The sequence below is a fragment of the Henckelia pumila genome, chromosome 3, assembly GCF_033568475.1.
Source record: "Henckelia pumila isolate YLH828 chromosome 3, ASM3356847v2, whole genome shotgun sequence".
Taxonomy (NCBI): Eukaryota; Viridiplantae; Streptophyta; class Magnoliopsida; order Lamiales; family Gesneriaceae; genus Henckelia; species Henckelia pumila.
Window position 1 is genome coordinate 66,406,870 of NC_133122.1, and position 64,464 is coordinate 66,471,333.

At 35.6% G+C, this 64,464-nt stretch overlaps 3 protein-coding genes and 1 pseudogene across 4 annotated transcripts in view; all 4 read left to right on the plus strand.

Moving 5' to 3' along the window:
• Nucleotides 1-33,416: 33,416 nt before the first annotated feature.
• On the plus strand, nt 33,417-35,018 carry LOC140892929 (uncharacterized). The gene is made up of 4 exons (XM_073301990.1): nt 33,417-33,848; nt 34,106-34,175; nt 34,300-34,383; nt 34,679-35,018. The coding sequence occupies exons 1-3, from the start codon at nt 33,582-33,584 to the stop codon at nt 34,347-34,349; spliced, it is 387 nt and encodes a 128-aa protein (XP_073158091.1). The 5' UTR covers nt 33,417-33,581; the 3' UTR covers nt 34,350-34,383; nt 34,679-35,018.
• Nucleotides 35,019-40,666: 5,648 nt separating this feature from the next.
• On the plus strand, nt 40,667-58,916 carry LOC140888935 (solute carrier family 40 member 2-like; annotated as a pseudogene).
• On the plus strand, nt 55,676-58,425 carry LOC140892169 (uncharacterized). 2 transcript variants are annotated; one of them, XM_073300937.1, is made up of 6 exons: nt 55,676-56,807; nt 57,318-57,393; nt 57,471-57,509; nt 57,627-57,707; nt 57,797-57,877; nt 58,126-58,425. In XM_073300937.1, the coding sequence occupies exons 1-5, from the start codon at nt 56,500-56,502 to the stop codon at nt 57,854-57,856; spliced, it is 564 nt and encodes a 187-aa protein (XP_073157038.1). In that variant the 5' UTR covers nt 55,676-56,499; the 3' UTR covers nt 57,857-57,877; nt 58,126-58,425. The 2 variants fall into 2 exon arrangements, with proteins under 2 accessions (XP_073157038.1, XP_073157039.1); XM_073300938.1 differs by lacking the exon at nt 57,471-57,509.
• Nucleotides 58,917-62,320: 3,404 nt separating the features above from the next.
• Nucleotides 62,321-64,464, plus strand: part of LOC140890762 (F-box/LRR-repeat protein 3) — a 4,092-nt gene continuing 1,948 nt past the window's right edge. Inside the window, exons 1-4 of the mRNA XM_073298792.1 lie at nt 62,321-63,497; nt 63,678-63,800; nt 64,068-64,172; nt 64,250-64,464. The exon at nt 64,250-64,464 is cut by the window's right edge and continues 179 nt beyond it. Coding sequence (XP_073154893.1) covers nt 62,841-63,497; nt 63,678-63,800; nt 64,068-64,172; nt 64,250-64,464 — 1,100 coding nt within the window. The 5' untranslated portion in view covers nt 62,321-62,840. The remainder of the gene's footprint in view (nt 63,498-63,677; nt 63,801-64,067; nt 64,173-64,249) is intronic.

Genomic DNA, 64,464 nt, shown 5'->3' on the forward strand with positions numbered 1-64,464 from the left:
TATCATCCGATTCATTTATAGGAATATCTATCAATGGCACTTCATTTGTTTTCTTGACTTCAGGACATTTATCTCCAGCTGGAATGTCTGATTTGTATTTGTACAAAACTTGCTCATTGAAAATGACATCTCTGCTCCGAATGATCTTTCGATTTTGGTCATCCCAGAATCGATAACCAAAATCATTATCTCCATAACCAATAAAGAAACATTTCTTTGATTTCGGATCAAGTTTCGTTCTACTGGCTGAATCGATGTGAACATATGAGAGACAACCAAACACTTTCAAGAACGAAAGGTTTACTCCTTTGCCGCTTCAGACCTCCTCTGGTATTCTGCAATCAAGTGGTACCGAAGGTCCTCTGTTGATCAAATACGCTGCAGTGTTAACTGCATCAGCCCAAAATGATTTCGACAGTCCAGTGTGCAATCTCATGCTCCTGGCACATTCATTCAGAGTTCTGTTCATTCTTTCAGCCACACCATTCTGTTGAGGTGTACCAGGAATGGTTTTCTCCATGTTGATCCCGTTTAGTGTACAATATTTCTTCAACTCAACATCTTCATATTCTCCACCATTGTCAGACCGTAAGCACTTCACCTTCAAACTGGTCTCATTCTCCACCATGACTTTTCACCTCTTAAAGGTCTCATAAACATCAAATTTATTTTTCAAACAATAAACCCAAACTTTCCTGCTCGAATCATCAATAAATGTGTGGGGACCTCGGGTGCTAATATCAGATATGCTATCGTCGTATATGCTAGAACATGTTTATACAATCAAATCTTAATTCTAACAACATCATAAAATTCAAACATGGTATAACTTCTTAAAACTTACGTCAAAACGTAGCACTCGGAGCTGTGATCGCAAATATATGCTCAATCGAAAATTCTATCAGGCGGATCGATTTTTATCGGAGTTGAAAGAATCGAAAATGGCTTTGGAACCATTTTTCTCATCTCTCTCGGCCACTTTCTGAATTTTAGCTGAAATAATCTGATTCCCACGTGTATAAGTAGATATATATATAGACTTATTTGCATTTTAATTCCTGAACTTTGGCAGAATTGCAATTCAGTCCCCGGACAAGCGATTTAATTCAATTTCAATCCTAAATAATTTAAAAATAATAGAAGTTAATTCTAAACTCTAAATATTCTCAAATTAAATATTCTTGAATTAAAATTAAATCATTTCGGACCTTATCGCATTTTAGTCCTTGAATTTCTCACTATTTGCAAATTGGCCCTTGCTCGGAATTCATCAGCAAATTAAATCCTTGATATTTATAATCTTGGAATTTACATCTTAAATTCCATAAATATCAATTCAAATATTTTTAATCTTTTAATTTAAGAATTCCGGATAGTTAAATCTTAAAATCCGAAAAATCCTCAAATTAAATATTTTTGACCCGAAATTGAAATCTCTAATTTCCATAAATTCTTAAATTTATCTTTTCACTCTTATTCAAAATTTAACTCTTAAATCACGTCATTAAGAACTTAATATTTTCGGGCCTTAAAAAATGTGACATAATATCGTGAGCCGCCAAGGGATGTCACCGGATATGGTCCCCATACATCAGTATGAATCAACTCCAACTTTGCTGCTTTCGGTTCTCTACCGCCTTTCGAAAAGCTCACCCTTTTCTGTTTTTCAAGAACAAAACTTTCACACAATTTGTGTTCGACAGTTTTTAATGCCATAGACTATATCAGCGTCTTCATTCCCTTCTCACTCATATGTCCAAGTCTATAATGCCATAGACTTGAGTTGGCTCCAGCATCCACAGCTGCTAACATGTCTCTGCAACTGGAAGTCATATAAAGAGTTCCAGTTTTCGTTCCTCGAGCAACAATCATGGCTCCTTTGCTCAATTTCCAAGAGCCATCACCAAAGGTCACTTTATGGCCTTCGTCATCAAGCTGTCCCACTGAGATCAGATTTCGGGTCAACTTTGGTACATGCCTCACTTTGTTGAGTTTCCAGATAGACCCGTTTGACATTTTCAAACTGATATCACCCATACCAGCTATGTCCAAAAGTTTTCCATCTGCCAGGAAAACTTTTTCGTAATTACCAACAATGTAATTACTGAATACCTCACGATCTTCGGTGGTATGAAATGAAGCTCCCGAATCCATAACCCAAGAATCAACCGGGCTTTCCATGGATAGTACTAAGGCATCATGTACATTCTCAGTAACAACATTTGCATTATTTTTGGGTGATTTGCAGTCATTTTTCATGTGACCAGTTTCACCACAGCTCCAGCACTTCAATTTCTTTTCAAAGGTATTTTTGTCTTTTCCAGTTCTTGATTTGGATCTGCTACGCCATCGGTTAGAACCTTTTTCGCTGCTCCTGCCTCTGCCTCTGCCTCTGTTCTCGAGATTTAGGGCAGATCTTGACGATGTCCCTTCTCCCGAATCCATCATGCGAACTTCTTCACTAAGAATTCGATCTCTGACATCATTGAATTGTAATTTTTCTTTGCCAGCAGAATTACTAACCGCTGCCCGCATCGGCTCCCAAACATTTGGTAAATACGCCAAAAGAATAAGTGCACGGATCTCATCATCAAACTTGATTTCCACCGATGTTAGCTGGGAAACAATCGTGTTGAATTCATTGATGTGTGCCGCCACCGAAGCACCTTCCTCCATCTTCAAGTTGAATAACTTTTTCATAAGGAACACTTTATTGTTTGCTGATGGCTTCTCGACATGTCCGAAAAAATGGACATCATCTCATCCGTGATTTTTTCCTCCGCTACGTTGTGTGCCACGTTCTTTGTTAGGGTCAATCGTATTACCTCTAACACCTGTCGATCAAGGAGCTCCCACTCATCATCCTCCATCTTTTCTGGCTTCACCCCGGATAGAGGTTGATGTAACTTTTTGCTATACAAATAATCTTTAATCTGTAACCGCCAGAACGTGAAATTTGTACCGTCGGACTTATTGATTCCAGGTCCCGATCCGTCATTTCCGGCCATCGCTTCTCCTGCCTTAATAAAATTTCAAAAAATCTTTTATGATGTGGAAAATCAGACAAAGCTGCAACCACAGAGCATACTCAGAATTTTAAGAAATTTTTCACCAAGGCTCCCGAACACCGTAACAGCTTTGATACCAGTTGTTATGGATTACGGAATAAAATAATCAACAAGAACACTAAAGATTTACGTGGTTCACCCAATATAGGCTACGACCACGGAGCTGCTGCAAATCTTTATTACCGGATAAATATTACAAGTGTATACAAAACATTATATCTCTCCACACCCAAGCCTCGAGTATTATCGAGAAAATATTTATCTAACTCACACAAGACATCACCGAAAAAAAACAACTCTTTTTTTCTCTCTTTATTTTCTTCTCTAATGTCAATACAAAAGAGAAGAATGGGATACCATAACTGAAAGAAGATGACTCTATTTATAATGTTTCATTCATCCTTCTTTCTTCAAACTTTTGATGTGGGATTCTTTTATGTGGCCTCAACTTGCCTAACACCCAGCACCCGAGTATTATCGAGAAAAAGTATTTTTCTAACTCACACAAGAGAACACTCAAAAAAACAAAAACAAAAAACTCTTTTTTTCTGTTTTTTTTTTCTTTTGCTCTCTGTGCTCTGGATAATTACATTGAGGAGAGAGGAGCTCAATTTATAGAGCTCCTCTCCGCGTGGAATTAAATGCCAAGAATTTAACATCTTTAGTTTGTCAGTGGTCATCGCCTTCGTGAACATATCAGCAGGATTTTTACTTCCAGGAATCTTCTCAAGAATCAAGATTCCATCTTCCAGAACCAATCTGATGAAATGGTATCGAACCTGTATATGCTTCGTCTAGCATGATAAACAATATTCTTTGCCAAATGAATAGCACTCTGACTGTCACAATTTAACGTGATATCTTCAAGTTTCTGACCCAATTCCTCCAGAAATGATCTCAACCATAACATCTCTTCCGTCACTGCAACATACTCAGCTTCAGTAGTCAAAAGTGCAACAATATTTTGCAACTTGGAAAACTAGATTACTGTCGTACCACCCAATGTGAACACATATCCAGTAGTAATCTTTCTACCGTCTAGGTCACCACCCATGTCGGCATCTAAAAAACCTTGTAAGCCTGAATTTGACTTTCTGAAGCATAGAGATGAATTGATGGTACCTTTCAAATATCTGAGAATCCAATTCACTGTTTCTCAGTGTTGTTTTCCTGGATTTCTCATAAATTTGCTCACAACTCCTACTGCATGTGCTATGTCTGGTCTAGTGCACATCATTACATACATGAGGCTTCCGACAGCAGAGGCATAAGGAACCTTATTCATATAAGCATGCTCCTGCTCCGTCGATGGTGATTGGGCTTTGGTTAGTTTGAAATGACTAGCCAAAGGAGTACTATCCAATTTAGCTTCATTCATGTTGAATCTGCTAAGCACTTTTTTTACGTACTCTGCCTGAGATAACTTCAAGACTCCGTTCACCCTATCTCTCAAGATCCTCATACCAATAATTTGTTTCGCAGCTCTCAAATCCTTCATTGCAAATTCTTTTGATAACTCTCTCTTGAGTTTATCAATCTCCTCCAGAAAAGATCATGATATCAACATGTCATCCACATATAGCAGTAGAATGATATAGGAATCATCAATCTTCTTCACATAACAACAGTGATCTATCTGGCACCTCAGGAAACTGTTGTTATTCATGAATCCATCAAACTTCTTGTACCACTGTCTTGGAGCTTGTTTGAGACCGTACAAGCTCTTCTGAAGTTTGCACACCATTTTCTCTGACCCACGTACTTCAAATCCCTGTGCCTGCTTCATATACATTTTTTCATCCAAGTCACCATGAAGAAACGCCATCTTCACATCCAACTGCTCAAGATGTAAGTTTTCATTTGCCACTAATCCAAATACAGTTATGATATTAGTCAGCTTCACCACTGGAGAAAAAATCTCGGTGTAATCTACACCTTATCTTTGTTGAAAGTCTTTTACAACAAGCCTTGGCTTGTACCGTTTGCTGCCATCAACTTCTTCTTTGATCCGGTACACCCACTTGTTGTGTAATGCCTTTTTGCCTTCCGAAAGTTCTGTCAAATCCCAAGTTTGATTGGATGACAGTGAATCCATCTCGTCTTTCATGGTTAACTCTCACTTGATTGAATCATCATTTTGCATCGCCTCTTCATAGGTCTCCGGTTCACCTTTATCAGTCAACAAAATGTAGTGAAGTGCAGAGGAGTATTTCTGAGGTGGTCTGATTGTTCTCGAAGATATCCTGAGTTCAATTTTCGGAGTTTGTGGGTCATCATCTTGTGAAACAATTTCTTTATCCTTCAGGTTACTGGTTTCCGACTCATTCACAAGAATATCCATCAATGGTACTTCAATCGTCTTCTTGACTTCAGGACATTCATCTCCAGCTCCAACGCTTAACATGTCCTTGTACATCACATACTCATTGAAGATTACATCTCTGCTCCGAATGATCTTCCGATTTTGGTCATCCCAAAACCGATAACCAAACTCATTATCTCCATAACCAATAAAAAAACACTTCTTGGATTTCGGATCAAGTTTTGTTCTGCTAGCTAAATCAATGTGAACATATAATAAACATCCAAACACTTTCAAAAAAGAAAGGTTTACTTCTTTGCCGCTCCAGACTTCTTCAGATATTCTGTAACCAAGCGGTACCTGTAGTAACCCAAGTTCCATTTTAAGATAATAATATGTTAAACATGATTAAGGGTTAGTAATTTCGAAGTGTTATTGAACTTCGGAAGAGAATTTGGGCTTTTGACTTTGGGCCGGATCGGAAGCTCCGATCTTAGCCACTTCGAAAGCTCAGCGGAAGCACCGAGATCAAAGTTCCGATCCTGGAACGGAAGTTCCGATCTCCAGCTGCCAGCAATGCTCGATGACTCAGCCGCGAGTTTTGACAAGTGTTGAATGTAGAGCAGATCGGAAGTTCCGATCCTGGCGTGTCTTGCATGCACGCAATGAGCTGGATCGGAAGCTCCGATCCCAAAATCGGAAGTTTCGATCCTGGCCGGGAGTTTTGCCTATAAATAGGGCTCGTTCGATTTCATTTTGAAATACGAATTCTCGAGTTTCTTTCTACAGTTATATAATGTGAGATATACACTTGAGGGCCCTATCGGTTATAATAAAGGTTCTGGAATAACCAAGGTGTGGTTATAGTCATCCGGGACTAGCGACTCCAAAGGGCTAACTATGAACGAAGGTATGGTCCGGGAATCTATTTAAGTTTTGGGAGTACTTATTAGCTTATTTAAGGCTTATAGAATTTATGTAGTGATACGGTGAACTTTTGAATATAGGCTTAGAACCTAGGATCCTATTATACTTGAACTAGCCTAGAGGTACGTACACATTGACTGAGATTGCCAGCGAGTATACATGTTTATATGTTGCATTTATTTGGAATTATTATATGGCATGATGTATGCTTTACCGTTTTCTATACTCATATGTCATGTGCATATACACGTTGAGCCTATACCTTGTTATACCTGGCTATAGAGCCGCTCAGCTCTATACTCGATAGTCTGTCACTGAGAGTACCGCGACGGCGGTGGCATTTATGTCTGTCTACTCTGGTGTACTAGACGAGTGTGGTTGCACCCAGAGGTTGATCCGTGCGGTGGCAGCACTCATGTGGCGCCGGTACTGAGCATGACTTTTCAGATGACCCTGTACCAGTCATCATGTTGCATGCATTATATACATATGTTTACTCATGTCTATGTACTGGGCGTTAGCGCTCACGTCCTAGTTGTTATCTTGGACACCCTATTCCATGGGGCAGGTCGCAGGATGGACGGAGCCGGTAGTTTGAGGCAGGACTAGGGAGCCGGATCTTTTCAGGGGAATTTATACAGCAGGATTTGTTTTAGCTGTATAATGTTTACTGTTTAAGTATTTCGATTTGGTTGTGTCACTACAGATTTAAGCCTGGATTATGTTACTAAGCTGATATGTAAATTATGGTTTTGTTTCCGTACGTTTTTACTCTGTTAAGTATTTTTTCTGTATTAAGTTTAATGCATGCTATTAGTTGCCAGTTAGTAGGTGATTCCATGCAGGATCACTATAATACCGAAGGTCCTCTGTTGATAAAATATGCTGCAGTGTTAAATGCATCAGCCCAAAATGATTTCGGCAGCCCAGCGTGCAATCTCATGCTCCTGGCTTGCTCATTCAGGGTCATGTTCATCCTATCAGCTACATCATTCTGTTGAGGAGTACCGAAAATGGTTTTCTCCATCTTGATCTCGTTCAGCGCACAATACTATTTGAACTCACCATCTTCATATTCTCCTCCATTATCAGACCGTATGCACTTCACCTTCAAGTTGGTCTCATTTTTTGTAGTAACCCAGATACCATTTTAAAAAAATAATATGTTAAACATGATTAAGAATTGGTATTTAACCAATTTCGGAGTGATATTGGACTTCGGAAGAGAATTTGGGCTTTTGACTTTGGGCCAGATCGGAAGCTCCGAACCCAGATCGGAAGTTCCGATCCTGACCACTTCGGAAGCCGATCGGATGCACGGAGATCGGAAGCTCCGATCAGGAACGGAAGTTCCGATCTCTGTCAGCCAGCAATGCCCGATAACTCAGCCGCGAGTTTTGACAAGTGTTGATCGGGGAGGAGATCGGAAGCTCCGATCCCGAGATCGGTGGTTCCGATCCTGGCCGAGAAATTTGGCTATAAATAGGGCCGTTCAGAGTTCATTTTCAATTACGAATTCCCGAGTTTCCTTCTTCAGTTATATAGTGTGAGTTATACATTTGAGGGCCCTATCGGTTATAATAGAGGTTCTGGAATAACCAAGGTGTGGTTATAGTCATCCGGGACTAGCGACTTCAAAGGGCTAACTACGGACGAAGGTATGGTTCGGGAATCTATTTAAGTTTTGGGAGTACTTATTAGCTTAGTTAAGGCTTATAGAATTTATGTAGTGATACAGTGAACTTTTGAATATAGGCTTGGAACCTAGGATCTACTTTACTTGAACTAGCCTAGAGGTACGTACACATTGACTGAGATTGCCAGCGAGTATACATGTTTATATGTTGCATTTATTTGGCATTATTATATGGCATGAGATATGATTTACCGTTTTCTATATTCATATGTCATGTTCATATACACGTTGAGCCTATTCCCTGTTATACCTGATTATAGAGCCTCTCAGCTCTATACTCGATAGTCTGTCACTGAGAGTACCGCGACGGCGGGGGCATTTATGTCTTGAAAGAGTAGGTGCCCGTTGAGCCAACTTGTGGCTAAGGGCTTTGATGACTCTTTGTATAAACAATCTTTTGTTTAATATAATTTACACTTTTATTAATGGCAATGACTTTATCTTTCTTCATATTGTTATATTGTGATATACTATTGTTGTTTTGATAAAGACCTTGAATATACTATAGTGTATGTAAGATGTGGTAGAACATGGGGATGTCTATCATGAAACATATCTTATAGTCACTGTATGTTCTAAACTGTTCCTAGTCGATTGAGCCGTCCGATAATTAGGATAAGGATCGCTCGAGTTTGAGACTAGCATTTGCGATGCAGAGTACCGCGTTTCATTGGTAAGGAACATAGAGATGTTCGAAGCATGCAAATGGATATTCATACGATGAATGATCGAACTACCCTATCCGGACTTTCCAAGTGGTTATCACTTATCGAGTGGATAAAGTTCGCGGTTTTGGTTGTACACCATTAGTACTTACTACTTGAAACATCATTGAAACTCTATATGCTAGTACTGTGCTTTGACTCGTTTACCGACTCTATTGGGGTCATCAGGTGTCGGGATTGGGTACAGTTACAACACATATAGGAGTCGATGCTTTGTTGTCAAGAATTCACCACATACTTGCGAGTATGGATATCCTATGCGATCTGAGGAGATATTAGTGTGACGAATCTCTGGCCAGAGTACATGATGTGTTTTAAGAAATGGTTTCTTAGTAACACATGCGATGTCACTATTTGATCTTCAAGATGTATTGCATAGTTATCGAATCTCGAACGACTCTCGATATACCAATGGTTGTTGATTCGATCGGGATATATGGATGAAAGGACCGTACTGTACGCTAACCAAAATCTATTGGTTCTTGCAGGCACTATCAGTGATACCTAGGGAATCATGGGGTGATGTTGCTAGGCGCTCTTACCATGATTCGATGGGCAAGTCGGAAATCGTTGTTCCGAGTCACAAGGAGTTGTGAGCCCACGGCTAGCTGTATCCCTGAACCATTGAGGGTCACACAGAGTAATGGATTTTTAATTCCCGTTGAGATAGTTAAATTTAAAGAGTTAAATTTAATGAACAAAGAAGTTGGACTTCTTAATTATGAGTAGAGGAGTAAGATTTCCTAAAATGACATAGGGATGGGCATTTTTGGAAATCACTGAATTCGGATTCAGAAAAATTTATCTTGACTTTAAAAGGTGCAGAAATGGTTTCTGTGCACATTGGTGAAATCGGTTTATCAATCGGAGTCATGATGAATTTTATATTAATTTCTGAATATGCGGGCTTTGCTTGTCGGGCTTGAACTTATGACTAATGGGCCCTAAGCTGTTAGTGGCCTACATTATAAATAAGTTATTGCAGTACAGAAATAATACACAACAGGTCACAAAATTTTCGAAAAACCCTAGTATTTTTCCTCTGAAGTGGCCGCCCCCTTTTCCCCTCTGCTCGGTAAAATCCAGTCTATGAATTTTGAATTACAGTCTGGTTTAACGGATCAAATTCGTTAATTCTCTTCGTAGAAACTTCTGATAGATTTTCTAGTGCAATCTATCAGAGGGATTAATTATCCGTTCGTGGACCTGATTGAAGAACAGTTCGTCCATCAGTTCCAGGGATATACAACAAGAGCAGAGCAATCTGTTGGTGTCCATAATCTCGCTTCGAGATTGGAGGTAAAAATTTATAATTGTTATTTAATTTTTACACACACAATTTAATCGTAAGTTTTTGATACCCATTATGGAATCGTTCCATATAAAATTTTTAAACTTCCGCTGCACCGGGTATCAATCCTGATTGATCTGATCACCGCGTTCTCCAACAGTGGTATCAGAGACAGGTTGCTCAGATCCAGCGATTAAATTAATCGATTGTACACAAAATTTTAAAGCCTCGGTTTTTGAAACAAAATAAATATTTTAAAAATAAAATTTTTTTTTTCCGGGCAAAACCCTGCAGCGATTGGATCGCTGCCCTAGGGGCAGCCGGGCTGCCCGGCCCGAGAATGTCCCGGGCGGCCCGCGGAAAAATTAATTTTTTAATTTTAAATTAAATTTTAATATGTTAAAATTCTATTTTTGGTCCGATCGAAAATTGTTTTTGATTGGTCCACGAGGCGTCGGATCGAATTGTTTGAGTCCGAAAATTTTAAAATTGATTTTTGGATAAATTTGAATTTTTGGAAAATTTAAATATTTTATCCGTTAAATTGAATTTTGAAATTAATTATTTTTGGTACAATTGATGATAAGATATGATCTTATGGATATATTGAGTAAAATATGATTTTATGTATAAAATTGGATTTTATAGATAAAATATGATTTTATTTGATAAAAAGATAAAATATGATTTTGTATGTAAAATAAGATTTTACATATGGAATATGATTTTATCCTTTTAAATTTAAATTGTCATTGCATGTTATCCAATAAATTAATTTTGAATTAAATGTTATTGGATAAGGATGATCGATTGCCATGACCAATTTTGTAGGTGTATGTTAGGAATTTACATTTGTTTTTATTGTTGTTGGATTTATTAATGGGCCTGGTTTATGGCCCAATATGAATTGTCATATGTAATAAAAGTGGGCTTGGTTTATGGCCCGTTCCCACCCCTTGAAATGTATCCCCTACTTGTCATGGTTATTTATTGTAAATACATTAGACTTAGTGGGAGATGAAGATTTGAAGATGGAGGTGGGCCCAGCAGACAATAAAGACAGAAGAAATGTAAATTGGAAGCACAATGTAATAGGATTGCATTGCATACTGCATATTACCTAGGATTGGACTAAGACTCGTGATTGGCAACCACGGGTTGATTAGAAATGGAATCGATCATCCTATATAATATGTGATATTATTGTTGTATGCATGTTTTAGACAAAATTGTGTGAATCCGGCAAGCATACAAAATTTTAAAAATGATGAGACAAATTTTCAAAATTAAAATCCCTCATTTTAAATATGATTTAAAATTGATATCAAGATAAATAAAGGAAATTTAAATTTGTTTAAATGTTCCTACCTTCCATCAACGATCAATGTATGAGATGCTACCCGCGGATACGGTCCGGCTCATATTATTGGGGGGTCCCGTTCGTCGGAAAGCTGTACATTGGATCGACACATGTTGTAAGTTGGGTGGAACTCCCATGGGATCGGCTCATATTATTGGGGGATCCACATGGAGACCGTCCATCACAACTTAATATTGATGGGTCATCTTGACATGTCACAATAAACGGCGTCATATTATTGGGCCCTTATTAGACATGAGGTAAAAACGTGGAGGTTGCTTTGGAAGCAATTGGGCTCTACCTTTTGGAAATTATGGTTGGCTGATATTATTCGGGACCATAGTTTGTCAATTGGACTCCATGTTCTCACTAAGGAAAACAGTTTCCCGTTTTCACTAGAGGGTAGTGAAATCGTTAAAATAGTGGGAGTGAGATTCATAAAATAAATTTCGCCTATTTTATGTCTTAGTAAATTACTTAAACAATCACTGATATTTGTCTGTTTTTTTTTTCAGTATTTCATAAAGATGAATTCGCGTAATCCACTTTTCTCGATCCTCGAACAAAATAAATTGACTGGCGCAAACTATACGGAATGATTCCGTAAATTGAAGATTGTCTTGACTTCGGAGAAGATGCTCTACGTGTTAGAAAAATCTCCTCCGAAGGAAGCACCAGCTGACATAAGTCCGGAAGAGTTAGCCAAACTTGATACATGGTGGGACCATGATATCAAGGCCAAATGCTATATGCAAGCCTCGATGTCTGATGAACTCCAGAGGCGATTTGAGGACACCGTGAATGCTGCTGACATTCACGTACAACTCAAGGAACTTTTTGGGGCTCAATCGAGGGCTGAAAGGTTCGCTACTATAAATGAGCTAATGACGTGCCGCATGCGTGAAGGGACTTCGGTCCGTGATCATGGGGTACGAGTGATTTGGCTCATACAGAAGTTGGTAACCCTTGATTTGGTGTTGGAGCATGAACTCAACGTGGACTTACTACTTCTGTCTCTTCCTTCTTCGTTTGACGGATTTGTGGTGAATTTCAATATGAACAAGATAGAGGCCTCCCTTGAAGAGATGGTCAATATGCTTGTGACATATGAATCCACTTTAAAGAAGGATAAACCGGCTTTCTTGGTGGGCTCCTCTTCTTCTGCTAAGAAGGGGCCAAGTACAAAGAGTAAGAAACGTTCTGCCCCACCCAAGAAAATCGAACCCGAGAAGAAGTACAAGACAAAGGCTTCAAACATGGAAAAATCCAAGGATGTTTGCCATTACTGCAAGAAGCCCGGTCATTGGAAGCGTAACTGCAAGGAATATCTAGAGCAGTTGCGAACTGCGAAGGGTATGTTCTATATTGAAATAAATGTTTCACTTAATACTACTTCTTGGGTATTGGATACCGGATGTGGATCTCATATTTGCAATGATTTGCAGGTGATGACAAGAAGTCGCAGGCTTAGAATGGGTGAGACCCAGCTGAGGCTCGGAAATGGTTCCAGAGTTGAAGCTAAAGCTGTGGGAGATATTTATTTAATTTTGCAGAACGGTTTTAAGTTACTTTTGAGAGATGTTTTATTTGTTCCGAATTTGATTAAAAATATTATTTTTCTTTCTATGCTTGATAGAGATGGTTATTCTTGCAATTTTGTGAATGTGATTTGCAATATTTACAAGAATGAATGTTTGATTGGAAATGGACAACTTGAAAATGATCTATATAACTTAAAACTAAAAGATGTTCCAATAAATTATGTTGATAAACCGAAAACAACAAACAAAAGGAAAATCGATAGCCAAAACCCGGCAAACCTTTGGCATGCTAGGTTAGGTCATATTTCCTCAAGGGGGATGAACAAGCTAGTGGGAGAGGACATGTTTGATATGTCTAATATTAACTCTCTACCTACTTGTGAATCCTGCCTAAAAGGAAAAATGACTAAATCTCCTTTTAAGGGGAAAACTGAGCGTAGTCAAAATCTGTTGGATTTGATCCATACAGATGTTTGTGGTCCATTTAGAGTTGGTACTCAATATGGCCACACCTACTTCATTACCTTTACTGATGATTATTCTAGGTATGGGTATTTATATTTAATGAAATATAAGTCTGAATCATTTGAAAAGTTCAAAGAATTCAAGGCTGAAGTAGAAAACAAGTTAGGTAAAAGTGTTAAAGCACTTCGATCGGATCGAGGTGGAGAATACTTAAGTACCGAGTTTTTGGACTATCTAAAAGAGAATGGGATTCTCTCTCAGTGGACTCCTCCTATGACACCACAGCTGAATGGTGTATCGGAGCATCGTAATCGAACTTTGTTAGACATGGTTCGATCCATGATGAGCTTCACTGAGCTTCCACCTTCGTTTTGGGGCTATGCGCTTGAAACGGCGGTATTGTTGTTGAACAACGTCCACACTAAAGCAGTGGACAAAACACCATACGAGTTATGGAATGGCAAAGCTCCTAAGTATTCGTACTTGAGGATTTGGGGATGTCCTTCTTACGTGAAGCAGACAGTGGGAGATAAGTTGGATAGTCGATCCACCTTATGTTATTTTGTAGGGTATCCAAAGAATTCAATCGGATATTATTTCTATTATCCTGCTGAAACAAAGGTGTTTGTTTCAATGAATGCCACCTTCTTGGAGAAGGATTTCTTATTGGATAAGAAAGGCGAGATGATGGAACTCGAAGAAATTCGAGAAGAACCCGAAATACAAAATAACGATCCTACACCTCAGGAACCATTGATAGACACGCCTGTACCTAGAAGATTCGAGAGGACTTCTAGACCTCCTATTCGATATGGTCTTCTTCTTGAAGGGGATCAAGATGAACCCAATGTTGGATGTGATCCAAGAAACTTCAAGGAAGCAATTTCTGATGCGGATTCAAATTTATGGCTTGAAGCTATGCAGTCGGAAATAGATTCGATGCATACAAACCAAGTTTGGTCTTTAGTAGATCCTCCCGATGGAATTGTTCCAATAGGGTGTAAATGGATCTACAAGAGAAAGCTTGGGCCTGATGGTAAGGTATTGACCTACAAGGCGCGATTGGTGGCGAAAGGTTATACTCAAAGACAAGGAGTTGACTATGATGAAACCTTTTCACCAGTTGCAATGTTCAAGTCCATAAGAATCCTTATTGCCATAGCTGCTTGGTATGACTATGAGATATAGCAAATAGATGTGAAGACTGCTTTTCTTAATGGAGACATTAAGGAAGAAATCTATATGAAGCAGCCTGAGGGGTACATATCCATGGGAAGCGAGCATAAGGTATGCAAGCTTCAGAGATCAATTTATGGTCTAAAACAAGCATCAAGAAGTTGGAACCAGAAATTTGATGAAACAATAAAGGATTTTGGTTTCATCAAGAACCCGAAGGAACCATGCGTGTACAAGAAAGTAGTTAAGGATGCTGTGACATTCTTAGTACTTTATGTTGATGACATCCTACTCATTGGGAATGACGTAGGGATGTTGCAGTCAACAAAGATATGGTTATCAGGTAGATTCTCGATGAAGGATTTGGGTGAGGCATCCTATATTCTAGGGATACAGATCTATAGAGATAGATCTAAGAGAATGATAGGACTCACTCAATCAACCTACATCGACACCATATTGAAACGGTTTTCAATGGATGGGTCCAAGAGAGGACATCTACCTATGTGTCATGGAGTTTCTCTATCCAAGTCTATGTGTCCCAAGACTAATGAAAAGATAGAGAAAATGACACATGTACCATATGCGTCAGCCATAGGTAGTATCATGTATGGGATGATATCTACCAGACCGGATGTAGCATTTGCTCTGAGTGTCACGAGCAGATATCAAGCTAATCCCGGTCAAATGCATTGGAAAGCCGTGAAGGACATTCTTAAGTACTTACGAAGGACTAAGAATATGTTTGAAAGAGTGGGTGCCCGGTGAGCCAACTTGTGGCTAAGGGCTTTGATGACTCTTTGTATAAACAATCTTTTGTTTAATATTATTTACACTTTTATTAATGGCAATGACTTTATCTTTCTTCATATTGTTATATTGTGATATATTATTGTTGTTTTGATAAAGACCTTGAATATACTATAGTGTATGTAAGATGTGGTAGAACATGGGGATGTCTATCATGAAACACATCTTATAGTCACTGTATATTCTAAACTGTTCCTAGTCGATTGAGCCGTCCGATAATAAGGATAAGGATCGCTCGAGTTTGAGACTAGAATTTGCGATGCGAAGTACCACGTTTCATTGGTAAGGAACATAGAGATGTTCGAAGCATGCAAATGGATATTCATATGATGAATGATCGAACTACCCTATCCGGACTTTCCAAGTGGTTATCACTTATCGAGTGGATGTAGTCCGCGGTTTTGGTTGTACACCATTAGTCCTTACTACTTGAAACATCATTGAGACTCTATATGCTAGTACTGTGCTTTGACTCGTTTACCGACTCTATTGGGGTCATCAGGTGTCGGGATTGGGTACAGTTACAACACATATAGGAGTCGATGCTTTGTTGTCAAGAATTCACCACATACTTGCGAGTGTGGATATCCTATGCGATCTGAGGAGATATTAGTATGACGAATCTTTGGCCAGAGTACATGATGTGGTTTAAGAAATGGTTTCTTAGTAGCACATGCGATGTCACTATTTGATCTTCAAGATGTATTGCATAGTTATCGAATCTCGAACGACTCTCGATATACCAATGGTTGTTGATTCGATCGGGATATATGGATGAAGGGACCGTACTGTACGCTAACCAAAATCTATTGGTTCTTGTAGGCACTATCAGTGATACCTAGGGAATCATGGGGCGATGTTGCTAGGCGCTCTTACCATGATTCGATGGGCAAGTCGGAAATTGTTGTTCCGAGTCACAAGGAGTTGTGAGCCCACGGCTAGCTGTATCCCTGAACCATTGAGGGTCACACATTGTAATGGATTTTTAATCCCCGTTGAGATAGTTAAATTTAAAGAGTTAAATTTAATGAACAAAGAAGTTGGACTTCTTAATTATGAGTAGAGGAGTAAGATTTCCTAAAATGACATAGGGATGGACATTTTTGGAAACCACTGAATTCGGATTCAGAAAAATTTATCTTGACTTTAAAAGGTACAGAAATGGTTTCTGTGCACATTGGTGAAATCAGTTTATCAATCGGAGTCACGATGAATTTTATATTAATTTCTGAACATGCGGGCTTTGCTTGTCGGGCTTGAACTTATGACTAATGGGCCCTAAGCTGTTAGTGGCCTACATTATAAATAAGTTAATGCAGTACAGAAATTACACACAACAGGTCACAATTTTCGAAAAAACCCTATTTTTCTCTCTGAAGTGGCCGACCCCCTCTCCCCTCTGCTCGGTAAAATCCAGTCTGTGAATTTTGAATTGCAGTCTGGTTTAACGGATCAAATTCGTTAATCTCTTCGTAGAAACTTCTGATAGATTTTCTAGTGCAATCTATCAGAGGGATTAAATATCCATTCGTGGACCTGATTGAAGAACAGTTCGTCCATCAGTTCCAGGGATATACAACAAGAGCAGAGCAATCTGTTGGTGTCCAAAATCTCGATTCGAGATTGAGGTAAAAATTTATAATCGTTATTTAATTTTTACACACACACAATTTAATCGTAAGGTTGATACCTATTATGGAATCGTTCCATACAAAAATTTTAAACTTCCGCTGCACCGGGTATCAATCCTAATTGATCTGATCGCAGAGTTATCCAACAGTGGTATCAGAGCCAGGTTGCTCAGATCAAGCGATTAAATTAATCGATTGTACAAAAATTTTTAAGCCTCGGTTTTTGAAACAAAATAAATATTTAAAAATAAAAATTTTTTTTTTCGGGCAAAAACCCGGGCAGCGATTGGATCGCTTCCCGGGGCAGGGGCAGCGCACGGCGCTGCCCTGGGCAGTGCTGGGCGCTGCCCTGGGCGGCGCACGGCGCTGCCCAGCGCAGCGCTGGGCGTTGCGCAGGGCAGCGCTCGGCGCTGCCCTAGGGGAAGCCGGGCTGCCCGGCCCAACCCCATTAGGGCGCGGGCAGCCCGGGAATGTCCCGGGCGGCCCGTGGGAAAAATTAATTTTTTAATTTTTAAATTAAATTTTAATATGTTAAAATTCTATTTTTGGTCCGATCGAAAATTGTTTTTGATTGGTCCACGAGGCGTCGGATCGAATTGTTCGAGTCCGAAAATTTTAAAATTGATTTTTGGATAAATTTGAATTTTTGGAAAATTTAAATATTTTATCCGTTAAATTGAATTTTGAAATTAATTATTTTTGGTACAATTGATGATAAGATATGATCTTATGGATATATTGAGTAAAATATGATTTTATGTATAAAATTGGATTTTATAGATAAAATATGATTTTATTTGATAAAAAGATAAAATATGATTTTGTATGTAAAATAATATTTTATATATGAAATATGATTTTATCCTTTTAAATTTAAATTGCCATTGCATGTTATCCAATAAATTAATTTTGAATTAAATGTTATTGGATAAGGATGATCGATTGCCATGACCAATTTTGTAGGTGTATGTTAGGAATTTACATTTATTTTTATTGCTGTTGGTTTTATTAATGGGCCTGGTTTATGTCCCAATATGAATTGTCATATGTAATAAAAGTGGGCTTAGTTTATGGCCCGTTCCCACCCCTTAAAAATGTATCCCCTACTTGTCATTGTTATTTATTGTAAATACATTAGATTTAGTGGGAGATCAAGATTTGAAGATGGAGGTGGGCCCAGCAGACAATAAAGACAGAAGAAATGTAAATTGGAAGCAAATGTAATAGGATTGCATTGCATACTGCATATTACCTAAGATTGGACTAAGACTCGTGATTGGCAACCACGGGTCGATTAGAAATGGAATCGATCATCCCATATAATATGTGATATTATTGTTGTATGCATGTTTTAGACATAATTGTGTGAATCCGGCAAGCATACAAAATTTTAAAAATGATGAGACAAATTTTTATAATTAAAATCCCTCATTTTAAATATGATTTAAAATTGATATCAAGATAAATAAAGGAAATTTAAATTTGTTTAAATGTTCCTACCTTCCATCAACGATCAATGTATGAGATGCTACCCGCGGATACGGTCCGGCTCATATTATTGGGGGGGCCCGTTCGTCGGAAAGCTGTACATTGGATCGACACATGTTGTAAGTTGGGTGGAACTCCCATGGGATCGGCTCATATTATTGGGGGATCCACATGGCGACCGTCCATCACAACTTAATATTGATGGGTCATCTTGACATGTCACAATAAACGGCGTCATATTATTGGGCCCTTATTGGACATGAGGTATAAACATGGAGGTTGCTTTGGAAGCAATTGGGCTCTACCTTTTGAAATTATGGTTGGCTGATATTATTCGGGACCATAGATTGTCAATTGGACTCCATGTTCTCACTAAGGAAAACAGTTTCCCGTTTTCACTAGAGGGTAGTGAAATCGTTAAAATAGTGGGAGTGAGATTCATAAAATAAATTTCGCCTATTTTATGTCTTAGTAAATTGCTTAAACAATCACTGATATTTGTCTGTTTCTTTTCAGTATTTCATAAGATGAATTCGCGTAATCCACTTTTCTCGATCCTCGAACAAAATAAGTTGACTGGCGCAAACTATACGAAATGGTTCTGTAAGTTGAAGATTGTCTTGACTTCGGAGAAGATGCTCTACGTGTTAGAAAAATCTCCTCCGAAGGAAGCACCAGCTGACGTAAGTCCGGAAGAGTTAGCCAAACTTGATACATGGTGGGACCATGATATCAAGACCAAATGCTAAATGCAAGCCTCGATGTTTGATGAACTCCAGAGGCGATTTGAGGACACCGTGAATGTTGCTGACATTCACGTTCAACTCAAGGAACTTTTTGGGGCTCAATCGAGGGCTGAAAGGTTCGCTACTGTAAAGGAGCTAATGACGTGTCGCATGCGTGAAGGGACTTCGGTCCGTGATCATGGGGTACGAGTGATTTGGCTCATACAGAAGTTGATAACCCTTGATTTGGTGTTGGAGCATGAACTCAACATGGACTTACTACTTCTGTCTCTTCCTTCTTCGTTTGACGGATTTGTGGTGAATTTCAATATGAACAAGATAGAGGCCTCCCTTGAAGAGATGGTCAATATGCTTGTGACATATGAATCCACATTAAAGAAGGATAAACCGGCTTTCTTGGTGGGCTCCTCTTCTTCTGCTAAGAAGGGGCCAAGTACAAAGGGTAAGAAACGTTCTGCCCCACCCAAGAAAATCGAACCCGAGAAGAAGTACAAGACAAAGGCTTCAAACATGGAAAAATCCAAGGATGTTTGCCATTACTGCAAGAAGCCCGGTCATTGGAAGCGTAACTGCAAGGAATATCTAGAGCAGTTGCGAACTGCGAAGGGTATGTTCTATATTGAAATAAATGTTTCACTTAATACTACTTATTGGGTATTGGATACCGGATGTGGATCTCACATTTGCAATGATTTGCAGGTGATGATAAGAAGTCGCAGGCTTAGAATGGGTGAGACCCAGCTGAGGCTCGGAAATGGTTCCAGAATTGAAGCTAAAGCCGTGGGAGATGTTTATTTAATTTTGCAGAACGGTTTTAAGTTACTTTTAAGAGATGTTTTATTTGTTCCGGATTTGATTAAAAACATTATTTCTGTTTCTATGCTTGATAGAGATGGTTATTCTTGAAATTTTGTGAATGGGATTTGCAATATTTACAAGAATGAATGTTTAATTGGAAATGGACAACTTGAAAACGATCTATACAACTTAAAACTAAAAGACGTTCCAATAAATTATGTTGATAAACCGGCAACAACAAACAAAAGAAAAATCGATAGCCAAAACCCGGCAAACCTTTGGCATGCTAGGCTAGGTCATATTTCCTCAAGGAGGATGAACAAGCTAGTGGGAGAGGGCATGTTTGATATGTCTGATATTAACTCTCTACCTACTTGTGAATCCTGCCTGAAAGGAAAAATGACTAAATCTCCTTTTATGGGGAAACCTGAGCGTAGTCAAAATCTGTTGGATTTGATCCATACAGATGTTTGTGGTCCATTTAGAGTTTGTATTCAATATGGCCACACCTACTTCATTACCTTTACTGATGATTATTCGAGGTATGGGTATTTATATTTAATGAAATATAAGTCTGAAGCATTTGAAAAGTTCAAAGAATTCAAGGCTGAAGTAGAAAACAAGCTAGGTAAAAGTATTAAAGCACTTCGATCGGATCGAGGTGGAGAATACTTAAGTATCGAGTTTTTGGACTATCTAAAAGAGAATGGGATTCTCTCTCAGTGGACTCCTCCTATGACACCACAGCTTAATGGTGTATCGGAGCGTCGTAATCAAACTTTGTTGGACATGGTTCGGTCCATGATGAGCTTCACTGAGCTTCCACCTTTGTTTTGGGGCTATGCGCTTGAAACGGCGGTATTGTTGTTGAACAATGTCCACACTAAAGCAGTGGACAAAACACCATACGAGTTATGGAATGGCAAAGCTCCTAAGTATTCGTACTTGAGGATTTGGGGATGTCCTGCTTACGTGAAGCGGACAGTGGGAGATAAGTTGGATAGTCGATCCAGCTTATGTTATTTTGTAGGGTATCCAAAGAATTCAATCGGATATTATTTCTATTATCCTGCTGAAACAAAGGTGTTTGTTTCAAGGAATGCCACCTTCTTGGAGAAGGAGTTCTTATTGGATAAGAAAGGCGAGATGATGGAACTCGAAGAAATTCGAGAAGAACCCGAAATACAAAATAACAATCCTACACCTCAGGAACCATTGATAGACATGTCTGTACCTAGAAGATCCGAGAGGACTTCTAGACCTCCTATTCGATATGGTCTTCTTCTTGAAGGGGATCAAGATGAACCCGATGTTGGATGTGATCCAAGAAACTTCAAGGAAGCAATTTCTGATGCGGATTCAAATTTATGGCTTGAAGCTATGCAGTCGGAAATAGATTCGATGCATACAAACCAAGTTTGGTCTTTAGTAGATCCTCCCGATGGAATTGTTCCAATAGGGTGTAAATGGATCTACAAGAGAAAGCTTGGGCCTGATGGTAAGGTATTGACCTACAAGGCACGATTGGTGGCAAAAGGTTATACTCAAAGACAAGGAGTTGACTATGATGAAACCTTTTCACCAGTTGCAATGTTCAAGTCCATAAGAATCCTTATTGCCAAGCTGCATGGTATGACTATGAGATATGGCAAATGGATGTGAAGACTGCTTTTCTTATGAAGACATTAAGAAGAAATCTATATGAAGCAGCCTGAGGGGTACACATCCATGGGAAGCGAGCATAAGGTATGCAAGCTTCAGAGATCAATTTATGGTCTAAAACAAGCATCAAGAAGTTGGAACCAGAAATTTGATGAAACAATAAAAGATTTTGGTTTCATCAAGAATCCGGAGGAACCATGCGTGTACAAGAAAGTAGTTAAGGATGCTGTGACATTCTTAGTACTTTATGTTGATGACATCCTACTCATTGGAATGATGTAGGGATGTTGCAGTCAACAAAGATATGGTTATCAGGTAGATTCTCGATGAAGGATTTGGGTGAGGCATCCTATATTCTTGGGATACAGATCTATAGAGATAGATCTAAGAGAATGATAGGACTCACTCAATCAACCTACATCGACACCATATTGAAACGGTTTTCAATGGATGGGTCCAAGAGAGGACATCTACCCATGTGTCATGGAGTTTCTCTATCCAAGTCTATGTGTCCCAAGACTGATGAAGAGATAGAGAAAATGACACATGTACCATATGCGTCAGCCATAGGTAGTATCATGTATGGGATGATATCTACCAGACCGGATGTAGCATTTGCTCTGAGTGTCACGAGCAGATATCAAGCTAATCCCGGTCAAATGCATTGGAAAGCCGTGAAGGACATTCTTAAGTACTTACGAAGGACTAAGAATATGTTCATGGTATATGGAGGAAGAGAACTAAAATTGGAAGGCTATACCGACTCTAGCTTCCAAAGTGACGTGGATGACTCGAAGTCAACCTCTGGATTTGTGTTCATGCTCAATGGCGGTGCTGTCTCTTGGAAGAGTTCCAAGCAGGACACCACAGCGGATTCCACCACTGAAGCAGAATACATTGCAGCATCAGCTGCTGCTAAAGAGGCCGTTTGGATGAGGAATTTCGTCCAAGAGTTGGGCGTCATTCCTGAAGTTGTTGGTCCAGTCCCGGTGTACTGTGACAACACGGGTGCCGTTGCTCAGGCAAAGGAGCCAAGGTCTCATCAAAGATCCAAACACGTACTGAGGAAATACCACATCATCCGGGAGATTGTGGAAAGAGGAGACATTACTGTCGAAAGAGTGGCCTCTGCAGACAATATCGCTGATCCACTTACTAAGCCCTTGCCAGGACCATTATTTGACAAACATCGCGAAGCAATGGGTCTACGTAGTATGACTAGTTGGCTTTAGGGCAAGTGGGAGATTGAAAGAGTGGGTGCCCGGTGAGCCAACTTGTGGCTAAGAGCTTTGATGACTCTTTGTATAAACAATCTTTTGTTTAATATTATTTACACTTTTATTAATGGCAATGACTTTATCTTTCTTCATATTGTTATATTGTGATATACTATTGCTGTTTTGATAAAGACCTTGAATATACTATAGTGTATGTAAGATGTGGTAGAACATGGGGATGTCTATCATGAAACACATCTTATAGTCACTGTATATTCTAAACTGTTCCTAGTCGATTGAGCCGTCCGATAATAAGGATAAAGATCGCTCGAGTTTGAGACTAGCATTTGCGATGCGGAGTACCACGTTTCATTGGTAAGGAACATAGAGATGTTCGAAGCATGCAAATGGATATTCATATGATGAATGATCGAACTACCCTATCCGGACTTTCCAAGTGGTTATCACTTATCGAGTGGATGTAGTTCGCGGTTTTGGTTGTACACCATTAGTCCTTACTACTTGAAACATCATTGAGACTCTATATGCTAGTACTGTGCTTTGACTCGTTTACCGACTCTATTGGGGTCATCAGGTGTCGGGATTGGGTACAGTTACAACACATATAGGAGTCGATGCTTTGTTGTCAAGGATTCACCACATACTTGCGAGTGTGGATATCCTATGCGATCTGAGGAGATATTAGTGTGACGAATCTCTGGCCAGAGTACATGATGTGGTTTAAGAAATGGTTTCTTAGTAGCACATGCGATGTCACTATTTGATCTTCAAGATGTATTGCATAGTTATCAAATCTCGAACGACTCTCGATATACCAATGGTTGTTGATTCGATCGGGATATATGGATGAAGGGACCGTACTGTACGCTAACCAAAATCTATTGGTTCTTGTAGGCACTATCAGTGATACCTAGGGAATCATGGGGCGATGTTGCTAGGCGCTCTTACCATGATTCGATGGGCAAGTCGGAAATTGTTGTTCCGAGTCACAAGGATTTGTGAGCCCACGGCTAGCTGTATCCCTGAACCATTGAGGGTCACACAGTGTAATGGATTTTTAATCCCCGTTGAGATAGTTAAATTTAAAGAGTTAAATTTAATGAACAAAGAAGTTGGACTTCTTAATTATGAGTAGAGGAGTAAGATTTCCTAAAATGACATAGGGATGAACATTTTTGGAAACCACTGAATTCGGATACAGAAAAATTTATCTTGACTTTAAAAGGTGCAGAAATGGTTTCTGTGCACATTGGTAAAATCAGTTTATCAATCGGAGTCACGATGAATTTTATATTAATTTCTGAACATGCGGGCTTTGCTTGTCGGGCTTGAACTTATGACTAATGGGCCCTAAGCTGTTAGTGGCCTACATTATAAATAAGTTAATGCAGTACAAAAATTACACACAACAGGTCACAATTTTCGAAAAAAACCCTATTTTTCTCTCTGAAGTGGCCGACCCCCTCTCCCCTCTGCTCGGTAAAATCCAGTCTGTGAATTTTGAATTGCAGTCTGGTTTAACGGATCAAATTCGTTAATCTCTTCGTAGAAACATCTGATAGATTTTCTAGTGCAATCTATCAGAGGGATTAAATATCCGTTCGTGGACCTGATTGAAGAACAGTTCGTCCATCAGTTCCAGGGATATACAACAAGAGCAGAGCAATCTGTTGGTGTCCAAAATCTCGATTCGAGATTGAGGTAAAAATTTATAATCGTTATTTAATTTTTACACACACACAATTTAATCGTAAGGTTGATACCTATTATGGAATCGTTCCATACAAAAATTTTAAACTTCCGCTGCACCAGGTATCAATCCTAATTAATCTGATCGCCGAGTTATCCAACAATGTTCATGGTATATGGAGGAAGAGAACTAAAATTGGAAGGCTATACCGACTCTAGCTTCCAAAGTGACGTGGATGACTCGAAGTCAACCTCTGGATTTGTGTTCATGCTCAATGGCGGTGCTGTCTCTTGGAAGAGTTCCAAGCAGGACACCACAGCGGATTCCACCACTGAGGCAGAATACATTGCAGCATCAGCTGCTGCTAAAGAGGCCGTTTGGATGAGGAATTTCGTCCAAGAGTTGGGCGTCATTCCTGAAGTTGTTGGTCCAGTCCCGGTGTACTGTGACAACACGGGTGCCGTTGCTCAGGCAAAGGAACCAAGGTCTCATCAAAGATCCAAACACGTACTGAGGAAATACCACATCATCCGGGAGATTGTGGAAAGAGGAGACATCACTGTCTAAAGAGTGGCCTCTGCAGACAATATCGCTGATCCACTTACTAAGCCCTTGTCAGGACCATTATTTGACAAACATCGCGAAGCAATGGGTCTACGTAGTATGACTAGTTGGCTTTAGGGCAAGTGGGAGATTGAAAGAGTAGGTGCCCGTTGAGCCAACTTGTGGCTAAGGGCTTTGATGACTCTTTGTATAAACAATCTTTTGTTTAATATAATTTACACTTTTATTAATGGCAATGACTTTATCTTTCTTCATATTGTTATATTGTGATATACTATTGTTGTTTTGATAAAGACCTTGAATATACTATAGTGTATGTAAGATGTGGTAGAACATGGGGATGTCTATCATGAAACACATCTTATAGTCACTGTATGTTCTAAACTGTTCCTAGTCGATTGAGCCGTCCGATAATTAGGATAAGGATCGCTCGAGTTTGAGACTAGCATTTGCGATGCAGAGTACCACGTTTCATTGGTAAGGAACATAGAGATGTTCGAAGCATGCAAATGGATATTCATACGATGAATGATCGAACTACCCTATCCGGACTTTCCAAGTGGTTATCACTTATCGAGTGGATAAAGTCCGCGGTTTTGGTTGTACACCATTAGTCCTTACTACTTGAAACATCATTGAGACTCTATATGCTAGTACTGTGCTTTGACTCGTTTACCGACTCTATTGGGGTCATCAGGTGTCGGGATTGGGTACAGTTACAACACATATAGGAGTCGATGCTTTGTTGTCAAGAATTCACCACATACTTGCGAGTATGGATATCCTATGCGATCTGAGGAGATATTAGTGTGACGAATCTCTGGCCAGAGTACATGATGTGTTTTAAGAAATAGTTTCTTAGTAACACATGCGATGTCACTATTTGATCTTCAAGATGTATTGCATAGTTATCGAATCTCGAACGACTCTCGATATACCAATGGTTGTTGATTCGATCGGGATATATGGATGAAGGGACCGTACTGTACGCTAACCAAAATCTATTGGTTCTTGCAGGCACTATCAGTGATACCTAGGAAATAATGGGGCGATGTTTCTAGGCGCTCTTACCATGATTCGATGGGCAAGTCGGAAATCGTTGTTCCGAGTCACAAGGAGTTGTGAGCCTACGGCTAGCTGTATCCCTGAACCATTGAGGGTCACACAGAGTAATGGATTTTTAATCCCCGTTGAGATAGTTAAATTTAAAGAGTTAAATTTAATGAACAAAGAAGTTGGACTTCTTAATTATGAGTAGAGGAGTAAGATTTCCTAAAATGACATAGGGATGGGCATTTTTGGAAATCACTGAATTCGAATTCAGAAAAATTTATCTTGACTTTAAAAGGTGCAGAAATGGTTTCTGTGCACATTGGTGAAATCGGTTTATCAATCGGAGTCATGATGAATTTTATATTAATTTCTGAATATGCGGGCTTTGCTTGTCGGGCTTGAACTTATGACTAATGGGCCCTAAGCTGTTAGTGGCCTACATTATAAATAAGTTATTGCAGTACAAAAATAATACACAACAGGTCACAAAATTTTCGAAAAACCCTAGTATTTTTCCTCTGAAGTGGCCGCCCCCTTTTCCCCTCTGCTCGGTAAAATCCAGTCTGTGAATTTTGAATTACAGTCTGGTTTAACGGATCAAATTCGTTAATTCTCTTCGTAGAAACTTCTGATAGATTTTTTAGTGCAATCTATCAGAGGGATTAATTATCCGTTCGTGGACCTGATTGAAGAACAGTTCGTCCATCAGTTACAGGGATATACAACAAGAGCAGAGCAATATGTTGGTGTCCATAATCTCGCTTCGAGATTGGAGGTAAAAATTTATAATTGTTATTTAATTTTTACACACACAATTTAATCGTAAGGTTTTGATACCCATTATGGAATCGTTCCATATAAAATTTTTAAACTTCCGCTGCACCGGGTATCAATCCTGATTGATCTGATCGCCGCGTTCTCCAACATGTCTGTCTACTCTGGTGTACTAGACGAGTGTGGTTGCACCCAGAGGTTGATCCGTGCGGTGGCAGCACTCATATGGTGCCGGTTCTGAGCATGACTTTTCAGATGACCCTGTACCAGTCATCATGTTGCATGCATTATATACATATGTTTACTCATGTCTATGTACTGGGCGTAGCGCTCACGTCCTAGTTGTTATCTTGGACACCCTATTCCATGGGGCAGGTCGCAGGATGGACGGAGCTGGTAGTTCAAGGCAGGACTAGGGAGCAGGAGCTTTGAGGATTTTATTATACAGCAGGATTCGATATAGCTGTATATTGTTTACTGTTTAAGATTTCGATTTGGTTGTATCATTACAGATTTAAGCCTGGATTATATTACTAAGCTGATATGTAAATTATGGTTAAGTTTCCGCACATTTTTACTCTGTTAAGTATTTTGCTGTATTAAGTTTAATGCATGCTATTAGTTGCCAGTTAGTAGGTTATTCCATGCAGGGTCACTACATTTTTCACCATGACTTTCCACCTCTTAAAGGTTTCGTAAACATCCTATTTATTTTTCAAAAAATAAACCCAAACTTTCATGCTCGAATCATCGATAAATGTGACATAATATCGTGAGCCTCCAAGAGATGTCATAGGAGATGGCCCCCACACGTCTGTATGAACCAGTTCCAACTTTGATGCCTTTGGTTCTCTGCCACCTTTTGAAAAACTCACATTTTTCTGCTTTCCAAGAATACAACTTTCACATAGCTTGTGTTCGACGGACTTTAATTCCGGCAGCTTTCCATTTGATAACAGCAACTTCATTCTCTTCTCACTCATATGTCCAAGTCTACGGTGCCATAGACTTGAGTTAGCTCCAGCATTCACAGCCTCTAACGTATCTCTGCAACTGGAAGTCATGTAGAGGGTTCTAGTTTTCTGTCCTCGAGCAACAATCATGGATCCTTTGCTCACTTTCCAGGAACCATCACCGAAGTTCACATTATGACCTTCGTCATCGAGCTGTCCCACTGAGATCAGATTTCGCGTCAGCCTTGGTACATGTCTGACTTTATTGATTTTTCAGACAGATTCATTTGACATTTTCAACCGGACATCTCCCATACCAACAATCTCAAAAGAACCATCAGCCAGAAAAAATTTTCCGTAATCGCGGACAATGTAATTATCGAATACATCGCGATTACCCGTGGTATGAAATGAGGCTCCAGAATCCATAACCAAAGAGTCAACAAGGCTTTTCATGGATAGTACTAAAGCATCGTGTACCTCCTCAGTCACAACATTTGCGTTATTTGTTGCTTTGCAGTTTCTTTTCAGGTGGTCAATCTCACCGCAGCTCCAGCACTTCAACTTCTTTTCAAATGTGATTTTATCTTTACCATTCCTTGACTTGGACCTGCTCCGCCATTTGTTAGAATTCTTTTCGACATTCCTGTCCCTACCTCTATTAACCAGATTAAGAGCAGAACTCGATTATGCTTTATCACCAGAATCCATCCTGTGAACTTCTTAGGCAAGAATCCGGTCTCTGACATCATTAAATTGTAATTTTTCTTTGCCAACAGAATTGCTAACTGCTGCCCGCATCGGCTCCCAAGTATTTGGCAAAGACGCCAAAAGAATAAGTGCACGAATCTCATCATCAAAATTTATTTCAACCGATGTCAATTGAGAAACAATGTATTGAATTCATTGATATGTACTGCTATTGAACCGCTTTCGCCCATCTTCAAGTTAAATAACTTTTTCATCAGTTGTACTTTATTATTGGCTGATGGCTTCTTGTACATGTCTGATAAGATGGACATCATCTCCTCCGTGGTATTTTCCCCCGCCACATTATGTGCCACGTTCTTTGTTAGCTAGGGTCAATCTAATAACCCCTAACACCTGTCGGTCAAGAAGCTCCCACTCATCGACCTCCATTTTTTCCGGCTTTTTTTCCCAATAGAAGTTGATGTAGCTTCTTGTTATACAAATAATCTCTAATCTGTAAGCACCAGAACGTAAATTCTGAACCATCGAACTTGTTGATGCCAGGGCCGGATCCGTCATTTTCGGTCATCATTTTGCCTTAAAAAATTTCAAAAAATCTTTTCTGATGTGGAAGTTCTTCAGACAGAGCTGCAACCACAGAGCATACTCAAAATTTAGGAAATTTTACACCAAGGCTCTGATACCAGTTGTTAGGAAATTAAAGCCCATAATAACCGATGACCGACGAATAATAAATGCCCAAATAATCACGGAATAAAATAATAAACAAGAACACAATATTTTTACGTGGTTCACCGTTCAATATAGGCTACGTCCACGAAGCTGCTGCAAATATTTATTATCGAAGAAATATTACAAGTGTATACAAAATACTATATCTCTCACCCGATCCCAATCCCTGAGTATTACCGAGAAAAATTATTTCTCTAACTCACACAAGAGAACACTAAAAAAAACCAAAAAAAAAACTCTCTTTTTCTGTTTTTTTTTTTTTTTTTTGCTCTCTGCGCTCTGGGAGAATTACATTGAGGAGAGAGGAGCTCAATTTACAGAGCTCCTCTCCGCGTGGTTCCCTTCCCCAACTAGAAATCACCACCTGCCACCATCCCACCTAACATAGTGTAGTTTACCGGATTAGCATTGCTTACAAACTATTACGTTAACCTCGTTTGGTACATGATGAGATAATTCTAAGACTAGAAGATTGATTGATAAGTGGTTGATTAAGGATGATATGTATGTATTGATAGTTTTTTTTTATGTTTGATATTTTTTTTGAGGTAACATGATATGAATTCTTAATGTATGGAAGGCAAACACGACTATATTAAAATCGTACCCTCAATCCAATAACAAAAGAAATCAAGAAATTTGCCCAATCTTGAAACAAGTAAAAAGTTTTGGGTTAACCACCTCTAGCTTACAACAAAACTAGCAACAGTAACCACGAAGAAAAACAATTGATCACAACGAGACCTTCAGAAAACCTGTTTCTGACAACCCACGAGGATAATCAATCGACAAACGCCACAAAGCTATGAAACTTTGATAAGTTTGATTTTTGGGTAAGCAAAAGCTTAATAAAATTCTAGAGAGAATTTTGTATGGAATAATCAATAATCTGAAATCTTAATTGTCCTTCAAATAACGAATGTTGTAGTATTTATATTACAACCCAAAATATTGAAAGATAATGTAAAATAAATCAAAAAAATATCAAAGATATTTCCTAAAGTTTCCTAGTAGGAATGAAAGACCTAAAATAAGCAAAATAATGCCAAAATATTAAAAATCCCGAACACACACACAAAACACCTTCGGTGCGTGTAAAATAATCGGGGCGGGCGCGCTAGGGCTAAGCGCGGGCGCGCCTTTGTTGCGCAGGGCAAGGCGCGGGCGCGCCAATTGTAAGGCGCGGGCGCGCCGAGCTCGCACAATTCTTCGTCAATTTGGCATCCGTAAGCGCGGGCGCGCGATCAAGGGGCGCGGGCGCGCTTCTTCTTCGCAAAATAAGGGCGCGGGCTCGTGAGTCTGGGGCGCGGGCGCGCCTGGGCTGCGAACAAGGTCTTCAATTTCTTCACTTTTTTGACCGCCTTTGACCTCAATACGATGATAACTACCTCCAAATTGAATATCAAGAAATCCAACGCCCTCTTGCGACTTCAACATCAAGGATTGAAGTGCTTCCTTGAACTTCTGAGCTCGGCCTCTCGTAACCGATCCTCGTGGCATCTCCAACAGATCCTTAGTCACTTTATCAGCATGCGAGCTATCCATGATCGCATCATAACAAATACAATTTTTTTTTCTTTCTTAAAGGTCAAGGTTACATTTCATGAAATTAGAGAGGTAGGTTGCCTCTGTCGCATAAATTAATAGATTTTGAATATATAGTTAGTTAGTATAAAAAAAATATATTATATAGCTGAAATTGTAGAATATTCCGAATGACTTAATCTTGCTGTCTTTCACTAATATTGCAAATAAAAATGCAATATAATATATGTAGTAGACTAGTAGATCTTTCGCCCGCTGTGCAGGAGATCACACAGTAATCTTTTATAGTTGATTATACGCCATCTACTTAAGAAGTCAACAAAGTCAGCTGTGAACTTTAAAACCTTTGAAATTAAATGGCCACTAATTAATTAATCATAACATAACATGAGAGGAAACTCTTATTCGATTTCACACATTAAAAAATTAAATTATTAATTTTATATCGAAAACATAATTTTTCATTGCTAATTAACATGAGTTGGATTGACATATCTCATAAATATAAATATGCGAGGCCTTATTACAAGAAACCTACCATTATTATAAATATTTGTATCATAATTAGGTTCAAATTTTATTTATGTGTCATTCTAAAAAGAATTATCTATATAGAGCTTACGAGTCCAGAGGGCAACACGCATGATTAATTTAGAGCCAAAGTTTGTCAAATCTTACGCGAATTTCCGACCAAGTTGAAAAAATATAATATTCTTTTGAGGTGAAAAATATTTGTACCGTATGATATTTGATTTATAATAGAGATAAAATAGTGTCTAACTATAGTTTTTAGAATTCCCAAAACATCTTTCTTTTTTTTTTTTATCCCCCGATTTCTTTCTTTCTTTCTTTCTTTCTTTCTTTCTTTCTTTCTTTCTTTTTTGGCATCAAAATTTAACTTTATATACAAAAATCTAAAAATCTTATTAATTAAAAATAAAAAATTTAATTTAAATTTCCAATTTCAATGTTATGTTTTATACATAAAAATATGAACTGAACATTTACATAACTTGTGCACACAAGAGCTAGTCATATTTAAGTTTAATTCCCCATTTTTTTTATTTCTCCGATTTACTATTTGGCATTTGATTAATGTTGTGAGTGAAGCAATTGTTTGCAGTATTAATTTGTTTCTTGATGTAAATATTACGCACGAAGATATATTAATATTTGCTTCATAAATATCGAATATAATTTAATAAAATCAATTAAAATAGAATTTTATATATTTATGTGCATGCTTAGTGCTTACGATGAATCTGACAATTAACCGATTATTATTATTTATTAGTGCATTTTAATCTAAAACTTTTACTATGAATGAAATAATATTGTTTGATTTATTAGTTTTTCTAAGTTTAAGTACGCATCTCTTTTTATTTATTTTGTCTAGTTTTGGTTCAAGGATTTGAAATGGTAATAATATAATAACAGTGACTCAAATAAAAATATATTAAAGAATGATGCAATATAATCTCTGTTTCTATTACAGTTTGTGTCTACGAGGAAGAATTTGCTTATTGGGTGATGGTCCAGCAAGGTAATGTCCATTTGACAATTGGGTTACTGTTTTCATAATCAAGCCCGTATACCCTCGTGAATCATGTGCTACTCCAAATTGCATTTCGTGATTACCATCAAACCCTTGAATCTCAATGTTTGTTTATTTGGTATGTTGGTGTGTCACATTTCAAAATTAAAAATTATCAATTTTCGTTTCCCTTTTTTGAGAACGTAAATATAACATTGTATCATGAATTTTACTGTTATGTTTATGAGTATAACAAAATCGTATCATTTATTTTATGTACACGCGTCGCGTGTGTCATTGTGACTAGTATTTTATTGAAACTCGGCATTTATTTATTTTGAACACCGGATTCTTTGGATATTCTTGTCCAATTAAAGTCTATCAATATATATATATATATATTTCAAAAATTACAATTTTGGTGTTTTATTTTGTTAATTTGTTGTTATTAAATTTCAATTATAGCCTTGTATACTTTAAATTTTGACAATTTTAATCTTAAATTTCACCAAAAGCGCTGACGTGACACTACATATGACAACACCGTTTACATGTCACACCAACAACGTATCGGTAGATTTGGTACGACATAACAATTAAGTTGAAAAAGTAGTGAAATTACAAAAGAAAAAAAAAACAAAGATAATGGGTTGAGATCGAAATTTTTGACAACATCAAGACAAAGATAAAAAACTAAAATCATAATTTTGTCAGTTCTTTTTATATCTCAACACATATCATTATTATTATAAAATAAAAACTCGAACTTGATATCTGATATTAAAAAAATATTACAACATAATTATTTTGTTTAGGAAAATAAATTTATTAAAAATTGTAAATTAAAATTTAATTAAGAAAAGTAAAAAAAATAAGATAAAGAGAAGCCGGCATCTAATGTCTAATGTAATGACTACTTCAATCTAACTGCGGAAAGTCAAGCTTGAAGTGATGTCATATGATACGACATCGTACCTTACCACCTGACAGTCTACACACACCCCCGATTGGGTTGCTAACTCCTCCCTCCGATTCAAAAGAAACCCTAATTCTCCCATTTCTCAATCGATTCAATAAGGATAAACCACCGCATAAAGATAGATGGGCAAGTTATCCCCGCTGGGTTTCAAGCGCAAGAACGACGGCGATAATACAGGGAAGAAGAGAATGAAGCCGATGGAGGGTGAAGGAGGCGATGTTGCGGCGGCGGAGAAGGTGCGGCTTCCGCTTTCGGAAGTGGTTTCTGACTGCGAAGAACGATGGTTTCTAGAGACGCTTAAAGAGGCGGAGGCGGGCGACCTTAGAATGCAGGTGATTGTAAGTCAAATGTACAATAGCGGCTATGGAGTTGCCAAAGATGAAGACAAGGTTTAAACTTTGATTCTCTCTTTGGGGTTATTGTTATCTTTTTGTGGATTGTGCAATAATTTGTTATGTGATGATGTTGCCTACTGTTTTTCTCTTCTTGTTTCTCTATTTTATATTGTTATTGTTATTTATTTTTTGTTGAATGTGAATGAGGTCAGTCTTCTTCTGTTAAAAGAAAAGTGGAGGTTCTTTTCTTGTTTTAAGGATTTAGATTCAGTTGTTTTGGCTTTCTGAATTTGTGGGCTTTAAAAATCTAGAGGAAGTTTTGGATCTCAAGTGCTTCGCGAATGAGGACTTCACTGAGGAAAGTTAGCTACAAACGTCCAGGTGATTTCTCTATTCTATATGTTTGTGGGATGCCCAGCATTCTTGGACTACTTTTTATTTATTCATTGTAACATGCGAAGAGAATGCCATATGTTACAGTAGTTTTAAGATGCAACTCCTGCAGGTTACAATGCAAGTGATTCGGATACAGATGAGTTGGCCTGTACATCTTGATCATTGCTTTGGGCAATGTGAAGCAAAATTAAAGGTGCGTTTTTTCTCTTCCTTAGTTTGGTACTGTAATTTTGTTTCGTATTAATACGACGAGGTTCGATATTAATTTCCTAGTGACATATAAGTTGTAATTTAGTAAATTTCCTATGCTGATGTGGAAAAGGTCTTCTGAAATCACGATATGTGTCCCACACTGTTTTACAACGAAAGTGGAGGGGTTAATTAAGCATTTAAGCTTGAAGGGCTATCGTATTGCGTACGAAGCCAGTGCATTGGTTTAGACTTTCATGTTGTGCTGACATTGGTGTTTTTGTTGAAAATCAATGCAGGAAGTTTGCGGCTTAAGAAAGGCTATCACGGGGTCAGGGTCAGTAATATGACCCTTTTGTCAATTTACGGACTGAATTCAGGTGAATGAGATAAAAATTGATGAGTGAGTGAAAGCTGTTTAAGAGACTGTCTTGGGTTTAATTTGATGGACTCCTCGATCTAGGAGGCTAATATGTTGGGTGTGCTCTTCATCTCTTGTGATTGGCATGCAATGTATATACATTCTCACAGTCGATCAGGAATTGTACATAATTGATGGACCAAGTCAGTTGACAATTACTTTTGTTAACCAACGTAACTGTAGTGATTGAATACCTTGGAAGGAATAAATTATCCTTTGCGTCAAGATTTTTCATGATCAAGCATGATTTTTGTACATAAGTTTGTCATGCTTGTGTTCTCTATTATATGGTTTCTCTCTTTATAATAGATAGATGATTCAGCTTTTTCTATCATGCTTATTGTAATGGATGCCTGACCTGATCTCGATCCATTCATATCGCACAGTTTGGCTTCTGATTATGCCAATCCATTCGGTACCTTTTCTGCTCATGCTTTATCGCATGTGCGATCATCAATGTCATAGAATCTCTCCCACGAGTCTCTCTTTATTGAGATTATGTGAGGATGATAGTGTAGATACATATCCACTACTGTATGATTATCCCATAAATGTTTTCAATTGAACAACCATTTTGGACAAATTATAATTTTTTGCTATCGAAGCTTTGCTGTTTTCTGTAGAATGGTTGTGTGGGAAGTTTTTTTTGTGAACCTTGGGTCCGAATACATCAATCTACTATAGTTCTATACTTGCATCTCAAAGAAATTCCTCGACCAAAGAAGCTTAATTGGCAGTAAACAATTGGAGGAATTGAGATCTTGGAAGGCTAATAATTAATAATTTTTGAGACTATAATTGCTTCAAAGAGATGTACCAGGTTCTTTTGTTATTCATAATATTGTTTTTTTGGGTGGCATACGAAACAATACTTGTGAGGACAATACATGTATTGAGGACAATACATGTACGTTACATAATGTGCATGATCGATTTCCGATCGAGGGAAAATCAAATTTACTTCATCAGCTGTTGAATTATTTAAATCCTCTTTTATGCATCTAACTTTTTTCAATAATTTTTTTATATTTAAAAATTTTAGAATATATTATATTGCGATAATATAAATAAAATATGGTATTTTGGGGAAAAATGAAAGTTTAAATAAAAAAATAGTAATTATTTAGGAAGATGCGAAAATAAGTCAAAGAAAGAGAGAGTTTGTTGTTTTCATTTTTAAAATTAAAAGTTCAACCTAAATGAATTTGAAGCAGGACCCATCTATTACTAGGGGTGTGGAATGGTCGGTTAGGTTCGGTTTTAACAAATTTCAGCTCGGTGTTTTGGTTTACGGTTTTTCAACTTCCTCCGAAACCAAACCATTTTATTTCGGTTTGGTTCGGTTATGTTTTATTACGGTTTCGGCTATTACGATCGGTTATTACGGTTTGAGTAACAATTTGACTTATAAATAAACATGTATATTAAATTATTTAAAATAAATATAATAAAAAAACAGTGATCAAACCAAGTTTTTTATTATCTTAGAACATCAAAATTAAGTAATAAAAATAGGCATAGCTATGATTTTTGTAACCAATTTGTTAGTTATCTTACAAACATCAAAATAAAATAATAAAAAATATAACGATTGACGGTTACCAAGTTAGAGATTAACGATGGAAAGTCAAGAAGGGAGGAGAAAAATCTGTAAACCTAATAAAAATAACATATATTAATTATTTTTATTATTTATTATATTTTAAATAGTCGGTTCGATTTTTCGGTTTTTTAAAATTCAAAACCGTAAACCGGACCGGAAAATCGAAGATATAAAAAATCAAAACCAGAACCGACCGAAAAACCATTTAAACCGAATCAAAAAAATCGAAATTTACGGTCCGATTGGTTTTTTCGGTTTGAACCGTTTAATGCACACCCCTATCTATTACCTATCTAAACGTGTAAATAAAAGGGTAAAATTTTATAATTGTGAAATAACAACTTTTTTCTTTTATTTACACTATAAATAAGGTCATATAAAAACATATAGGGATATAAAATTAAAAGCAATATTTTAGTTAGGGTATAAAATTAAATGAATATTTCTGTTATATTATATGTAAATAGTAATATTCATAAATACATTATATATTTATGACATTTATTTAATTGCAACTAATGTATCCCTTAACACCATTACATAATTTATTTTTTTATTATTATTTTTTTGAAAAGAACAATTTTTTATTTTATTTTTCACAATTTGTTTTTATTTATTTTACATTTTATGTAATGTTAGGAAATATAAAAATATATAAGAATAAGCTAAGTTTTAGTTTGTGGCTTAATTAAGTTGTAGTTAATCAAATATATAAATAAAACTTGAAAAGAAAAAAAACTAAAACTTACGGTATTAATATAAAAAGTTAAAATTAAAAAAAAATTAAGAATATAAATCTTGAAAAGAACAAAACTAAAATAAAAAATTTAGTGTAATAATATTAAAAGTTATCTATTACATTATACATTTATGACATTCATTGAATTGCAACTAATGCATCTCTTAACACCATTACACAATTTATTTTTTAATTATTAATTTTTTTAAAAGAACCATTTTTTTTCATTTTCACAATTTGTTTTTATTTATTTTACAATTTATGTAATGTTAGGTAATATAAAAATATATAAGAATAAGTTAAAGTTTAATTTGTGGCTTAATTAAGTTGTAGTTAATCAAACACATAAATCAATATTGAAAAGAATGAAAGAAAAAACTAAAACTTACAGTATTAATATAAAAAGTTATAATTAAAAAAATTAAGAATATAAATCTTGAAAAGAACAAAACTAAAACAAAAAATTTATAAGTGTAATAATATTAAAAGTTAGCTATTATATGTAAATGGTAATAATATTCATAAATACATTATACATTTATAACATGCATTGAATTACAACTAATGTATCCCTTAACACCATTACACAATTTATATTTAGTTATTATTTTTTTGAAAATAACCATTTTTTTTTCATTTTTCACAAATTTTTTTCATTTTAGGCAATATAAAAATATATAAGAATAAGCTAAATTTTAGTTTGTGGCTTAATTGAGTTGTAGTTAATCGAATAGATAAATAAATCTTGAAAAGAACAAAAAAAAAAAACTAAAACTTACGGTATTAATATAAAAAGTTAGAATTAAAAAATATGTATAAGAATATAAATCTTGAAAAGAACAAAATTAAAACAAAAAAATTAATGTAATAATATTAAAAGTTAGAATTAAAAATATATATTTACGAAATTAATGTAAGAGTATAAATTAAATCTATTACCTATTTAAAAATATGAATAAAAGGATAAAATTTTACTATTGTGAACAACTTTTCCCTTTTATTTATACTATAAGTAAGGTCATAGAAAAATATATACACATATAAAATTAAAATCAACCCTAAAATAAATATTTCTATTATATTGTATGTAAATATTAATCTATTATCTGATACTTATTACTTGCATATATAAATTACTTATTACTTATTACTTTAGTACATATATAAATACGTGAGTTTGATTTGTGAATTTACATAGCTACTCTTCATTACTACATAATTAATTTGTTTTTTTAATTATTTATTTATTTAACTATTCAATTAACTAATTTATTTATAACAAAGTGATAAACTTAATTAGGGATGTTCATCCGGACCGAATCGAACCGAACCGAACCGAACCGTCGGTTAACGGAACCAAATGTCACCGAAAATCCAAACCGAATTTTGCGGTTCGGTTAAAAACCGAAATATTTTTGGTTTTTCGGTTTAACCGAATTTCTATTTATTTTATTTCATTTATTTAATTAATTTATGTTTATTTATTAATAAAAACAAATTAAAAATGAATTAAAATATTTAAAAAAACAAGTAAAAAAAATTAAAAAACCGGTTTTCAATTCGGGCGGTTAACTAAACTGTGAACACCCCTAAACTTAATCTATCTATTACATTTTACATATATAAATATGTGAGTTTAATTTGTGAATTTACATGGTTACCCTTCATTAATATGTTTTTTAATTATTTATTTATGTGACTATTCAATTAATTTATTTATTTATCACAAAGTGACAAACTTAAGAGATAAAAAAAATACAATTTTTTCTTACAGAAATAAGGGGAATACCAAATTTTTCCTTCATATTTTGATGTTTTCAGGGTCATTTTTCTCGATTTTTAAAATCAACCCTGAAATAAATATTTCTGTTATATTATATGTAAATATTAATATCCATAAATATTAATGTAGGAGCATAAATTAAACCCTTGATATTTAAAAAATATAATAATATTAAAGTAAACGATAAATTTTAGTTTATGGCATTAATTGAGTACCAATTAATGAAATAAATAAATATTAGAAAGAATAAAACTAAAAACTAAAACTTGCGGTATTAATATATTTATGAAATTTGTATAGTATAAATTAAACTCTTGAAATTTTTATATATTTAAAAAAGAGAAAATTTTAAATAATAATTATACAAATTTAATTAATAATGATAATATATATATATTTATATAGGAGTTTGATTATTATTATAAAAATATTTAAATTAATAAATTTGATGTCTTAGCATATTATTTCCTTTATTAATATAAAGACACCGTTCTGTTCATCATATTACTAATATACATATAAATAATCTCATCTCATCTCACGTTCTTCTCATCATATTGTTTATTCATATATTAACTATTTATTTTACATCAATCAAATCATTAATTATTTATCTCACATCAATCAAATTATTGAACTCAAATTACTATATTACCCCTTATAAATAATATAATTTTTATTTTATTTATTTTTAAAAGGACAAAATAGTCATTTAACATTTTTATATAAAATTTAATCAATCAAATCAAATAAAACTATAATCTATCAATCAAATCCAATACTATTTTAACTATCATTTTTTATTTATTTTTTATTACATTATATTATTTATCTATATATTACTTATATCATATCTCAAATCAAACGGTGTCTTGACACTATGGTAACGAGTCTAATGACTCATTACATATTCTTCGTCCTGATTATATAATGTAGTTTTCACACATATTAAAAAATATTATTGAGAAAACAAATTTCTTAAACTTCTTATTTTATACCTCTTAATGTATTCAAAAAATGAATGCATAATTTCAAGGTGTAGTTAATAGGGGTAGAGTGTAAAAATTTATTACTAAAATGGTATATCATATATGCCTATGAATTTGAGGAGAAAACAAACAAACAAATGACCTAAATAATTGGGACGGAGGAGAATTATTTAACTTGAATGTTTTTCATTTTTAATTATATTAAGATGCATTTTCATTTTAGTCATTTCCTTGAATATCGTTTTTATTTTGATCATTTAACTTGTATTTATTTTAATTTAAAATCTTTTTTATGACCGACAAACATGATAGATTATGGTAAAAAAAGATCCAAAAAAACATTCAATTTAAATGAAAAAAATAAAAATAATATACAACTTACATGACTACAAATGAAAATATGCCGCAACAGAACCAAAAATTTTAAAAAAACATGTGAGTTAAATGATCAAAATAAAAACAATATATTAGTGACACAAATAAAAATGAAAATGCATCGCAATATGACTAAAATAAAAAACATTCAAGTTACAGATTAAAAATACAAATTCACCATTAACATGACAAAAAGTGAAAAAAATGATCATTATATTATTTCAGTTGATTTTCATAATTAATCATTCAATTTTATATGATTTTTGTTATGATCCAATAAAAATCACACTAAATATAATTATAAAAAATAATAAATAAATATATTATAAAAATAACGTGTCACCACGTGCATACGTTCAGATTACTAGTGTTATTAAATGCAGGAATCAGCCGTCCAGGTACTTGCATGATACACACATACTCTTTCTCTAAGTTAGAATCAAGATGAATATCACAAGAAATGTCAATTTATTTGGTGTAATTTTATACTAGCCCACTTGTTGGTTAGCTGTACACAAAATTTCAAATACATTTCGAGCCCGTTTGGATTTTGTAGAGATTTTTTAAAATAAATGCTTTTAAAAGCTACAATTTTTGGTTTTCGAAAAAGCTCTAATTTTGACTTAAAAAGTGCTTATTTAAGCACTTTTTTGGTCAAACAAAAACACCTTGTTAACAAAAAAAACACTTTTTTAAGTGTTTTTTTGGTCTAACTTTTGAAACCAAACGGCCTTAGTCATATGTACGAATTCATTTACTCAATTCATTACACGTTGTCTTTGGAGTTATATAAATATTATAACGAAGATATCTTTGTATTTGTGTACGAGGAATAATTTTATAATTTTAAAATATACCGTATAATTGTATGTGTAATCGAATGTTTATGTGTAATCGAATGTTTATGTTTTTTTGTTAAAAAGGGTATTTGGTCCATATTGAGGTTATTTTTACCCATAGATGAAGCTTAAAAAAGTGTTGTATAATGGACTGTGGAACCTGTTTTCTGTACCAACAGGTTCTCCGACTCTGGTTATTCAGCCAAAATCTCTCATTTATGGTTGCCGGAGGCGGAGTACTCGCAATATTGGTCTACACGGACTTGATGACTTCAAATTTTACGGCATTCGTCTCTCTTGTCATATTGATTAACATCTCTGGAGCCGTTGGTGTCCTCTCGACTCTTGCTGGAACCATCTTGGTCGAAAGAGAATGGTGTGTTATTAACTCAATAACCATCATACATGTCACCTTGTTTATTTCAGTTTATCTCATACAAAGTAGTGTTGCCGTCAATGTTACAGGGTGGTGGTTATATCAGAAGGCCAACCTCCTGATGTACTAACAAAGATGAACTCAATCATACGAAGAATCGACTTAATCTGCAAGTTGTTTGCTCCTGTTGTTTCCGGATTCATTATCAGCTTTGTGTCATTAACTGCATATTCAGCAAGAAGTAGCCCTACCAGGACTAGCACTTGCTCTATTGTAATTCACAGTTCTCAGGTTATCCACTTTCTTGATCATAAAATGTTGTTTTTTCTTTGTGCTCGTTTCTTTTTTAACATTTCAAGCAAATGGTGCCAACAGCTTTCGATCATTAATGACTGCTACATTGGAATGGTAAGGTATACCTACATATATAATTGGAATTGCACGTGGAATAAGCGCAACGGTTGGGATTGCTGCAACATTTATGTATCCCGAATTGCAGTCTCATATTTCAACGCTAAGAACTGGTCTTTGGATCAGGTAAGCCACTATTTTTCCTTCAGAAGATCAATCTTAGTTCATCATAACATAATAAGCTCGCATTGATCCGATTTGAGTTTAAATATTTGCAGTGGGCCTGTCTCTTGTTGTGTGTTGCCTCAGTATTTATCAACAACAAAATTTTAGCCGCGTACATGCTGATGAGTGGGGTGGCTGTGTCACGGCTTGGACTATGGATGTTTGATTTATCGGTCATTCAGCAAATGGCAGGTATGTGCAGTAAAACAGTGTCACACTTTGAGTCCACGAGCCCTCAAGAAAAATGATTGATTAGAAAGAATATCCTGCTTGAAACAATTCCCATCTGTTCTTATATTGTGCAAATAGTTGAACCAAGTTGTTGGAAAAAGTCCCTTGTATTTTTTTAATGAAACTATTCACATCCGTCACACTATACAATGTAGAACGAGGCATTGCAATCAGCCATTTTCCAAAAAACGCCTTTGTTGTAAATTAACACATCAATCCAGTAGTTTTGAGCAGCTAGAAGTGGTAATACAGATACTATTTTGACAAGCACGGCATCCACAAGCCCATGAAAGTGAGAGTCTAGAAGATGGATTCCTTTAGTTTGTATTTCACATCCATCATCTCTTTACGAAAATAATTAAAAAAAGAGTAAATTGGTGATAAATCCCCAAACCCAAACTTGACTTTGCCCTAACTCTCTACCCATAAGATTCTTTGCAATAGCTCCCTAGGACCACAAAACTTGAATATTTAACTGTTTAATTCTTGTACTGGATTTATGTTTTTTTATGCTTAAAATCTAAAGACTTTATGCTAAAATCTGAAGATTTTGTGCTTATTCATGATACAAAGAATTATCCGTAAAAATGATATAAGAGCCTTAGGTTAATTATTCAAACATAATATTATTCGTTAATTCATGTTTTTCTTTGTTGAGGAGAATATTTTTTTTCAAAAGATGACTTCAAACGAAGGTTTGAATCAAGAGGATTTTATTCATATGAAATCCTATAAACAAGTTAATCTATTCACAATAGATTACTTACAACAGGTTGTGATTAATGCTCTTAATTTTGAAGAGATAAAGAAAAATAATTTCTAACTCTCAATTTTTTGAGATTACCCCAAATTTCCTCTAAACTCTCCGGAGATCTTAGAAAAATTCAAAAGACGGTACAATATTACAACAATCAGCTGTATGAAATACCTCGGCAAAATTGAAGAAATCCTTAAGAAACAAGAAGAAATTCTTGGAAACCTAAAGGATCTTCAAAATAAAATCATAAATCTAGAACACACTTCGGGTTCTAGAAAAGGAAATACAGGAGGAAGGTTACCACTCTCATTTGGTACCGAACCTTTGTTACATCAGAAAGGTAAAACCAAAATGGTCCAAAAACCTTTAACCAATGATGAAATGATGATTAATCTTATAAAAGCAGTATCAGAGAAAAACACTATCTGATGACTACTTTAGAAAGATTAAATCTCGAGGATCTACAAGATCTTGCGGATTCTTTTGCGAATCTCAAAGTAGTAGATCTAAAAATGAATTCCCCTGAGGGTGAACAACCCATAGAAAATCCCCCAAGATATGTGGTTAAAATAGAAGAACCACATAGTGAGTTTCAGGTTGGAGAAAATTCACATCCAGCAGGAACCAGATCGAGAAGGAGTAAAATCTCACTCCATCAAACTCCTTACGGAAAAACTGTTTTAGATCCAATACATCCTTACGGGGTTATGTTAAACCTTGATGTTTTGGACTTCAAAAAAATAGAATATCTTATAGATGATTGGACGTCAGCTATGAGAATAGCAGCAGGGACATTAGATCTTAATAAAGAAGGATTCATTAAACTTCTAGAAATGAGTATAATGGGATCTGTTAAGATCGCATGGGAGATGACTATGCCAGAAACTAAGAAATCAATCTTAGCAGGAGAATCCCTCAGCGAGATTGGAGAAAGAATGGCCACCCTATTTAAAGCACAATTCATATGGGTAGACTATTTCAATAATCAAGATACAGAGAAAAAGAGAAGATATACTCAAGCTCTTTATAGCCTCGAGTTACATGATATCTGCTTAGTTGATGAATACATTATGTTATTCACTAAATACAGATGAAATTCGGGAGTCGAGGAAAATATAGCTATTCAGCTATTTTTTGAAAAAATGCCAAGTCCCTGGAGAGAAATGCTGATTAAAGAATATGTTCCAGGCAATATTGATACATTGGCAAGACGTGCCTCCTTTTTGAAAGGAAAATTAGCAGAATGGTGCCATATGGTAGCATTACAGAAGAACTACAAGAAAATAAGGAGTATAGATAAGCGTACACCTTTGTGTTGTAGAGAAAATGATCTTCCAACGATAATTAGAAATAGATAACAGGGATTTAAAAGGAAGAAATTCAGAAATAATCCCTATAATAAAAGAATGAAAAGTTCTTGGAAACCAAGAACATTTTGGTCCAAACAAAAGGCCAGATCCTATAGATCAGATAGAAGAAGTGGACCTACAAAAACATCTACAGCAACAGGCTCATCACAAAGCAGGGGAAGAACACCATCAAGAAAAACTTTCAAAAGAACTCATACAAGAGCAAGTGAAAATTTCAAGGATTGCAACTGCTGGACATGTGGAGCAAGAGGACATATATCTACAAATTATCCAGAAAACGAGAAAAAAGGAGTTAAACTCTTTGAAGCAACACCAGATATGGATGATGCGGTCTTCTTTCAAGATCTAGTCCAAGTATATCAATTTGAGGATATTCCCTCAGATGAAAGCATATACGAAGAAGAGATATTGTTTAGTTCAGAATTTTCTGAGGATGAATCAGAATCAGAATCAGAGTAAAGAGGAAGTGTTTCGCCATGAAATACATGAAAGTTTGGCTTGGTTCTTTAGTCAAACCACGATATCTCATAATATGGTCCAAAGGATTATGAGAGAAAATCCAACATTACAGAAGTACCAAGGATTTTCGGCAGGACAAGTTGAAAGAGTCTTAGGAAACCTAGGGCTAAGACAAAGAAGACATAATTTGATTTATAAGGTATCCAGAAGGGAAATGGCAATCCCTATGGAATTAACCAGTAATCAAATTAAAATGCAGTTAATTCCCTTTGAAGAAATTCGAGAAGAATTACAGAAATTAAAAGCAGAAGTAGCAAAGACAATGTCTTGGATTCATATTGGAGCAATCCAGATTATGATCAAGGCTACTTTTAAAGAGGGAATAGATTCACCCATAGATATCGTAGTATGCGATAAAAGAATGGGGAATATACAAGATGCGGTTCTAGGAACTATCTCGGGAAATTTATGTGCAAGAAAAATTGTGGGAGTTATTTATCCAAGAATAGCCTACAATTTAGCTGATAGAGATTTTAGTCGAGCCTTGACTTTGCATCAAAACTTCAAGAAAAAAAGACTAATGAAGGAAGGTAATAGGCCATATTCTATTACTTATCAAATTTCATATGCTCTTTCTAATACTCACCATTCTGAATTATTTATTAGAAATGAGTTCATTGAAATTCCAGAGATCTTTGGGAAAGTTGCTCAAGCAATATACCTGAAAAGAATCGAGTTTCCTTTAATTCAGAAAATAGACATTCAAGTTCAAGACAGACCGGTTCTATACAGAGACCTTAAAATAGAACCCCGAAGGTTATCTTTCCAAGGAGACAGAATGACAAGCAGGAGATGGGACAAATCTCCTATTCAAGAAATTCCACCAGAAGAAAAAGAGTTTTCTATAATAGGAAAACTTAGATCTCCAGAAGGATGGAAAGAAGTGAAAATAGTATTCGAAATTACAAGTCATCGGAACTTGTTCCCTTGTAACTCGATTTACTATTTGGAACAACAGGAAAAAGGAACTTACCAAGGAGTGATAAATATTGGAGAATTGGAAGTTCAAATCTGGAAAATTCCAGGAAAAGAAATGGATCAACTCATTCTTGGTCTAGAATTCCTGGAGGACCATAAACCATGGAAACGCCTTGAAAAAGGAATAGAGTTCATGGCAAAAGAAAAGACTTGGAGGATTCAATAAGAATTCTACGAAATGGAAAACCAAGAGAATTGGATAAGGGACAATCCCTTAATCAGATTCGAGAACTCTATTCACAGAGAGAGGAAGAAGCAACAGTTGAAATTAGTAAGTCATGAACATGATTTACTAGAACGCATTGAAGAAGTAGAAAGGAGTAACCATACTCTACCTTCTGAGGTCTTAGGGAAACTAAAGGTAAATAGTCTTAATCGGATTACTGAGTTACAACACAGTTTGTTAAAAATGGCGGGGCCATTTAGTAATCCCTTTAAAAAATGACAACAAGTCCTTTCTCCATATACATTCCGATAGGGATGTTATATGAACAATATAAGGCTGAGTATTTTGCAGCTTATATTGACTCGGGAGCAGGAATTTGTACAGCAAAAAGAGGAGTCTTCCCTGAAGAATGTGAAGAGGAATTGCCAAAAATTGCTGGATGAGATTTCTCTCTCAGAATTTTAATTCTTTGCAAAGGAATAAAACAAGCAGAGATCCTTATGGGATGTGCAGGTCAAACACCTTGGTACAAGATAAAAACACCACCAATATATTTTCATGATACAGGAGCTGATATCCTGTTAGGAAATAACTTCTTACAAATGTTTAAGAAGTACACACAAGATAATGAGTCAAGAAGACTTATGTTCACTACAATTTGTGATCATAAAATTATCGTTCAAAGACTCAAGGTTGCTTTTTATCGACAATTGCCGATAATATTTCACAGCCAGCGTGGTGATAAAGGACAACTTTTTTCACCCAAAAATGAAAGATCCAAGAAGGTTTGGAGAAACCATGTTGAAAATAACAACAGAACAAGAACTCCAAACAGAGGATATGGAGTTTCTCAAGGTAACTCTAAATCACAGAGATATAGAGTTAGAGAATAAAGTTTCCCTTGAAGATGTCAAAAAGAGGCTCAAAAAAAGTTACAACGAGCATCCTTTGGCATAGTGGGATAGAAATCAACTCAAAGCCAGTCTTACTCTAAAGGAAGGCAAAGAATATGAATTCGTCAGATATAAGCTTATTCCGATGAACATAACAGATCAAAGGGATATGAGAATGATTATCAAGGAACATTTGGACCTTGGTTTAATCAAAAAAGGAGTTTCACCATATAGCAGCGAGGTTTTCTGGTTAGAAATCATGGTGAAATAAAAAAAGGGAAATCCAGGCTAGTTATTAACTACCAACACTACAACAAAAATGCACAAACACAACACTTAAAAGACAACGCTTTTAATGAAAAGTGTTGTCTTTTTAAAAAAGACAACGCTTTTAGGGAAAAGCGTTGTCGTTATATATTTTTTATTAATCAAAGACAACGCTTTTTTTAAAAAGCGTTGTCTATAAGCGTTTTTTTGAGTCAAAGACAACACTTTTAAAAGTGTTGTCTATTAGCGTTTTTTTCCTATGTATTACAATACTTTTTTAAAAAGTGTTGTAGAAGAACTATTATTTTTATTTAAAATAAAACTTAAAATAAAAATAAATAATACTATTTGCTTATCAGATCCCCAAAATCCCCAAACCCCTTCTCGATTTTCTTCTCGATCCCTCAGTGCCGCGACGACATTTCCACTTCTTTTTCCTTCGGATCCGTCGTATGCCTGTGTTATTTCCTCCTCCGACCTGGAATGCGTGGATTTCCTCTCAATTCCTCGCTGCTTTCCTTCCACGCACGAAGATGCACGCCTCCATTGGCTACTCTGTCACTGCGGACTCCGAACTCTGCATCACCACCAGCGCACCGGGAGAAAGAAGGCTCAATCTGCTGCAGAGAAATGGGTCTTGTTCAGTGATTTTAGTTTACCATTTTCATTTTTCCCGTGATTATCCATATTTGACTTTGATGTCAAACTATTGCCTTGCAAATTGAGTCACGATTTAGGCCAAAATGCTTCGATTTTTTTTTTCTTCGATTTCTCATCTGCTCTTTCTCAAAATTTTAAGACATTCTCGTACGTAGAATTCACAGATTTTCTTTGTTGTTGTTTCGATTTTTGCAGTTGGCGATGTCTGGAAGCTTCGGTGAACTGTGGTACCTGGAAGGTTTTCATTGACAAAAATGTAGGTGCTACGGCTAGTTGCTTGCTTGTTTTCGGTTATCATGCTTTGCTCTTCTGCGGCATTGGTTGCTGTGCAGAGATCTAGATGGCAAACTCTTAATGGTATGGGATCTCCGTTGTGCGTTTTTGGTTCTTGGCATATTTTCAGATATGTATATTATTTATTTTGTTTATTGCTTCAAGATCATATTCCGTGGTGAATTTATTGCCATGGGATTCAAACCATGACAGTGCATCATCCATGCTCATCAATGCTGCAGACTTGATGGGAAAATTTCTGTATTTGCACACACCCATCGCGGGTCAAGTGGTGTGAATTTTGAAAGTTTTTGTGTGGTATTTCAGTTCCACACTACAACAAAAATGCTCAAACACAACACTTAAAAGACAACGCTATCTCCGGGTCCATCCTGGCAATGACGGATTCGATAAGCAACGAAACATTGAAGGGGTTGGGGTTTTCATCGTTTTCGGAGCTTCTGTTGCCGGATTCTGTCAAAGGTTGCAAGGCGTTGCTCAAAGTTGCGGCGCACAAGAAACTGTGGTTCCTCGACAAGCTTCATAAGGACTTTCTAGAGGTGATCTCTTATAATTTCATCATTAATTAATTAATAATAATTTCCACGCATATTCTTTTTAATTGTTTTTTTTAATTAATAACCAAAATTGAAGTATTTGGTGATATATATTATATATGTGATGATGAATGAATAACGTACAGGTGATGTTCACCAACAGGAAGGAAATGGCTGAGCTACTTGAAGTTCTGGTGGTGAGCAACAAAGATACCAATATCCCCAATTTCTCACAGGTATTAAATATATATTCATGTACAAAACAAGAAAGAGACCATTTAATTAATTGATATATATGTATGTTTGCAGAGAATACATCTTCTGTGGGGCGAGAATGATAAGATTTTCAAGCTGTAACTTGCTCAGAACATGAAACAGTAAGATATATATGTAGCTAATTTCTGTCTTAATTTGTGAATATATATAATTGGATCGATCTATAACAAATTAAATATGATTGTTTTTGCATACACGTACAGGCAGTTAGGAGATAAGGCTACAGTTGAAGGCATAAAGAAAGGTGGTCACCTGTTTTGCATCTTTATTTATCTTTTAATTTCTTCTTTTACAACTGCATGCTGCTTGTGGGTGTTGGTATATATGGTTGGCGAAGGGAGATTTATATAAATTTTTGAAGCATCATAAATTGGCTAAACTCGATCCCCATTCCTTAATAATCCATAACTTTACTCGATCGGCATATATCAAAATATATGCATTCATTTAATTAAATTTGGCCTCCAGACCTACTTTATAATTAATCCTTCTCCAAAAACAAGTTAATTAAATATCTCTATTTATTTAGTGTCAAGCTATACTTTTATTTATTTCTTAAATTTATTTGAATATTATATTCAGGGAGATTACAAGTTATTGAACATGGACCAATGGGCTTCTATTGATTTTGCAAAGAGGTAATTCTCTCTTCTGTTGCGACTTGTTTTTCATTGCATCCTTAAGTATTTATTTTACATTTATATGATGTATTTAATTTCGTAGATAAGATTTCCTGACCTTTGTAATTATGATTCTAGTGAATCTTGGCCTTTAATCCTTGATAAATTTGTTGAAGGCGTTGAAGGTATATTTATAGATACTAATTTAATAAAATTCACTATAATATGAATTATACCCTATCTATGGTACAGCTAGAAGGCGTTGAAGGTATCATGGCTGCTTATGCGAGTTCCTTGCATAATGTTGTTCTTGCAGGAGCAACACTACTTGGCCAAGTGATAAATAAAGCTGCTGAGATAGCAATGCATTCTGTTTCTTGTTGCCATTCTAAATATTATGTATTGTTAATTGATTATTACGATATGATCATATGGTTCCCATTATTCGTTAGCAAAATCATGTGTAGATGCATTCACGATACTAAGTTCCATTAACCTTAATCTGTAGGATGGTGTAATAACTGAGCTTCAAGAAATCATGGATTCCTTGTCAGGGCATCTGACCTACCAATTTCAATCCTTGTTGGAGTTGGTGGTGCAAATTTCACGTATGCTCGTATGAAGGATAGATATTTTGTTATTTAATTATTTGTGACAAACATACTCGATGTTAAGACATAATTTTGTTGGCGCGTCTAGATTTTTAAATAATTATACTTTAGAGCACTATGCATTGCCCTTGCTCTCTCTAGGGTGCATATCCAACTTAAGAGTGTGTTGTGCCTTTAATAACAATGGCCTTACATATCGTATATACTTTCGTTTTTTTATTTTTGAGATGTTCTCGTGTACTTTCGTTTTTCAACGTGTATCACATTTGTGCCTTAAAGCTCATGCTTTTTCCATAAGAGGTTATATTTTTAAGCCTTTCCACTGCTAATTTCGTTTCCTTTGCTAGAATCTCCGTGTTTCATCAGTTTGTTGTAAGCTGGCAAATTGTTTTGTGGCGCTCCAATGATCACGTTTGCATGTTCATTCTGTATTCTAATACATTTCTAGTGTACAATGATGCAAATATTGAGCTCTTTATCCATGTAGTCACATTGTCCCTATGACAATAGGTGTTTTTGTTGTATAAAATTATGTTTTTGCTTCTCTGCACGCTAACAATTCTTGAATCAGAATGCATCTGTGTAAGCCCTCTTCACCTGAGCTCAAATTGTTATATAAATTGCTCTACTCCAATGTTGGGGTAAAATGTCTAAATAATTGCTTCATATCGTGTTTTGAGCAGCACTTTCAACTGTTCTTTCTCTTTGTCGCAGAAAGGTGATCAGGACACTTATATTTACAGTGGATGGTGGTCTGTTTGGTGGACTGGTACATACAGTATGATTCTCTCAAAGGATGCCTTCTTACATAAGAAATATATCAACATGTACACTTACGAGATGCCATATTCCATTCGAGAATATGTGACCAAGAACAGGTACTTATCAAACCAGTGTATTAATGATAATTTTATGTCGTAGTTCATGTTCTTTTACTGATAAATATCTTTTTAAGTTTACTTTTCATTTTAATCTATTAATATTTTTTTTATGTTTGTTTTTATTTTTAATAATTTACAGTATGGAGATACAAATTAAAGGAAAAGAGATTGTTGCGGCTTTTATGAAAGCTCGGGATGCTAGCATGTGCAGAAGTGATGAATCAAAGTTTTTCAAGATTAATGCATATTTTTTTCCTAGTGTTCATTAATTTAGAATTCGATTATTTTTATATTTGAATTATATATAATATTGAAAGATTGTATATTAAATTTTATTTTAGAAATTTTTGAATTTTGAGTGATTGATAATATTAAAAAGTTGTGATTTAATTTTTTTTTTTGTTTTTTATTTAAAAAAAGACAACTCTTTTTTAAGCGTTGTCTTTTTCGAATACCACAACGCTTTTCCGAATACCACAACGCTTTTAAAGCATTGTCTTTTTCGAATACCACAACGCTTTGTAAGCGTTGTCTTTTTCGAATACTACAACGCTTTTAAAGCGTTGTTTTTTTTAAATACCACAACGCTTTTTCCGCGTTGTCTTTGACCGCAGTCTTTTACAACACTGCCTACGACAACGCTTTTTCTGGGATAACAACAACGCAGAAAAAGCGTTGTGGTTTGCCTTTTTTCTTGTAGTGCAAGGTATTAATAAAATCCTAGAGTTTGATGGGTACTTCATACCGAGTAGAGAACACCTAATTAGCTGTGTATGAAATGTTAGAGTGTTCTTAAAATTTGATTGTAAGTCTGGATTTTACCAGATTCGAATGGAAGAAGGAAGTAAGAAATTCACAGTATTCTCTACTCCACAAGGATACTATATTTGGGAATTTATGCCTATGGGATTTGCTAATGCACCCCAGATATTTCAAAGAAAGATGGATAACCTTTTTAAAGATTATTTTAACTTTATGTTTGTTTATATTGATGATATTCTTATAGCATCAAAAAATATAGACGAACACGTTAAACACTTAGAGATTTTCTCTAAAATTTGTAAACAAGAAGGACTGGTTTTATCTGAAAAGAAAGCAGTCATAGCAACAAGGAAAATTGAATTTCTCGTTATTGAGATTGATGAAACTGGAATAATTCTGCAACCCCATATTGTGGAAAAGGTAAAGAATTTTCCAGATAAACTCAAAGATGTAAAACAACTCCAGAGTTTTCTTAGAGTAGTTAATTTTGCAGGGATGTTCATTAACAATCTAGCAATGTACAGAAAGGTGTTCAGTCCTTTGTTAAAAAAAAATGCTAGGTTTATATGGATCGAAGACCATACTAAATGGGTAAACCAATTAAAAGAGATATGTAAGAATCTCCCAAAAATGGCTATACCCGTAGATGAAGATGATCTGGTATTATTTACGGATGCCAGTGACGATTGGTGGGCAGCAGTCCTTACCAAGATCACTCCAGATGGGGAAATACCATGCAGATAATGTAGCGGTCTTTTTTCAGAATCTGAGGCCATTAGATGACATATCAACAAGAAGAAATTTTATGCAGTTAAAAGGGCTTTTGAAAAATGGCCATTATTTTTACTTGCTAAAAAATTCACTCTGAAGGTTGATAACACCCAGGTAAAAGCTTTCCTAAAAAATAATATTGAATCTAAACCTGAGAAATCTAGGTTATTAAGATGGCAAGCATTATGTCAAAATTATATTTTTGATATTTTTATTATTAAATCTCATGAAAATATTTTTGCAGATTTCTTAACAAGAGATGGAAGACAGTGACGTGAATTCCATCATGAAAATACAGAGGCATATCAGGGAACACCTTGGGTTGCTTCAAAACGAGTTCAACCAGTTAGCCATTAATGCTGAAATGGCCGGCAGGTTACAACAAGATGATCGGATCAAAGTATCTAATCGAATTACAGGATGTATGCAAGCTCAAACACAGTTATGGGCTGCTATTCAAGGGCCAATTATGAAGGCTATAGAGAAACCATTGGTTTCTCATAAACAAGATATGCTAAAACCATTGGTTTTACAAGAACAAGAAATACAACCACCGATTGTGAAACAAGATGTTGAGGAATCTAAAATTTAAGAAACAAGTGCTAATCTATCATCAGCCTTTGATGATCTGGATGAAGCAACAATTGATGAGGATAACTCATCAAGTCAACCCTCCGCCTCTGGGGTAAAAGAGGAAATTGAATACAAGGAGTGAAATCAACAAAGGTGGAAGAAATTGAATACAAGGAGTGAAATCAACCCGAACACTTGCAGGGTTGATGTTGCAGAAATATATCCAAGGGTTTGGCTAAAAAATAATGTCAATCCTAAAGATGTAAAACTCTGGTATGAATTTGGGGCTTTGGCCTCAGTTTATACAACATCACCAAGCTTCCCGGAGATATCACAGTTAACAAAATGGATCCAGGAAGCAGTCCAAGAAACATGGGCAAATAATGATCATTTGGCCAGAGGAGATGTGCTTGAGTTATACTTTTTCAGTGCAGCTCCAGAACCAATAGTGAAAGGATCACACGAACCCTTTCATTTCATCAAGTTGAGGAGACCTGATATAAACAGTCATAAATTTATCAAGGATCCTAAAACTGAAGAAATACCCTTGGTGTCCACTTTCGGGGAAAATTAGATCTCAACCAGAAGGGCATGGGGTATTTGGGTCTGTCTTACTGAGATGGATAAAGTCAAGTTTCCATTCAAATTTTATCAGAATTCTGTGAATGAATCGTTCCTGTTAAAAACAATGATAGGAAAAACTATAGCATTTGCGAAAGAACTCTTCGAAAAGAAGAGAAATCTTTTGTGGAACAACAAGCTGCCGGGAAGTAAAGAAACTCGCCGAAAATTATGTAACATGGCTCATATTGGACGATGGTCAGAGAGTATCTGCCCAGAATGCCCAAATCAGAAGGATCCAGAATTTGAAAAAACCTTTAGACCCCGAACGGATCGAAAGGATTTTTGCGAGACAAGCAAAGGTGGACAAGGACCACCGAAGATGCATTTTCACAGGGGCCTACTTCAAAAGCAAAAGATGCCCCGACAACAATAAAGCAGGCATGTGAGGAGAAAAAAGCCAAAAAAAAGTGGCAGGCATGTGATTCCTCCACTAGTAAAAGATGCCATCAATAATGGCATAAAAAATTCAAGACAACTGCCTCCTCCACTAGTAAAAGATGCCATCAATAATGGCATAAAGAAATACAAGACAGCTGTGAGATTTCCTGAAGTTTCTCGGTGAAACGAGTGGAACTACAACTATAAATACAGGCATTTGAGGAAGCTGAAGGCATCGATCATTCTCTTCAGTTTTCTTACAAATAAATTGTTATAATATTTCTCTCTCTTTGTATTAAGTTTTCTTCTATGTATTTCAAGAACAAGGCTACTATGAGTAGCTAAACAAGTTGTCTTCTCCTCTTCAAAGGAGTTGATTTATGTAATAATATTATGTCTGAATAAATTTTCTAAATCTCTCGTTCTTTCATGTTCATATTTTATAATTAAATTTATATACCATACGCCTTAAGGTAGAAAACGAATTAAGGTTGTGCTGGGTGTCGTTGAAGGAGCTTGTGCAGAAACCATCTGTTGCGACTGCGTGGTTGGAGTGTGAGGAGCACTTCGTAAAACTTGGTAGGTATGACCCGACGACATTATGGTAAAAAAAAGTATTTAAATTTAATTCATCTTACGGAAGCATGTTGGACCCTAATCTGGAGTATATCGGCTGGAAACCTTGCGTAACTAATAGTCTTGCATGGCCGGGACTGGTTCGATAGGTATAACAAAGCCACGTACAAAGGATTAGTTTTAATTATATTTTAATTCAAATTTGGGGACCACTAGGGAGTAAAAATAAAGAAATGGGTGGATAGGGAGTTAAGTTAAAGAGAAGTTTGGTAGTGGGGAGTTTAAAATAATTTGCCCTTAAAAAAATCGCTACCTTTCCCACATTTCTTGATACATGCTCATGATACACTACAACAAATTTGATGTACAACAACGTCTAAACGATAACAGTTTTGTGAAAAAACCGTTGCCTCATTAGCTTTCACAACGGATTTATTAAATTCCGTTGTCTTTGCCTTATTTTGTTAAAGAAACGACAACAGATTATGACCTACGACAACAGATTTTAAAATCCGTGGTCTATTAGCGCTTTTTTTATGGCCTACGACAACGGATATTAAAATTCGTTGTCGATGAGCGTTTTTTTTATGGTCATACGACAACAGATTATGGCCTACGACAACGGATTTTAAAATTCGTTGTCTATTAGCGCTTTTTTTATATGGCCTACGACAACGGATTTTAAAATCCGTTGTCTTTGAGCGCGTTTTTTATGACCTATGACAACGGATTCTACAAAACCGTTGTATTATTATTTTATATATTAATAAAATTAATTTTTTTTAAATATAGAAACACATTTTCTTTCTCTTGCGATCTCTCGTTTCTCTCCTCAACGCTCTCTCCTGATCGCTCTCGCCATCAATTACCAAACCCTAGCCGCCATAGCACTCTAGCGGACTTCAGATCGAGAGTTGCAGAAGCTTTGTTGTTTTCTATTTTTCGCTCATTTTTCTTTGGTTGAAAATTTCTATCGGTGTATTCTTTTTAATTTCCTTTATAAATCCTTGTAAAACATTCGAGCATTGTGAGGTCAATATTTGTATTCTTGATTTGTAGTAAAAGGAAATATGTTACTTGATGATAGGTTTTCTTGCTGATTATGTCGTCTTTAGCAATGTAAATGATTGTGATTGTCAGATCCTACGAAATTGATAAATTATCTCGAAAAAGAAAATGAATGATGAAGTGAATTTGGGCTTTGATTTCGTCGATGGTCAGCTCAGCGCAAGGGATGACTCGAGAAAGTGTATAATTAGGTCACATTGTAGACTGGATTAAGGTGTATGTCATGCAGCAAATGAAAATCGTTTCGAGTGGGCTACGGTGGTCCGAGGTTGTGATAGAAATTTGCTCCCCAAGTAATTACTGAGGGAATTATATGCTCAAAGTTCATCCTACCTATAGTTCTAGGCTTTTGTGTTTAAGCTCTCCACTTATCTATATGGACTAACATGGAGTCAAAATCTTGAATTAAATTTTTTCAGTCTATTGTTTATACTTCATGGATTTTTCTGAGAAAAATTACAAAATTTCAAGAAGTTTATTTGAAGCTACTTCGAGGGAGCAAACACTTTTGGCTGGTTATTGATGTATCGAGGATCTAACTTTTGGCTGGTTATTGAAGCTCCTCTCTCATTTATATATAATAATCAAACGACCCAGATTCTGAGGACATGAGTGAGTGCACAGACTTGCCCGCGACAAAAAGAAGGAAGAAACGAGAAGTAAGGAGCGGCAGTGAAAGAAGCAGCGACGCCGCCACATTGGGAGACATAGGGACCGCAATCTCGAAGAGCGCTTTGATGATGGCTAAGGCGATGCAGTCACGGGAGGAAGCAGACGGAAGAAGACACAGAGAAGTATTGGGTTTGCATGAAAGGAGACTACAAATCGAGGAATCTAAGGCGGATATCAAAAGACAAGGCATGAGTAATCTGGTGGACGCAACAAGCTCGCAGATTCTATTCAAGCTCTGCTTCGGGTAACAAAAATCAAGAAAGCGGAGCCACCCATTCTTAATTGATTATTATTATTATTATTATTATTATTATTATGAAAATTAACCCCTATAACTGAAGGAAGGATTATTATTATATTATTATTATTGATTCTTAAACTTTGATATTACATTTAATTATCATTGGTTGATTTTAATGTAGACGCATTTATATATATGATATGATGATATGATTGAATTATTAATTAATAAAAATGTGTTGAAATATGTTCTGCCTTAGCTAGAGTAGAACACATATAATGTTATTCTACAAAAGTCGTGAGTAGTGCTTAATTGGCAAAGATTTGAGAACAACAATCTAGATACGAGCTTAAAGAATGGAAGCAAAGTTCCTTGAGTTTGGTTTCCTTAACTTCCGAAGAGTTGGAGTAGTCCATTGCAATCCTTGGACGTATCTATCTTTACAGCATTTTATTTCTATCATATCTATGTTCATTGTTTCTGTATATTTTGACTGTTATACTTGATTGTCAGATTTGTGTTCCCTGCATTGGGTTTTTTCTTTAGCTATGATATTGGTGCTACCTCCGGAGCTACCATCTCATTGCAGGTAACATTCCTACTTGATGTCCTGGATCTCCATTGGAGCTTTGATAATTCTTGTTGTCATTTTATATCTCATTGCAGGTAACATTCAACCTTTCAGCAGTTCAACTTGGTTTAGTGGTTAGCTTCAATTTTTATTGCATGTCCCTTTCTATTTCTTCAGTTGTTGTTTAGGAGGGATTCGATTATTTTGGCGGTTTCCTGATAAAATTTTGTTTGTTTACTTTTCAATTTAAGTTGGTGAAACAATACTTAGGATATTTCCCAATGGTCCAGTTATTAGCCAGAGTCAGTCCAATCACTAGAACTGATTTGAAGGTAATGACAGTTGGACCTTTTTTTTCTTGTTTCTCCTGCAATTGAAATTTTTTGTAGCTCTTGAATTCTAAATAATTTATTTATGCTAGGTTGATTTGATTGTTACCCCTGAGTTTGTCTGGAAGGATCGGTTTCATGGTATTGTCTAGCGCTGGTGGATTTTAGTGGAGGTATGCATTTGCTAATTTATCCCTAGGTTTTAAGGAGTTAACATTCTTTTCTCTTTAGAAGGTAAATTGCTTGATGAAATCTGCCAACTATGACATATGAAAGCAAATAATGAGTGACAAGGACAACTTAAATATTGATCTCTTTATGAATATTGACATTTGTTGATCTCTTTAATTCTATGCCAAGTAGCTGCTCTGAAGTCTAAATGTGCATGCCATCATCTAGTGGTTCCTATTGTTTTACTTAGGTAATAAAATGAGCCAGTCATATTCACCGAGAGCTTGCTGTTGCCAAGAAAAAGCTAAAGGAGATCAGGGCTTTGTTCCACAACTTCTCTTACCGCAGTCACATTGCAGTGATGAATCAAAGATCGAAGAGTAGTTGATGTGAGCTGCAGCCAATTACACCATCAAGGATGCAAAGCGTCGGACCACCCTGCCGATATTTTTTTTAGTATGCATTGGATTAGAATTTTAATTTTGAGTGATTTGTAATACTAAAAAATTGTATATTAAATTTTATTTATGAAATTTTAAATTTTGGTTTATTTATAATATTTTTATTTTTTTTGTTTTTTATATAGAAAAAGACAACGGATTTTATACATTGTCGTAGGGGGTCTAAAATTGTTGTAATTGATGGTGTTGTCAAAACTGCGCCCCTACGACAACGGATTTTATCCGTTGTCGTTTCTCTCAAAGACAACGGATTTGTACCTACTACAACGGATAAAATCCGTTGTCGTTGCCCTCAATCCATCCTGGACCTGATGACTTATGTCATGGGAATAATAATCTCCAACCCACAGGTTACTTGTGATATATATATATATATATATATATATTCAACATTCTTCAAGGCTTCTTCATGTATATAATCTGAAGTTGGGTATTTCTTGTTTAGGATTTCTGGAAACTGATAATGATATCCTTCGTGCTGGTGACATTGGCTGCTGCATTATACAGTCTGCGTTTCTTGATACATTTTGAGAAGCTATTTGCATTGGTTGAAATAATTGAATGGTCTATCAAATCATGATATGCTTGTTATAATCCGCACATAAATATTGTATAATTTGGTGGGGCTGGGCAACGGCGTCTTCTTTGGCTTATATTTGGTCTACATTTGAACATTTCGAGATGGTTATATGAAAATATTTTTAAACAGAAAGACATTATCCACATACGAGATTCACTAAAAAAAATCGTATATGTATCGATAAAAGTTCATCATTAAACATAGAAAAAACTGCAATTTTGATCATGTATGTTTGTCATTTTGCGATTTCGATCCTCTATATTTTTATATTTCAGTTTTAGTCTTGCATTTTATGATTTTTGGCAATTTCAGTTTTTTTTTTCGAAAATTCTTACGTGACACTGTATACGTCAACTCTACATCAGCACTGCATTTGTGTCACATCAACGTCGCATCAGGAAAAAAAAAACTAAAATTGCCCCAAAAAATAAAAATAACGGATTAAAATTGAAAATTAAAAATATAAAAAATCAAAATCGCAAAATAACAAACTTACATTAAAAAAAAACAATTTTCCATTAAATATATTTTCTCTGGACTCAGGCGGAGTATATTATTGGCTCAATTGATGAGATACATTTAATTTTAAAAATACGGACTAACAATGATTACGATCATTTGGATGGGAACAAAAGCCTTAAATTCAACGATGTAAACAGACTTCAGCCATAAAATTTAATATGTTTTGACCAATCAATTAGGTTTGACCAAGTTATCAATGGTAAAAACAAAATTCACATATTTGCAATTTGCATCAACATAGTATTTCTCTCTATAAAATTATACATTCTATAGATGATTTATTAAATAGTTTTTTATATATAAAGTTTCTAAACAATCCAATTTTTATTTGTTATCTTATAATGATAATATCAAGAAACCAAGTAGATTATTGTTGTGTATTCGTCCTTTATAAGATACTAGTAATAGATTTTTCTGTTTTTCATACAATTTTTAGATAACTTAAGGTAGGGGAAAAAATCCATTTTATCCTACATCAATAATTTTATTTAATAGAAATTTCAAATTTGACGTTTAAATTTGCGAGAATACTAAAAAGGTAAAATTGGCTAGCCTGTAACTTTTCAGACGTCACGAAAGCTTAGATATGGGGTTGTTCTATGATCCACATGATGAATTTCACATGGTGAATTTTGACCGTTCATGGGACTCGGGGCCATGAATGATGGATGCTCAGCATAGAATGAGGTCTTAGATGTGATATTTTGTTTTATGTTAAAATAAAATTTCTAGCATATATAATTTTTTTTCGGATATGGTTTGTGCTCATTTCACATCAATATCTTGAATTTATGACGAAATATTGGTTTTAAAAATTAATTACAACAAGAAAAGCGTCTGAAAAAACATTTTCCTAGAAAAAAAACATATGGTAACGTTTTTAGAAAATAAAGAAAGAATAAAAGTATGATTAATATTTTGAAGAATATATATATAAAAAAAAGCATTATAAATTTTATATGCAATTTGTTTTCGATGATTAGGTTGAGATTTAAAAGTCTTCCATCATATATTTAATATTCCGTAGTACAAAATTGTGTACGGGTTGGCAAACCTAGTGGAATATGTCCTAGTTTGACAATTTGATGTACCTGTTCGTCCTTTTGATAAACTCATCCAGCCACCTCTTTTTCTTACTAAAAAATAAAATTAGAGAAATTATTACCATTGAAATTGTTAGTTTTTTTTTAGTTGTACGCGTATATATTAAATTTTCATACACGATATGTAAGGGTTGAGTAGATGCTACCTGCAGGGTAGTGCCCTGCGGGTGATATGGCGGCTCATAATTGCTCAAAATTAGTGGGATCCACGTGGGACCCACTAATTTTGACCAATCATGAGATTACACATCACCCGCAGGGTAGTGTCCTGCGGGCGGCATGTACTAAACCGTCGTAGGCGTAGTTAAGTACTTAAGTACTTTATAAATAAATTAGAAATTAAATTAAGATTAAGAGATTTAAGATTTTTTATATAATTAATAAGAATAATTAAAAAATTATAATGTTTTATAATAATTTGTTGGGTCTTTAAATCACAAACACTTTTATGAGACCGTATAATGTGTCAATTTTCTTATAAGAATATTAGATTTGATATTTTTTTTTAATTATAACTATGTATCAAGTTATCACGTTTCACATATATAAATCGATGATATCGTCTCACAAAAAATATATTCGAAAAATTAAAAATGATATGTTTGTTTGGTTTCGTGGAGATATTGTGCTCCACATACGTGTGATTGAAGATGATTAACATAGAGTCACACAAAATTCATCCAAAGCAAAAGTTGGGAGATTCATTCAGTAGACCTAGCAAGTTGTCTAGTAAAAACCTCCACAAGTCTCAGCCTTCACCAAAGCTTTCTTTCTCGTTTGAGTGCTACCATTACCATAATAATTTGACAATCTTTACCCCACAGGCACTACCAAATATAATACCATATTTTAATGTTTTTTTTTTCTAAAACTTTCTTCGATAAAATTTGTGTGTAAAAATTATATCTAAATAACTTTGACTTTTTTTCTAATAGATAGATGGAATCAATATTTCCCCTAATCAACCTTACTTCAAACGTACAATTAACAATTGAATACGTGACAATCAGAAAAAATGCACAAACAAAAGACGTTGGCTTAATGATATTTGATTCGATATATTAATATGTCGTCAATTAACTTATATGAGATAAAATATGAACCATCTCAATCAACAACTCGAGTTGTAGAAATCATTAATTTATGTTCAATTCTTTTTAAAAAACTACCTGTTTAATAATTTAACAGTGTTGATAGTCTCAAATCGATTGAATAAAGTTTTTAAAAGTTTTATATATGGACTTGGACAAATCATCTCTCTTAAACTAGCTTTTAAGGTCGGAGTTAGGTCCAACTCCACTATCTTTAACATAATATCATACACCTACTATTATTAGTAGTCATAGTAAGTTGCATATATTGATTTGAACAAATTTTATAATTTTTGAAGAGTTAAGTTCAAGTTCATAATATGAAAAAAAAAATCGAAAGAGAGTTATAAGAACATACGAGAAATCGAGTTATAAGAACATACGAGAAATTTGAGGGGCTATATGATAATATTATTATTGTGGGCGTTCTTATCAGGGTAAGGTCATAAGTCCACAAGTCATAAGTACGGCCTTCCCCACCAACAATTATAAATTCCTATTCTTTTTTTCAATACATAAAAAAATAAATATAATATTAATACTAATATATTAAAATAATAAAAAAGTTGTTTGGTACTTTCCGCACTTACGGTACGTCCTTCCTCAAATATTTTCTCCACCGAATGATACTCCAATGGAATCAAGATTGTGACTTTTTATCTTTCCCAAACTGCCCTCGTCACCTCCCTTTCTACCGTTCTTATATGTCCTTTTCCGTACTCCCCTGTCAATTCAACGTCGAAAAGACAAGAATACCCTCCTTCATACAATTTGAATCTTCCCCGCATCTGGAGAGTTGGGTCATTCCATTTAAGTCTTGTTTTGGAGTTTTATCTGAATATATGTGTGTATTTTAATGAATCATACGTTGTGGTGTTTGTTGTTAATGTAGGAAAAATATTTGTTTTTGCGCCAAGATTTTTGATGGGGTTTGTTCGTATGGTCAACTGCAACATCCCATGTGCTGTCGATGCAAGAAGGGTAATTGTGTCCTGAAAAGTAGCTGATAAACTTTGCTGAAATGCGAGGAGAGAGACCGAATTATTGATTTCTTGCATTCTCGTCTCTCAATCTGCGCCATCTTCCCCCCTGCGATAGATTTCCTCCACATGTAAACTGAAGAACGAGTGGAATCTTGGATTTTGAATCGTTTAGACTTGCTTTCTTGTGCTAGAGTTTGAGAGTTCCTTAAAGATTCAGCCTTTATCATGATGCCAATTATGAAGAGGCAAAAATCGGCCCTCGAGTCTTCCTTCAACCCTTTTGATGTTCTCTCCGAGGAGATCGTTTTCATCATCCTAGATTTCCTCGAAGGCAACCCACTTGATACGAAGTCATTCTCTCTTGTTTGCAGATCGTTCTACACGATCGAGTCTCGCCACAGAAAATTCTTGAAGCCCCTTCGTTCGGAACATTTGAGAAAAGTTCTGAAGAGATACCCTTTTGTGTCGAGTCTTGATCTTTCCTCGTGTCCGAGGATTACAGACACATCACTGAATATCATATCATATCACAGCAAGGAAATGTTGAGTTCGATCAATCTTTCCAGGTCCATGTTTTTTACTCATTTGGGGTTGTCGAATTTGGTGACGAATTGTCGGAATTTGGTGGAGATTGATCTGTCAAACGCCACAGAACTCAAGGACTTGGCCGCAGCAGCGATAGCTGAGGCCAAGAACTTGAAAAAACTGTGGCTGGTGAGGTGTAAATCGATCACTGATATTGGGGTCAGCTGTATTGCCGTGGGTTGTAAGAAGCTGAAAGTTCTCAGCTTGAAATGGTGTCTTGGTGTTGGTGACTTTGGGGTTGGAATAGTTGCTGTTAAGTGCAAGGATCTTCGGTACTTGGATCTCTCTTTCTTGCAGGTGAGGTTTCATGATTTTCAGTAGTTGTGGATCGTAGTTGTTTCGTTTTCTGATTATTAGTTGACGGAATATTTTGTATCGCTTTTTTTCCAATCTCGGGCTTGTTTAGTTTCACGATATAGCTAATGTATGTATATAGAATAAAAATCAACTTGTTTGTCTAAATATTGTTATATGCAGATAACCAATAAGTGCCTGCCTCAAATCTTGGAGCTCGAGCATCTCGAAGATTTGGTATTGGAAGGATGTTTTGGCCTCGATGATGAAACTCTTGCAGAGCTCAAACGATGCAAATCACTTGAGGTATTGTCTGGACTGGGCGTTCTTTGTTTTTCCTCATTGATTCGGAAATGGCTGCCAAACTCATGTTATTTCACATTCTTGTCTGAGTTGTAATTATTTTTCTCGATTGTGGTGGATTATTTAGGTGCGTTAAGATTAAATAGAACATAAACTTTTTGCAATTCATCGATGGTTCTTAGGATTCTGTCGTGCAGTAAAAGTTCTTATGCTACGAGTTTGTCTTTGTGATTACGCCATTACTAACGTATGACCTCTCGGTCTTAGCAGAAACTTGATGTGTCGAGCTGTCAGAATGTAAGCCATGTGGGTTTGTTTTCTCTAGCCAGTGCTGCTCCATATCTGAGGCAACTCATTGTGTCATATGTTTCTTGCGTGAGTCTCTTCTCCTCTGGTGATGAAGTTATTATTTTTTTTTTCAGACGGCTCATTTTCTAATTTTTTTTTTCCAGGTGGATGTTACTCTTACAGATCGTCTGCATAAGTTCTCTACGCTGCAATCTGTAAAATTTGATGGTTGTGAGGTCACTTGTTCGGGGCTTAAATCCATAGGAAACTGGTGTGCATCACTGAGAGAACTGAGCTTAAGTAAGTGCGTGGGAGTGATGGATGAAGGACTATCTTTCATCGTTAACAAACATAAAGATTTGAGAAAACTGGATATCAC

Bases quoted from the DNA above. Each gene is read 5' to 3' on its own strand.
- LOC140892169 (XM_073300937.1), top strand. From the start codon at position 56,500: ATGAGTGAGTGCACAGACTTGCCCGCGACAAAAAGAAGGAAGAAACGA. The intron at 56,808-57,317 runs GTAACAAAAATC...CTTGATTGTCAG, and splicing joins CTATTCAAGCTCTGCTTCGG to ATTTGTGTTCCCTGCATTGG. The intron at 57,510-57,626 runs GTTAGCTTCAAT...TTTCAATTTAAG, and splicing joins CAGTTCAACTTGGTTTAGTG to TTGGTGAAACAATACTTAGG.
- LOC140892929 (XM_073301990.1), top strand. From the start codon at position 33,582: ATGGGCAAGTTATCCCCGCTGGGTTTCAAGCGCAAGAACGACGGCGAT. The intron at 33,849-34,105 runs GTTTAAACTTTG...TTAAAAATCTAG, and splicing joins TTGCCAAAGATGAAGACAAG to AGGAAGTTTTGGATCTCAAG. The intron at 34,176-34,299 runs GTGATTTCTCTA...CAACTCCTGCAG, and splicing joins AGTTAGCTACAAACGTCCAG to GTTACAATGCAAGTGATTCG.